General features: G+C 38.9%; 2 protein-coding genes and 1 pseudogene across 4 annotated transcripts; 1 reads left to right on the top strand and 2 right to left on the bottom strand.

Annotated features, from left to right (window-relative positions):
- The first annotated feature begins 9,734 nt into the window (after positions 1 to 9,734).
- Positions 9,735 to 31,597, top strand: LOC118801146 (annotated as a pseudogene).
- A 5,815-nt stretch (positions 31,598 to 37,412) lies between these two features.
- LOC118801145 (H-2 class I histocompatibility antigen, Q10 alpha chain-like) lies at positions 37,413 to 44,726 on the bottom strand. 2 transcript variants are annotated; one of them, XM_036561309.1, is made up of 7 exons: positions 44,592 to 44,726; positions 42,119 to 42,379; positions 39,920 to 40,195; positions 39,115 to 39,408; positions 38,913 to 39,011; positions 38,567 to 38,599; positions 37,413 to 38,482 (listed from the first exon to the last, which is right to left on the bottom strand). In XM_036561309.1, exons 1-7 carry the CDS (start codon positions 44,659 to 44,661, stop codon positions 38,430 to 38,432), a joined length of 1,086 nt encoding a protein of 361 aa, XP_036417202.1. In that variant the 5' UTR covers positions 44,662 to 44,726; the 3' UTR covers positions 37,413 to 38,429. The 2 variants fall into 2 exon arrangements, with proteins under 2 accessions (XP_036417202.1, XP_036417203.1); XM_036561310.1 differs by having other exon boundaries at positions 38,913 to 39,015; positions 39,119 to 39,408.
- Positions 44,727 to 62,420: 17,694 nt separating this feature from the next.
- On the bottom strand, positions 62,421 to 69,679 carry LOC118801147 (BOLA class I histocompatibility antigen, alpha chain BL3-7-like). Of its 2 annotated transcripts, none has more exons than XM_036561312.1 (7): positions 69,538 to 69,679; positions 68,260 to 68,526; positions 66,468 to 66,740; positions 64,726 to 65,019; positions 64,522 to 64,620; positions 64,218 to 64,250; positions 62,421 to 64,128 (listed from the first exon to the last, which is right to left on the bottom strand). In XM_036561312.1, the coding sequence occupies exons 1-7, from the start codon at positions 69,650 to 69,652 to the stop codon at positions 64,055 to 64,057; spliced, it is 1,155 nt and encodes a 384-aa protein (XP_036417205.1). In that variant the 5' UTR covers positions 69,653 to 69,679; the 3' UTR covers positions 62,421 to 64,054. The 2 variants fall into 2 exon arrangements, with proteins under 2 accessions (XP_036417205.1, XP_036417206.1); XM_036561313.1 differs by lacking the exon at positions 69,538 to 69,679 and adding an exon at positions 68,817 to 68,834.
- Between the last annotated feature and the right edge of the window lie 390 nt (positions 69,680 to 70,069).

The raw sequence follows: 70,069 nt of genomic DNA, 5'->3' as shown, positions 1-70,069 counted from the left end.
GAACTGACCCTCATACACACAGAATAACACACATATAAAATGAAATCACTTACACAAATTGACATGCACAAACACACAAAAGACAAAAAAACGACAAACACACACACACAAACACACACACACACTTTAAAAGTAAGAAATCACACACACTCACACAAACTCACACACAAACATGAACAAAAACAAACTAATAAAATATTAAAATATCTTCAGCCTCTTTGTTCTTTATTGTTCCTATGATCCGTTGTTCAGATGTTTTATTGAACACCCTGCTGAGAGAATACAGGCTTTATTAGAGGTGTGGTTTATTTAAAGGCTCCAGATCACAGAAAAGCTTTTTCCTCACTTTTGAAAAATAAATGAGTTTGATGTTGTTTAGAAACACTGCTGCAGTTTCAGACGTCCAGCAGTCCATACAGTCCAAACATGGACAACAAGCTGCAGTCCATTCATGTATGTATCCACCTATTCAGCCTACAGCAGTTTAGCCCCGGCCATTCAAAACTGAATTGAACTGGTTTTTGAACGATGCACAATACAGGACAGCCAATCACAGCAGAGCTTATTTACATACATATCAGTAATAAAGGCACTGTAACAAAAGCAGCCTGTTTGGTTGTAAGGAGTAAAGAGAGGCTGGAAAACATGAAGAAATGAATTATGTAGAATATTTAACAACAAAATCAAACTCCAGATCGTCTATCAGGAAAACGCTGACCGATCACATGATCAGAGGAGTGAAGGAACTAGATACCTTTAAGTACATGTACTTCAGTACAATACTGTGGGGGTTTTTTATCAATGTGGGAACAAACTGAAAGAACAGTTTATAGAGGAAATGGTTCTATTTAGAACTATGAATCTTATATAGAACCGTTATTAAAGGGTTCTTTGGATGGTGAAATGGTTCCTCAGATTGATGGAGAATGTGTTGAATATGGTTCTATACAGCACCAAAAAGCATTCTGCTACTGTTACGATGTCAAAGTTGTATACGATTGCAGAACCCTTTCTGGTGCTACATAGAACCACTTTTTCTTTTCTTAAAAGAACCTTACACATGTTCTCCATTAATCTGAAGAACGACTTCGTCCTTAAATGGTTCCTTGGATGTTGAAAAGATTCTACAGATTAATGGTTCCAGCTTCAACTCTTGAGGAACAGGCGCTTGCAGAGGGAGGTAGAGATTGACTGTGCGTATGTGGTTCCTGCGTTCCAGCTTCAACTCTTGAGGAACAGGCGCTTGCAGAGGGAGGTAGAGATGGACTGTGCGTATGTGGAGTTGAAGCTGGAACGCAGGAACCACATCCGCACTACAGTAACAGTACTTGTACTTGAGTAGGGATTTTCAGTCCTCTGTACTCCTCTGAATACTGGCCAGCACAGACGTCTGTTAGCTGGCGTAACAGAACTGGAGGTTCGTGTTCTCCTCCGAGTGCGTTTAGCTGCCCAATGACGTTTCACGTGACTCAAGGGAAGCTTGTGTTTGCCTTTGTCCTCTTTGGTATCATGTGACTGGGGGAGTCCCACCCATATGGAGAAAAGATATATTCAAGATACATTCAAAATGGCCAAAAAAGTGTTTGTTAAATCTGTTTTTAAAAAGCTCTCAGTTCTATTTATTATTATATGTGTTCAGTTGTGTGTAATGAAGGTTACAGATGTAACTAAATGTACTGACTTCTGTGATCTGCACTGTATTTTACAGTAACCATGTACATCTGCAGTGAGACTCTCACACACAATGTATTTCACATAAACAAGATACCAGATCATAACTGCATTTCACAGAGTATCAATACCTACATCACTCGCTTCTGTCCTGTTAAAGGATCATCTGATCAGAGTTAAAATGAAGATACTGGAACCCAGATTCATTTCTAAAGGGATCAGACAGTGAAGAGCATCAGACAGGATTTTGGTTCTCATACATTTTCAGTGGATTTTCACACATTTATGCTCATCTGCTGCATTTCTATGTGTAATATTTCCCCATAAACGTATGTTAAAATATATTTGGTTAATATGGCTAAATATTCTGAAATACATGTTAGTGTTCGCTGTGCAAAATGTACATAAGAACAAAATACAATGATGTGCAAATTATTTAAACCCTGAAACTGAGAAACTCAGTTGACAACAAAAGGGCTGGTAAAGTTGTGTAATGCTAAAAAAAAACACCTGGTGGTTAATCGGCAACAGGTCAGTATTGATTGGGTACAAAAAAGCTTCTCAGAGAGGCTTTCAGAAGTAAAGGTGAGGAGGGGTTCACCACTCTGTGAAAGACTCTGAGTTTAACTGTGAGGAGATGAGAGAGAGAGAGAGAGAGAGAGAGAGAGAGAGAGAGAGGATGAAGGAGATTTGATGTTGTTTTAATTATTAGTGTGAAACAGAAGAATGAAACAAAGGAGGTTTGTGCAGTGTGTAATAAAACTCCTGGCGGTCAGACTCCAGCTGAGTTTCACTGCAGTCACTGCATTGTTTTATTCACTCTGAAAGGGAGCTAAAGGGCTAAAGCTAACCTCTTGACATTTTTTCTCTTGCTCTGTTTGAAATGAATTCACAGTATCTTGCTCCAGCTTCTAAAACCTTTAAACTGATACATCCTAAACTGTCAGGAACACCAGGTTCCATGCGTTTCTCACCCTAATAATAAAAACAGACCTCTTTGTCTGTTTGTGAATGTCTTTCACTCCAGTGTCTTACCTGTCCCAACACCAGGCAGGGGAATAGCACCTACGGCCTTACTGCCATCACCATCATCACCATCACCACTATTATCATCTCTCATCATCATCATCATCATCATCATTATTACCATCACAATCATCACATCATCAACATCATCATCTTCACATCACCATCATCACCATGACCACTATTATCATCACTCATCATCATAATTATTACCATCACATCATCATCACCATCATCACTATTATCATTGCTCATTATCATTATTACCATCACAATCATCACATCATCACCGCCATCATTGCCATCACAACCATCACATCATCATCACCATCATCTTTACCATCACAATCATTACATCACCACCACCACCACCATCATCATCATCACAATCATCACATCACCATTTTCAATTTGACGAGAAGTTTTTGTTGTTTTGCAGAAAGAAAAAACATTCATGTTTTGTTTTTGTCATTTTTGATCTTTCAACAAACAGATAAACGTCAGAAGTGCAGACTCAAACCTGTTGATACAAAATATAAATGTAATATAAATGTAATTCATTACACAATTTAACATTAATGTTATTAATTATGCAATTACATAAAATAATTATGCCCATCAACAATAATAACTCTTACATTTGCAAGTGTAAACAAGTGCAGAGATATCGGCATACATGGATTAAGTTAAGCTGTATGTGTGCCTATTGAAACACATGGTGTGCCTGAATATGTTTACATGTGTTTTTCTTTGAGCCAGTCACTGAAAACAGTTCAGAAGACATTTTATAATAAAAAGTGATTTATTCTTCAGTGGCTGCTCAGTTTCTCACATACAGGAGGAACGAGTCCAGCAAGTCCAGCTCTTTCCTGTATTATAAGGTTTCACCTGTATGTGTAATTACAACAGGAAAGGAGCTGTTCTCATCCTGAAGACCTTCACTTGTAATAGAACAGCAGCAGACGTCCACCTCTAAAAGCTCCCTCGCACAAAGTTAATACATGAAATGGTTATGAATTCACTGCCTGATGACTGAGACACTGTTTTAGGATAGTTTGGAGAAGATTTTGGCCCTAAACTTCATTCATGGTGGAGGGATACATAATATGCAGGGCGATGTGAGGCAAAATAGTCCCCAACGAAAACTTACGATTCCAGATTTACCACTATTTTCCATCATCAACATTCCACATATAAACTCAGAAGACTCGTGTAGGTTCACTGGTGTTTTGGATAGTAAATAAAATGTCTATATTTGTGTTGTAGTCATGGCAACACCTGGTTCCTGTCACCACCACTGTAAAGACATCTGAACCATTTCACACCAAACCACTCTGAATCACTCTGTTTACATCTCAACACTGAATAATAATAATAATAATAATAATAATAATAATAATAACTTATTACCAATATTTATAACAATAATAGTAACAGTAATGGAATTAATAGTATATAGTATATCGCTGTTGTCGGAGCAAAACCTTGTATGTCCAAAATGGTAACTTTACAGGAGAAGGAAAAAACATATTTTTCTTTAAATGTAAGTCAATGGAACCAGACGTCTTTCCAAGTCATTTTGGGCCAATTCATTATGAAATTTACACATAAGGTAATTTATACCTTATTTATACCTGGTGTATAAACACCTATTAAAAATGCTATGAACCACTTATGAATGTTGTCTTGCATGTCACTTTACTATATGGACAGTGAATTACTCATAAATATGAACAGTCAATCAACTTAAAGTCTCAAACTTTGTGTGGTCAGGTACATAATAACTTATCCACTCCATTCAGTCTCTATCCATTCATGCAACATGCACTTTAGTGAGGATAACATGACTTCCATCACTTTTGTGGTAAAGACAAAGAAAAGCAAATTTATAAAGGACATTTCTTACAAAATTATCAGCACCCTGAGTGAGGAAAGTCAAAGAGCCACCACTCGATTGTACTTTGAAGTAATGCAAAAAAGGAATCATTCCTTGTGATAACAGTGCTTGTCACATTTAACCTCAGTTACACAGGATAACCAATGCACAGTTATACTGGTGCCTTCTCCAAAACCAGAACATCACTAGACATAAAACCTCCACAGTAATTGGGATAACAGCGTTAACATTTACCCCAAGAACGTTAAACTTAGATTAGAACAAAAGTTGAAAGTCTAGGCAAAAAGTGTCAAAGCCAGGTCATTTTTATGCTGGCAGTCCAGAAATGAGGAGTTTCAGTGAAAATAAAAAAGTTATTCAAAATGAAAAATGAGGACTTTTATTTTGAAAAACATCTTTCAGTAAAATGACATTGTAGTCCATATTAATATCATGTAAAACATGTATAGTTTATGAATGTTGATTTAAGCATTCATGAACGTGTTATGAAGCGTTTATGTAAGGTGATATGAATGTGTTATGTGGACACCCTTCAAATAAAGTGTTACCATAAGTTCTGTATAAACTGTTTAGACAGTTAAAGCCATCACTTCAAAATGCTTTCTGGTGTAACCGTTCATACCACATACCGGTGAACACAGCTGAGCTTGAAGGCTTGTTAAATTTAGAGGACATGAGACAGAACATAGCGGCTTAATGTGACATTATTTTCTTAGAACTGTGGATCCAGACTGGCCTCCATGTTGGTCCAGAGTGTTAAATACACATGATTGCTCATGGTAAAAAGCCCAGAGCTGACATGAACTCATTCTCAGCAAGAACTACAGAGAGCTTTATTTTACATTTTTATACGTATTTTAAGTCTTATTTAATCTAATTTCAGGGAAAGAAACTTAACAGAGGAGAATTTTGACCATAAAGCCACAGTGTATGTGATAAACACAGACAATAACAGAGTCCTGATCTGATCTCAGAGCGCCACCTAGTGGTGCCACTGTAGGAGAGCCACTCATACTCGGATCAGTGAGTGTTTCTGTGGTGAACAGATCAGCTGGAAACTGATAGATGTGTTTAAACTGTTGGGATGAGTTTACTGTGGTGGTGCACAGACATGTTTAGCTGTTTTAGCTGTAAGTAATGGAGAGGATTGAGTTGGTTTAATTACACTGGAAATGTAAGATTATGGTGATAGTAAGGACTGCTGTTAAAGTGGAGCTTGTAAAGAGAAAAAGGTCTTATTTTACAAAATAAGAGAGAAATATTACTTTGTGTTCATGTAGGAAATTGTGAATATTAAGAGCCAGTTCAGAGAAATCATTTTAATACATCGTTGCTGTCGGGAGAAAAACTTGCATCTCCATTTTTGTCATTTTTCATTTTTTGACACAGGTTGAAAAAGCCATTTGCCCTTCATGTTGTGACAAAATGTCCTGATGACCGGATCAACAGAAAGTGTCCAGAATTACTGGGAAAACCTTTTTCTCTATTGACGTCCATTAAAAGTTAAGAATGTGTTTCCTTGTCCTGTAAAGTTCCCTTTTTTAGAGATGCGGTTTTGTTCTGACGACAGCGACATACAGCAAAACAATCTGTGGTCTCAGAGATTTACATCAAGACTTCAGCGTTTCAGTTTTACACAGTGTAAAATGAAGAGACTGATGTTTTGATCCATGATGAAATGGTTTATGATGAATATTGTTTGTCACCACAGATCACAGTGCAGTCAAAACATTTAGCACTTTTCAAAATGAGGAATGAGCACGAATTCAGGAAACTGTCAGTGCCTAATAATCTGTACTGAACTTACACAGCTGCACTTGTGACGGTGATTAATAAAGCATTAGACAACTAGATCACACCTTTTTATCAGCACAAACAATAAAGATAACGTATAGATATAATTATATAGATTCAGTTCATCCTCTCTGTACTGTACAGACTCAGGCTGACAGAAAAACTGACCCCAAATCTGAATAAAAACAAAACCTTTTTCCATTTCTTCCTGGTGACTAATGATGTCACACATTATATTATTGGATACATTTCTGTACTGGTGACCTGTAGGGTTGCCAAGTTGATAGAATGTCAGAATTTGCTGTAAGGTTGTGTTTATAGACTAACAGTACGTGAAGCTCTCAGTCTGTGTCAGTCTGTTTGCACTGTTTGTTATGTTTGGAAATACAGTGTATATTTCTGTTATCTTTTTAGATGGAAATGAAAGTGTTAAATTCTTGAAACGTCCAGCAGAAAACTGGACATCCAGGAGGTGCTTTTCTCAAAGTATATATATTCATTCACATCCTGAAATATATGTACACAAATTTCTTCACATGCGAAATAAATGTGCAATATAAGCCAATATATGGTCTTGATACAAAAATGCTGAAGTACAATATATGTACATATATTCCCTCATATCTAAAATATATGTGCCACATTGTGTATCAAGTCTTTTTAAAAGACAAAGACATAATAATTTATGTCATCAGAGACATCAAAGCAGTTTTGATGTTATTTATTTTCTTCCAGCTTGTAATCAAATCTTTACTGAATAAATAGATAGATGATGAGTAATAACTCTGTCAGAGTCTGATGGTCATTTGTGAAATTCTGCTTAATTAATTCATTTCCTTTGAAAGCAACAACGGTGCTTTAGAGGAAACGAGTTAGACTATAGAAAGCCCACTGAACCCAGTCAAACTCTAACACAGGATCTCAGAGATCTGTGCTTTTTCAAAGCAGATGAGCTTCACTGCACTTAAACCTGCTCTGAGTTCTTGTGAGGATGAATTTTGGTAAATCAGCAGCTACAGCGCTGCTTTATGATCTGAATCCAAATGGAAAGTTCACTACAAACATGCAGTGCTGCACTACTTCCCTAAATGTGGCTGCATGGAGGCTGGCTTTCATGAAACCCTGATTGGGTTGCCATATTGAGGGAAAACCCCAGTATTGAGCTTGATGGTGTTAACAGTGGTATTTAAGGAGGACTTATGAAGTTAGAGAAGGCAGATAAGAAACACTGTGTAGAATTTATGTTTTCTCTGTTCATGGTTTGACAAATTTCTTTTATTTGCATTTCTATGCTGCAAGCCAAAGTTTAGTAAATAACCATACACCTACACTGAAAATGGCCTGTTTTTGCACTCTGTCTTATATCATGCTCTGCTGTTCTTCACTGATCCACACGCCGATCATCACCGAAAAAACACAGGTTTACAGAAGCATACATATTATTTAATTAACATCAATAAAAATGCACTGACAATGAACATGAAGCTGCCTACGGTGGAATATATTTTAATTGAAAATAAGATATGTGAATGCTTCTCATACAATTTAATGACTTGAAAAGCTCCCACTTGAAAAACTGGAATAATTTATACACTTTTGTGAACAATTACCTGTCAGGAATTTTTTTTGTCAGTTATTTGTATAAGTTTTTTTCACAATTGACTTTAAACAATCATGTATGGGATAAATGTACAGCTCAAATTACATCTTAGAAGAATTAAACATACTGAACCTGTTCATTAAAAGTACAAGACATATACCCCGCTGGTGGACCCTGGTCATTTAAGGGGTTAAACAGGTGATCCAGGAAAAGTTGAGTCCTTTAAGAGTAAGAACCGGTCAAGACTCACCACTTTGCTAAAAAATGCATCAGCGAAAAATCCAGCGGTTTAAGAACAACGTTCCTCAGCGAGTAACTGCAAGGATTTTGGGTATTTCACCCTCTACAGTACATAATCTGACCAAACGACTGAGGGAATCCAGAGAAATGTGTGTAAAGGAAAAGGCTGAATCCACAATGAATGCCTGGGAGCTTCGACTCCTCCAACAGCACTGGATTCATCGCTTGGCCTCAGGAACACTTTGACAAACTGTTGTTAATAAACACCATCCACTCAGTGAAAGCCCTATGTAAACAACATCCAGAAACACTCTCAAAGTCAGCAGTCATCTGAACACATCTGGAAAGGACTGATGTTCAGTGGAAATGCGTGTTGTGGTCTGATGAGCCCACCTTTCTGATTGTTTTTGGAAATAATGGATGTTGTGCTCTCCAGGCCAAAGAACAAAAGGACCATCCAGACACCAGGGGGGTATTAGTGGCTCACCTGCACATCTGGGAAAGCACAAGTAACGCTGAGTGCATTTTAGAGAAACGTATGTTGCCTTTTAGATTCATCACATGAATATATAAGCCTAATATATACCTAAAACAAGTGACTGGTTACTGGCAGTGTATATACGTGAAACATTGTCCCAAAGTCAAAACCTTGATCAATAAAGGACTGATAGACACCAATATAGCTGTGTAGATATTCACAGATCAGGTGGGTTGATTTGATCCTGCTTTCTTCTCTCTATACGAGTAGTTTTGAAGTTATATGCATTGCTGTATCGATGTTGGGCCAAATAACTGAAATACTCCAGTTTTACACATAAACACATAAATACGACTGTATAAATCAAATATACCAAACTATGTTTGTGAAAATGTTCTGAAAAGTCTGAAATAGTGCTGCAAAGTCAAAACCTCCTATTTTTTGAGCTTCTTAGTGTAAAAGCTTATCAGTAAATGACTGATAATTGCCCTTCTTTTGAAAATGACCTTCCAAAGTAAAAAACATGTGTATTTCACTTACATTCACTTTCCTCACTCACAGTCTACACAAACTACGACACACTAAATAAGGCAATTTTTAACAAATTAGGCTGGTCAGTCTGAACCTGGGTCATTCAGCTGAGGGGTCAGCTTTTGAAGCTTCAAATAAAAAATCACTGCAGTGTGATATTGGGGGATTTCTGTGTGGAGAGTGACGCACCACTGACTGCAGGTGTACGTTACTGCATTACGGAACTACTGGCTGATATATGAGCTAACTACACTGCGGTCAAACCCGGTCAGCTGCAGTCAGACTTTGGCTGCAGGAGCTACAGCACAGAGATACGAGATCCACTCTTGCAGTTACACTTTTGAGTTCAACTTTCTGTTGTGCTGTCTTTTTAGCTGCCCCTAATTCTCATTGGTCAGATTTCTACTGTGTATAAACTCCACCCGCCGCTCCTGCTGAGACTCCAGAGCAGAAAGCAGAAAGATCTTCAGGAGGTGTGAAGAGATCAACTGATTTTGTCCTGATTAAGGAATTAATTTCTCTTATTACGGTTCCAGTCTGCAGTGAGAGACGGGACACATCATGAAGCCCCTGCTGCTCCTCATCTTCACTCTTCATCTCGCTTCAGCAGGTCAGTCCAAAGGCTAAAGCTGAGCTCCAGCAGTTTCCCTGCTTCTAAATCACACTGTCCTATTTATATACGTGTGAAACTCTGGGTTCTATTCTGTGCACATGAGTGATAACAGATAACAGAGTATTAGTACAGACTAATACAGTCAGACTAGTACAGACATGCTGAGAAATACTGGGAAAGTCCAGGGTAAGGTTCATTTTATTTTCACCATCCATCTTTTCAGTGCTAAAAACTCTTGAACGGACTTTGGTAGCCAGTAAAGACTTACATATTCACCACAGTCTGACCACAGAGAGTGATGAACACTTTCTTCTGCGGTTTGGGAGAAATTGAACACGCTCCTCTTTTTGTTTTAATACCAAAATCACATTTTCAGTCAGAATTTCATGAATTATTTTCTGCCCTGTGATGGACTGGCGGCCTATTCAGGGTGTTTCCTGCCTTCTGACCAGTGACCACTGGGATGGTATCTTCTTTTAGCCTTTCTTAAGGCTTGTGTTGAGGTGCTTGTTCAAAAATAAAGAGCTTCTGCCTAAAAAAAATTCATGCTATGTTTAAATATCCTCCAATCACCAGCTTCACTGGCTTCAGCTTTCACCTCATTGGAGCGTCTGGCTGGTAGTGAGGTCAGCTTTTACCAGCTTTGAACTCGAGGTCAGTAATGAGAGCACAACGAATAGCAACAATGGCAAATAGCTATGAAAACTGCTTGCGTATAACTTCTTGTTACGATACTAGGAGGGTTTTAGCTGACGTAAACATTGTAAGACATCAAATTGTAAGTCACTCTGGATAAGAGCGTCTGCTAAATACCCTAAATGTAAGGCTGAAATCAGCTTCCTATTCGCCAGCTTCTTGTTACGATGGTCATCCAGGAATGTCAATGTTGGGTTCTGCTTGGACATGAGGCACAAAGTTACTGTAAGAGTAAAATGGACAGTGTTAAGAGACTGATCTAATCTTTATCTTACAGGATTGCTGCTGTCTTTAAGGCAGTTGGAAGCTTAAAGGAGAATTCCACCATTTTTTGTGTAAACAGAGTCGTTCGGAGTGGTTTGGTGTGAAACGCTCTGTTCTAGAGAAACTCAGAGTCAGCATTGTCGCAGTGTTTTGGTAACATTTTATAACACAGCTCTGGTTAAACCGCATAACTTCCTGACATTTATTGTGTAATTCTCCAGAACTTATGGCGAAACGTTCCCTTATGAATCAGTACAGATGAAACACCTACCAGTTATACGTACTACATTAATATACTTACAGCAGAAGAAAATGAGAAACAAGAGTAACAGCTGGGGACTTTCCCACATTTACCTTTTAATTTCCCAGACATTTTTGCTCATGGCAGTTGTGACAATCACTTGGTATGCAGAGGCGTTCAGTAGGAAAGCTTCACCCACACTCCAGGGATTTATTATGCTTCTGTCTTCTACTTCACTGTGTGATTTTGAATAAGAACATGTTGAGAAATTACTCTATACTTGTGGAAGTTAGCTCCAAGCAGGCATCTTTGTCCAGCACTGCAGCAGCTCATAACAAGCAGGCTGGGGTAGAAAGAGAACTTACCTCTCACAATACACAGCTATGGAAAGCTTGCATTGTCATCTATAATATATATATATATATATATATATATATATATATATATATATATAATGTAATATGTAATCAGATCTAGCTGTCTGTGTGTTTCTTTGCTGAGCTGGATAACTGTCCATCCTGCTTCATCTGCCTTAATTGGGTGCCCCCTGCTTGCCAGCCTTCTTGGGAAGTTTGACCACCATAGAGCTTCCTGCTGTCCAATGCTGTGCAAACCTCACCTGCATGAACTGACCCTCCTGATGCTGCTGCTGCTGCACAGACTCAGTCTGTTTAATCATAGACATTGTTTCATCTGCCTCAATACTCAGAGCTCTTCTCTTATTCATGCTAACAGATCATCATTACAGGCTCTAACAGCTGTCACTGGACCACTGGTTAATCTAAATACTGCTGTCCAATCTTAGGCTGATTTTTTTTTTCTTTTAACTTTATTCAATATTTTACATTAATGGTAAAACCTTATCCTCTGTTGATATTGCTCTTGTTGTGTTTTTGTTTCGCTGCCCAGTGTTGACCAGAGGAGGGTGGGTTCCCCTTTTGAGTTTTGGTTCCTCTCAAGGTTTCCTCCTCTTGCTTTTAGGGAATTTTTCCTTTGTCACTGTCACCCTTAGCGACGTTCATAGGGACTTGGTTCTGGATTTTCTGTAAAGCTGCTTTGTGACAATGCCATATGAATAAATTTAAACTCATAGTGTCTGTATTTAATCAAGTATCTGCTGACAGTCATCTTTAATTGGTAATTGGTCTTTTCAAAACACCAGATGTTCCCATGTCTATGGCACGTGAACTGAAGACACATTCAACAGACATTTATAGAAGAGCAGTGTGGCTTTATCCATTTGTAGTGTTGGTTCAACAAAGTATCGAACATGTTTTTTTTTTCCCCCTTTCCCCCAAATGTACTCAATCACGTGAAAAATTGTTCTGGTGCTCCTGCTTTGTTGGAATGAAAATCTGCAGCCACGCCGCTCCTTTGTGGATAAGATTGTAAACCCCTGTTGAAGCACATACTGTAATCTGTCTGTACTTTAGTCCATGTTTGTAGAGAACACAAAAAAAAAATTCAAAATCTCATGTTATGTAGCTTCAGCCATCTGATATCTGTTACACACTAAGATGGTCACAGCTATCAGGATATTGTCAGTTGCATTCTGACTGGCTATATGCACGTCCTTGTGTTTTTGGGAAAAAAAACAGCCTTTGAATGGTCCTTACATGTCAGTGTAAGTGGTTCTTCACCACATAAAGTGACAGAATATATCAGACTCTCACCTCTGAGAAAGCAGGCCCATCCAAAAAGTGAACCCCCCAAGAAGCTGGCACTAAATAAAAACAACATAAATGTGCTAAAATTATTACAATATAGGCTACAATATATACCATGAAATCCACTGTCCTTGTCAGCGTAGAATGGCTGATCATCCAACACAATTAATTCCACTATTAATAGCTATTTTTTGCTCTTTGCCTTGTAACAACCACCTTGACTTATCATAAGTTTAGGGGTTACATTTATAGTCCAAGGATACACTGCTTACGATTATAGAGCTAATGTAGTACAAACAAACTCATGCACCCAAAAAAAACCCAAAATAGACTCTGTTTAACCTGCCACCCAAAATGCTTTATCTATTTAGATGCATCTGCCAAAACATACACAATTTATAATGCACAAACAGAACCCTCACACCATCAAATTTTAACAACATTCCACGCCCCTCTCCCAGTTTCTCCAAAGTCCAAAAAGTCCAAAATGCAAAAAATCGAAAAATGATTCAATCAAAAATTCAAGTCCTTAGCAATGCATTGCAAAAACAAAAAAACACAAACCAGCTGGATCTCACCGGCAATGACAGGCCTATCCCCAAGCTTCTTCCAGATCCCTGAGGGTTAATCCACTTTTCTTAGAGTCTTTTGGGTCCTTTTTTCAACATGCTTGGTCCACCAGTCTGCCAGTTCATAAGTAGAGGAATAAGAGGAAACGTTGGTGGCTTTTGTTTGTTAATCCCTTCAGGACTCACAAAACACACCAAACGTTCCTCTTTCTTGCACCGCCATCTTGTCTCTCTCCTTCCTCCTCTCTCTCTTTAACCAGGAATGCTCCTCCTGTGGTTCCTTCCTAGGAGCTCTGCCCCTTGCATTTCCAGGAAGGCTCTTAAAGGAACAGTGCTATGATGGTTCAGCAAACAATTTTATTCTGGCCCCTTTTTACCTGACCTCGAATAGCAAAACTCACACGTTTTAAATGTTAGCACATAGAAAAGTTTAACCTTGCAAGGTATTTAAGTTTTAAACCCTTTCTTTGAATTAATGTGCTACATATGTATTTCCTATAAAACACCTTTCATGTGTCACAGATCCCCCGCCCCCCCAAACTGGTAGTATTGAGGGTCTTAACCCCCAGAATAAGGTTTTAGATTACCCACATTTACAGTGTCTAACTTATCTGAGCTGTCTTGCCATTTAAGCCTATAATTAACAGGACGTACTTTCATCACTTCAGCCGGACCTGTCCACTTAGGCGCTAGCTTTGATGAAAATTTGTCAGAGGCTTTGGACTGAGGGTGTGCCCTCACCCAGACCAGATCTCCCACAAGAAATTGCGCAGGTCTCCTATGGGCATTGTAATATCTGGCTTGTCTGTGTTTGGCCACTCCTACTCTCCGCCTTACCTCCTGTGCCATCAGATTTTGTCATTCCAGTAATGAATATTGTGGTTGCTGTGGATCCAGCACTGGAGCTTGATGAATAGGCCTCTCCAATGGGCCTTTCAGTTGTCTTCCAAGGGCCAGTTCTGCTGGAGTCTGCCCGGTGGTTTTGTGGCGGGAGCTGTTAATTGCGAATCGGAACTCCGTCAACCACTTATCCCATTCCTCATGATATTCTCCCACAAAAGGGGCTATCATGGTCTTTAGGGTTTGATTAATTCGTTCAGTGAGATTGGTCTGGGGATGATAGCTGGTGATCATCTTCTGTATGACTCCCCATTTCTGGCAGAGGTCTGTGAGGAGCTGACTGGTGAACTGAGAGCCTCGGTCTGAAACCAGGTATTTGGGAACCTCCCATCTGGTGAAGATCTCGTCCCTTAGCAACTGGCAAAGCTGATGGGTTTTCCTCACAGGGAATAGCTCCGCCCACTTGATGTAGTAATCCACCACCACCAACAGGTAACCGTTGCCTCTCTTGCTCCTGGGAAACGGACCCATAAAGTCCAATCCAAGCATATATGCCGCTCAGTTCATGCAGCCTTTTCAGTAATGAACTTCAAAGTGCTGCAACCTTAGGGTCCAGCGGGTCAGCCAGGAGCTAATCTTTGGACAATTGAATGCCCAAGATAAAGCACTATGGTCAGTATAGACTTCAAACTTGGCCCCTTTCAGGTAATGGTACCATTTCTCCACGGCCCAGACAACTGCCAGGCATTCTTTTTCCGACGTGGAGTAATTGTGCTCTGCCCCTCGCAGTGCTCTGGAGGCATATGCTATTACCTTCTCACCCTCGAAAGTTTGTTGGGTTAGAACCGCTCCTAACCCTACATCACTGGCGTCAGTGTGGACCTGAAATGGCAAAGTTAGATCTGGCTGAGCCAAGACAGGCAGAGATTTCAAGGCCTGATTTAGATGGTCAAAACTCTTCTGGCATTCATCTGTCCACTCCCACTTGACCTTTTTTTTCACTTTAGGTTATTTAAGGGAGCAGCGAGGTCAGCAAAATGAGGTATGAATTTGTGATACCACCCCACAAGGCTCAGGAACCTTTGTAGAGACTTGATATCTTTTGGGATGGGATATTTAGACACTGCTATGGTCTTTTCTGGGTCAGGTTCCACTCCTTTTTCTGAGACAATGTGTCCCAGAAACCTGAACTGTTTCTTAAAGAAGCAGCACTGTCTCAGGTTCAAGGTTAGGTTCGCAGCATGCAGTCTGGAGAACACTGCATGGAGATCTTTTGAGTGCTGCTCATGACTGGTGGAGTAGACAATGATGTCATCAATGTAGACAAAGCAGACGCATCCTCGTAATTCCCCCAAAAACCCTTTCCTTCAGATGTTGGAACGTCGCTGCGGCGTTCTTTAACCCAAAAGGCATGGCCTTAAATTGGTAAAGTCCCATGGGTGTGATGACCGCGGTCTTGGCCTTGCTCTCTGGATCCATAGCCACCTGCCAGTAACCAGACAGGAGATCCAAAGTACTAAAACACACTGCTCCATGTAGTGACTCAAGGATGTCATGAATTATTGCCATTGGGTAAGCATCCTGAGGAGTCTTAGCGTTCAACCTTCTGTAATCAATACAAAAGCGATAGGATCCATCAGGTTTTCTCACCAGCACCACAGGAGAGGCCCAGGCAGACTGAGATGGCTCTATGACTTCATCTTCACATATCTGCTTTACCTGATCCTCAATAATGTTCCTCTTAAGTGGTGATACCTGATATGCCTTTTATCGAACTGGTATTTGATCCCATGTGTGCATGTAATGCTGTATTATGGTGGTTCTTCCTATCTTTGGCGAAGGCCACGCCCGGAACAGTTCCTGCATCTCTGGAGGATGGGTTCGCAAGAGAGCCTCATGGGCCTCAGACGTACCAGCTGCATCTGAATAGAAGGAAAGTAAAGGAGAAGTCATAGCTACATACAAATTCACATTCTTCCTCTGTTCTTCTGATGGTGACCAGGTCAGGTTGCCTGGGGTGCGATTCAAAAATGGAAAAAAAGTCCATCTTCCATGAATTTGCCGCTCCAGGAAGCTAATAAAAAAGCAGCAAAAATCTAGATGTGAGAGAGAGAGAGAGAGAGAGAGAGAAAGAGAAAGAGAAAAAAACTTTTGTTTTGAGCTGTTTTGTTGCCTTTGTGCTGTGAGGGTGCTTGCTGTTGTTTTGCGTCCTGAGTTCTGTGTGTTTAGCTCCGGTTTAGTTTGTGATAGACTGTGTGTAAATAGTGTCTCTGTTCACTGTGACTGTGCCGGAAGGGGGTGAGCGTCGTTTTCTTTGTATATATCTTTTTCTCCTGTTTGTCATTTAAGTTAGAGAGTTCGGTTAGTTGCCTGTCTTTTGTTTGATTTTGGTTTGCTTAGGTTAGTTAGATTTGCGGACATTCTGTGTTGAGTCTGAAAAGGAGTGGGATGACGGGATACCCCTCCTCATGTTCGCTTTCCGTGAAGTTGTACAGGAGTCCACTGGTTTTAGCCCAGCTCAGTTGGTGTTTGAACACACGGTGACACACGTGCTGATTTGAAGTCCTTGTGTAAGGAATATGCAAGCCTTTCTTCAGATGTGCCCCGACAAACCAACGTACTAAACCACGACATTGATGTTGGTAATAGTCGTCCCGTTAAACAGAACTACTATCGTGTCAAACCTGTTAAACGTGCCTATATGCGTACTGAGGTAGACTATCTGGTTAAACATGGCTTGGCACTTCCTAGTTCTAGCCCATGCAGTTCCCCAGGCCTTCTGGTCCCTAACCCAGATGGCTCTGGGTGAATGCCCTCACAGTCCCTGATTCATTTCCCTTGGCCAGAATTGAGGATTGTGTCGACAGTGTAGGGTTCTGACAAGTATGTGACTAAATTGGATTTAGTTGCCCCAGCAACATTTCAAAGACTCATGAGTTGTGTACTTCAGTCTGTGCCGAACTGTGCTGCCCACTGATTTCACCCAGCCTTTTAAAAAATAGATTCCATTTTGGACACAAAATAATCAGGAGCCCAGTTATTTCCAAAGGCTAGTATTTCCATGACGTTTAAACTGCTTCTTGTTATTCAGTTAAAGCATTTGTATATAAAGAATAGATTTGATTTACTTCAATTGCTGCTGATGAGATTCTGGTGATTTCAGTGCAGTATCCAAAAAGACTAGGTAGTTGAAATACCTTAAGCCTCATATACACTTATTAGATTATAAAAAAGGTGGACTGCACTGTATGTAGCTACCTCTCACCACATTTTTCACTGATGTCATCCAGAAACCCATCTTTTCCAACTAATGTTTCCAAAAAAATTGCTGGGTGATACAAAAAACTATTTTTTTGAACAATGTAATGCATTATGGATTTACAGTGTGATAGTGATCAGCATATGACCACATGACTAGACTGTGGGGAAAAGTGGAGATAGCATAAGATATAAAGGGCTATATATACATATGTGTATATATATATATTTTTTTTTAATAGTCATTTTGTTTTATAATATAGTTCGCAGCCCAGTTTTTGGAGATTCTGATTTTTTTATTGTTCATGCAGACGTTCTATTGGCTGGAATTCAGCTGCTCTGTTATCTTGGTTGTCGCCATTCCAACAGCAGAGATGACCGTGATGGTCAGAGAGTTTTTGTTGTTGGTGAAAGTTCGCAAAAATGGAACAGAGGACGAATAAAATAATGATGTTTACTGTTATACATGTGTTCAAATTTAATGATGTCTGAATAAATAAAGGCCTTGAGACACCTGAAGGTAACTGCTGCTCCATTTAAGGTGGACTGGGAAAATTTGAACAGGCATTAAAAGGAAAGTCGCTCCTGCTTGGCAGGAGGGTAACATTAACTTATTTTTGCTGTTTCACAGAACCAGTAGGTCAGTACTGGTTTGCCCCGTGTGCTGATGTTTGTGATAGCAAGTGGTGCTAACACCTGTAGCGATGGTTTGCTAACCCATAGCTTAGCTAACATTAGTTCCATTACTTGCTGGATTCACTCTAACGTCATGGTACTTGTGCAGTTTATAAATCTGGATAAAATGGTTACTCAAGGAACCTTGTAAATGATTGCAGGTTCCTCAGAGTCCTGTCCTTTTCAAAAAGGTTACTGGAAGCTCCCTGAAGGGTTCAGCCAGTGAGGATTTTAAGTAGAAGCTGTTCTGCAATCAGTTTCCAAAACTGCCTTTTGTTTCAGCTGCACTGACAGTCTGAGAAAACTGATCATGCTGGTTATGTGACCTCAGTAAAAACCCACACAGCATTTTTACCATGAAGCTTAAATATGAAACAGATTATTTTTGTTTCTATCATTGAGGAGTTTCATCTGCCAACTGCTGACGTTGTTAGGGTGTGGCTAATAAACTCATTCATGGGTAACAAAGCTCAGCTGATGGCCTCTTAGCCTTTAATTTACAAGCCATTATCTGGATTCAAAGATATCCTTTTACAAAATATAATAATTTAAAAAAGAAGACATGTTTAATGATATAATGTGTGTTATTGCTTCAACTGTCTTTTTCATTTGGAAATCACAGTGATCAGTTCAGGAATACATGTAAAAAACAAAAGAAAACAAAAAAGCTCTCTCAACTTAATATTATATATGATTTAATAAAGTTCAGTTCAATTTTAAGGAAGCATGGTAACGAACTTTTAAAGCTAAAACATCAGATCATTGTTGTTTTATCATTTTACAGTGCAGCAACTTTCACTTGCAGTTATGTGAGAAATAATGGAAATGATAGTTTCTTTATCTTTACAGACACCCACTCTCTGCAGTTCTTCTTAACTGGAGTCACACCGGGAACCAGCGTCCCAGAGTTCACTGCTGTCGGTCAGCTGGATGAACTTCAAGGCGGGTATTATAACAGTAACAGCAGGAAAGTGATCATACAGATAGACTGGATAAAGAACGGCAAGGATCAAGCATTCTGGGACTTGTTAACACAGACAGCACATCTTTTTCAGGGGAACTTCAAAGTCACTATAGCTGCATTAATACAGCACTTCAATCAGACTGAAGGTATGTCCCTGCATGTATATACATACATGTGTGTGCATGTACAGCACTGTGCACAAATCAGAGACCCTTTCATTCATATAATTTCCAGTCAAAACGGCCAAAAAAGTACAAGCTGTTAATCTCAGCTGCCTCACGCATTTCTCTCTCATGTGCATCTCAAACGGCTAAAGGAGATATGAAAAATCATTACAAAGGAAAAATGAAAGCTACAGAGAAAATGTGGCTCCTAACAACCACCTGGAAGACCTGGTAGACAACAAAACTGCCCCCATCAGATAAACAGCACTTAAAGCTTTCATCTTTGAGAGAGAGGAGAAAATCAAGCTGCTTCAGATCTGAAAACATCCACAGGTGTTTCTGTCCATCCTTCCACTGTGAGAAGACGACTCAGCGCTGTGGGTCTGAAAGGATGTGCAGCTGATCAAGAAGAACCTCACTGAGAAAAGGAGACGGACAAGAAAAAGTTTGAAAAACTGAAAGTAAGTCTTCTGAAAAGAATGGAAGCTCTAATGAAGGTAAAGAGTGACACATTAAACACTGAACCATCTGATATTATGTTTAGTTTTTGAGGCTGCTGTGGAATTTTCAGCTAAAATGTTTGTGATTTTTTGCTGAAGCTGAAAAATGAATAAGCTGTTTTGACTGGAAATTAAATAAACAGAAGGGTGGTCCGTGACTTTTGCACAGTACTGTGTGTATATGCAACCATAACTGATGTGAGTACATCCCCCCGATCTTCTGTAACTCGTTTACGTTCTTCCTCCACATCCTCATATTTCATTATAAGAGATTTCCATTAAACAAGAGATCCAAGCCATTTAAATATTCTATATGTTTAATTAACAAGAGGCACTATAAACCAAATGCATCTCGAGTGAAATCCCATGTGACAGTTTTGGACAATACGGCCCTTACATTGAGGCTTACTGGCCATTAGATAGATGTCCAGTTTTAGAAAAATCTTATCTGAGAAAAAAAAAGCATGATAATCTGACCGCTCCAATTTACAGCACATTTATGACAGAAAAAGGACAAACACTCCGGGAAAAGAGTAAATCGAGGCTGCCCACTATCACCACACCTGTTCAACCTGTATGTAGAACATATAATGGGAGAAGCAGGACTGGAGGAAGATGACTGAGGACTCAGGATTGGTGGAAGAAACTTCAATAACCTTCAATATGATGATACAACACTCATAGTAGATGGACAAGGATGAAGGAGCTTGAAAAGGTCTACAAATGCAAAAAGGTTTGTTTCTACAAAGATCAGTTTCAGATCAGTTATCCAGGCTGTGGTCTTCTCTGTGGTTCTTCATGGATGTAAAAGCTGGACAAAAAAAAAGCAGGACAGGAAAAATATATGAAACTCTTATTTTGGACATATTCTGAGAAGAACCAATTCATTGGAAAGAGACCATCATGCATGGAAGAGTTGAGGGTAAAAGAAGAAGAGGACGACTAGCTAGATACGTCATCCATCTTGCAGCTGCATCAACAATCATTAACCAGCCTGAAAGCCTGATAACTCAAACAGAAGACATATTCTGGAGAAGCACTATCCATACGGTCACCAGATGTGTTTATGGTGTGTTTATTTCTGTTATTATTGTTTTATTACTTTTTTATTATGGTTTTACTTTTGTTATTACTGTTATTACTACTGTTATTACTACATTATTGCTGTGCACTAGGCTGTAACCGTGTGAGTCTGTGTGTACTGTGTATGAGTGTCTGTGAGAGAGATGTGCATTGTGACATTACTATGTTTCCGAACATTCCAACATTCATTTTCTTTTTGTCTGTGAATGATTGTTTTCCGAAAACTGTACACGGATCGGTCCTGAAATACAAGCGCACTATTCCTATGTTTGAGGAATGTTTGTGCAAAATTTTGTGCTTGTATGTCAAAAACTGTGGACCATGAATGTTTACAGAATGTGAGCGTAGAATAATAATAAGAGGAGGGAGAAGATTATGAAGATCAGTGAGTTGGTTTTTCCAGGCCAATGTAATAAAAAAACAAATACACTTTTTTCTCGTCCTGCTGATGTTGAAGTGATGAGTGAGAGGAAGCAGACAGTGTGATATGTTCCTATGTGTCTCTGCAGGGATTCACACAGCGCAGCGGATGTTTGGCTGTGAGCTGCATGATGATGGAACCAAGAGGGGACACTGGCAGATGGGTTATGATTGAGAAGACTTCCTGAGTCTGGACCTGAAGACTCTCACCTGGACTGCAGCCAATGCTATAGCTGTTATTATCCAACAGGACGTGGAGAAGACAGAAGGATCTGGACGCTGGAAGAACTTTCTGGAGAACACCTGTATTGAGTGGTTACAGATGTCTGTGGAATTGGGCCGAGCTGTTCTGGAGAGGAAAGGTAAAGTGTGTGAGCTGATCTGTTACTGTTACTGTGCTGATCTTAGCTTTACTGGGGTCCTGAGCTAAACTTGAGTTGCCCATAACCTCAACTTAAACTGCACATCTACATCCTCCACCAACACCCCCCTAATTCCCTTTATAACAATCTTCTGCTGCTAATCTTAACACAGTAGTTCTTCTGTTAGATTTACTTACTTGAATAAGTTACGGATTCGAAAATCTGACCTTTCTAATTCATTTTTTTTAGGTGAATGATGTCATCACAAGAAAGATTAGGTCTAATCTCATGATTAACGGTCATTATGATGATTCCAGACAAACGCTCCTGTGACATTCTGAGATCTTTATAAGTTTGGATAAATTAGCTACATTTACTGAACAATTACGACGACTGTCACACACCAGAACTGACCAGACACTCGCAGATGTAGCTGGGAAAAGTGGCTTTACTGGTTAAAGCATTATCCAAACTCACTGTCAGTAAACAGGCATGGGTCAGATCCAAAACAATCCAAAAACACAAAAAGACGAACATAACAAAGCAGGCAAAAAAGGTCAAAAATCCACAGTCCGATACACAAAAGGCTATACAAGAAAAACACTCGGTAGCTCAGAACACACTTTCATATGGCTGTAATTCTGTTTTCAGGAGACTTTCTTTGAGTTTCCCAGGAAATCTGCAGGCTTGTTTTTCCACACTCCCAAAGTTCAGTCTTAGAGGTTGTATTTTCTGCTTTTTGGGATTCAGATAATCTCAATCACAAACTTTGACCCATCAGTCCATAAAACCTCACTCCACATCTCAGAGGTCCAGTTTCAGTGTTCTAGTGCACTTCCTCTCAATAATTTCTTCTTGAACAGCTACACATCCTTTCAGACCCACAGCGCTGAGTCGTCTTCTCACAGTGGAAGGATGGACAGAAACACCTGTGGATGTTTTCAGATCTGAAGCAGCTTGATTCTCTCCTCTCTCTCAGAGACGAAAGCTTTAAGTGCTGTTTATCTGATGGGGGCAGTTTTGGGGTCTACTAGGTCTTCCAGGTGGTTGTTAGGAGTCCCACTTTCTCTGTAGCTTTTCATAATTTTTTGAACTCCAGTTTTGGAAACTGTTTTTTCACTTATTTTCCTTTGACTTTCTGCTTCTTTATGGAAGCATTTCTTTATCTAATCTCCTCACAAAGTCCTTTAGACATTTTAGGTGCATATGAGAATTTGAAAGTTACAATCAGTTGAGTTGGGTGTGCAGATGCTCCTTGTTTTAATTAGCACCAAACCATACAGGTGACTGTCAGTAAGAATTGAGGTAGAGGGCATTGATAACGTTAAACTGTGAATATACAGAGTAGAAGGTGTAGTACTGTGTACAGAGATAGTACAATGTAAGAGGCCATATGAGGGCTAATATGGTATACTGTAAATTACTGGATAATACAGTGTAATGCTGAAATATATACAATTCATCAGAATATGGTACAATACATAAAGCAGGTGCGATATATACGATTTACTAGCTGGACTACGCTACAGAATGTACTAGGGTAGTGGAAACAGGGTGGTAGATGCTATATGTAAAATGTAAAAGGAGACGGTCAATCAGTGTCAGCTGTTAAGAGCTCTGAAGGCCTGGGGGAAGAAGCTGTTTCTGAGGACAGTCTTTATCAGTCTGTGCAGAGTGAGTGAGATGGCATCGTCCACTGAACGGTTTATGGGATTATGGGATTATGCAAACTGAAGCAGGTCTACAGTGGAGGGGATATTAGTGTGAATGAAATGACTCATTTTTCTATCATCACAGATTGAAGCATGTGGGTACGGTGCATGAAATAAAAATGTCTTGAACATCAGCGACAGCTGCAGCAGGAACGTCTTTAAGACCCAAGGTGGAATACTGTCTTTCTGTCTTTATGAACTTTATGTGCTTTCAGACAAAGGGTTTTCTCACCTGCACTTCTGTGACCTACAGTACAGTGTTGTTCTTGAATGTTTTGATGGAAGTCGTGTCTGGCCCTAGATGACCTGGTGACTCGACCACAAAATTGCAATATTGCTTTGGTTTTAAAAATGTAGGAATGCTGAGTTCCACATCATGAGAAGTTTTACAGACTGGCTTCTTTCATTTTGATTGTTTTTTTGTTTTACTTAAATTTTATTTATGTGTTTGTTTGTTTGTTTGTTATCTCCAGCATTATCTCCTCTCTGTGTGCCTAAGTTTCCTCTGAATTTGCCCATAGATATAATGACTGATCGGTATTCATATTTTAAAGCAGCTGTCGTAGGTGAGACGACATGGTGGTGCTGCCGCCCACAATGGTGGGTAGCGCTGACGCCTCACAACAAGAAGGGCCTGGGTTCAATCCCGGCCGGGAGACCAGGGTTCTTTCTGTGTGGAGTCTGCATGTTCTCCTGGGTCTGTCTGGGTTTCCTCCCACAGTCCAAAGACATGCTAAATTGCCCCTAGTGTGAATGTATGTGTCTGCTCTGTGATGGGCTGCTCAGGGTGTTTCCTGCCTTCCACCCAGTGACCACTGGGATAGGCTCCAGCTCTGCCTGCGACCCAGAGGGATAAGCTTAGGCTTAGAGAATGTGTGTGTGTCTCTAGATGAGACAAGTTATGTGATCATTAGTCTTCATCAGTAATACACCTGAGCAACATCAGTGACATGTTTACCCCATTTCTCTCTCTCTCTCTATCTCTCTCAAATCAAATCAAATCAAATCAGATTTATTGTCACATCACAAGAGTACAGGGACACAGGTGAGTGAAAAACTTGAGTGCGAGTTCCACAAATTATGCAGAGAACAGTATTTACACATAGATAAACAAAACTATAGATAGGATAGAAGAATAGATAAAACCAATTTAACTAAAATATATACATATAATCTTACACAATAACTTAAAAATAATAATATTGCACCGAGACATATAATATTGCACTGGGAATGTAGAGTGAGTGTAATCAACTATATACTATATATAGTAATGGATATTACAATGCTATGTAGATGTGCAAGTAATCACACTAGGTGTGGAGGTAGAAGATGGTACAGTAGGTGGCAGAGTATTTAGTAAAGTGCAAGGTACAGGAAGTTAAGTGGAAGCGCAGGGGGAGAGTATTGTCTTTGGATAGGTATTCAAAGTCCAGCTATGCAAGTAAAGTGCGGGAGTACAGTGGGTGCACGTACGTGTAATGGGAAGGGTTGGGCTGGGCAGAGCAGTGATTGCTGGCTGTTCAATAGCCTGGTTGCATGGGGGAAGAAGCTGTCTTTGAGCCGACTGGTTCTGGCTTTTAAGCTTCTGAGCCTCCTACCACTCGGCAGCTGAGAGAACAGACAGTGACTAGGATGGGAGGGGTCCTTCATAATCCTTCTGGATTTCCTCAGGCAGCGACTGGTGTATAAATCCAATAGGTTAGGGAGCTGAACCCCGGTGATGGACTGTGCTGTCCGCACCACCCTCTGCAGAGATTTCCTCTCACGAACAGTACAGTTCCCGTACCAGGTGGTGATGCTGCCCGTCAGGATGCTTTCCACAGTGCAGGTGTAGAAGGTCTTAAGGATGCTGGGGTTCAGGCCAAACCTCCTCAGCCTTCTGAGGAAGTAGAGGCGCTGGTGGGCCTTCTTCACCACCTGTGAGGTGTGCACTGCCCATGTCAGGTCCTCGCTGATGTGAACACCGAGAAACTTAAAGCTGCTGACCCTCTCTACCGCAGTCCCATTGATGGAAATCGATGGGTGTACTGTCTCCTGCTTCCTGAAGTCCACGATCAGCTCCTTGGTCTTACTGACGTTTAGAGAGAGGTTATTCTCCTGGCACCAGTTTTCCAGGATTTTAACCTCCTCTCTGTAGGCCGATTCATCATTGTTGGAGATCAGGCCCACAACTGTTGTGTCGTCAGCAAACTTTATGATGACGTTGGAGCTGTGTCTAGCAGTGCAGTCATGGGTGTACAGGGAGTACAGGAGCGGGCTGAGCACACAACCCTGGGGGGCTCCGATGTTGAGGGTCAAAGAGGAGGATGTGATACTTCCCATCCTTACCACCTGCCGTCGGTCCGTCAGGAAGTTCAGGATCCAGCTGCACAGTGTGCTGTTCAGACCCAGATCCCGGAGCTTGCAGTTGAGCCTCGAAGGAACGATTGTGTTGAATGCTGAACTGTAGTCTACAAACAGCATTCTCACATACGTGTCCTTCTTTTCCAGGTGGGAGAGGGCAGTGTGCAGGGTCAGGGCGATTGCATCGTCGGTGGATCTATTCCGCCTATATGCAAATTGCAGTGGGTCCAGGGTGGCAGGCAGTGAGGAACAGATGATATCTCTGACCAGCCTCTCAAAGCATTTGCTTACGATGGAGGTCAGGGCAACAGGTCGCCAGTCGTTCAGACAGGTAATACTAGCTGTCTTTGGAACTGGCACAATGGTGGCTAGTTTGAAACTAGCTGGCACGACCGAGAGAGACAGTGAGGTGTTATAGATGTCTGCAAAAACTCCTGCTAGTTCCCTGTAGCAGGCTTTAAGCACTCTCCCGGGAATGCCATCTGGTCCTGCTGACTTGCGTGGGTTCACCCTCTTGAAGGCTTTGCACACATCAGCTACGGAGACGGAGGGGGCGTTGGGATCAGCGGTGGGCGGGGCGCTCTCCAGTGGTGCTGCGGGAATTCCGTCGAAGCGAGCGTAGAAGTTATTAAGCTCGTCCGGCAGATCAGCGCTGGTACTGGGCAGAGTGCGAGAGGCAGTTTTATAGTCAGAGATTGTATTTAACCCCTGCCATAAGCTTCGTGTGTTGGCTGTGTTGAACTGTGCTTCCACTTTCATTCTGTACGCACGTTTAGCTGCTCTGATGGATTTACGGAGAGCGTAGTTGGATTGCTTGTACTCCTCCGTATTTCCCGCTCTGAATGCAGCGCTGCGTGCGCTGAGGGCGGAGCGAACCTCACAGTTCAGCCAGGGCTTCTGATTGGGGTAAACGCGGACTTGTCTGCAGGGCACTACGTCATCAACACACTTGCGTATGAAGGCGGTGACTGTGTCTGCGTACTCGTCCACGCTGCCCGACGAATCACGGAACATTTCCCAGTCCACATGATCAAAACAATCCTGCAGCATAGCGTCTGATTGGTCAGACCAGCGGCGCACCTCCCTGGTAGTGACCGGCCCCCGTTTCAGCTTCTGCCTATAGGTGGGCAGGAGCAGGATGGAGGAGTGATCTGATTTGCCGAACGGGGGTCGGGGGAGGGATTTGTAACAGTTCCGGATGCTGGAGTAAACATGGTCTAAAATCCTGTCTTTCCGAGTGAAACATGTTACGTGCTGGAATAATGTCGGACAGTAGGTTCGCAGGTTATTCCGATTAAAGTCCCCCGCAACAATAAGTGCAGCCTCCGGGCGCGCGGTCATCTGCTTGCTGATAGCCTCGTGTAGCTTCCCGAGCGCGAGGTCCGAGTCCGCCTGCGGGGGGATGTACACCGCGGCCAGACAGAGTCCCATTATCTCACGGGGCAGCCACGCCGGCCGGCAAAACACGATGAGATATTCCAAATCCGGCGAGCAGAAAGACTCGATGAAATGTACATTCCTCCGATCACACCAAGCGTTATTGATCAGAAAACATACACCTCCTCCTTTGCTTTTCCCGGAGAGCTGCTTGGTTCTATCGGCGCGGTGCAGAGAGAACCCGGCGGGTTCGATGGCATTATCAGGGACCTCATCGGATAACCACGTTTCTGTGAGGCAGAGAACGCTGCAGTCCCGGATCTCTCGCTGGAAGGCGACCCGTGCATGAAGCTCACACAACTTGTTTTCCAAGGACTGCACGTTAGCCAGTAATATGGTGGGAAGAGGCGGCCGATGGGCACGGCGTCTGAGTCTGACGAGCACGCCGGCTCTCTTGCCTCTTTTCCGGCGTCTTCGACGGGTGCGTGGCCGGGCGGCCCAGATGAGTGGCGCCTCTCCAGTGTTAGTAAACAAAGGATCGGCGTTATGGAACTCAAAGTCCGGTTTTCGGTGAGTGATCGACGATCTGATTTCCAGAAGTGTTTGTCGGTCGTAGGTGATAAAACCAGTAACATTTAGTGCAAAAAGAGTTAAAAACAAACACAAAAACAACAAAAAACTGCAAAAGTAAGCGGGAGCTCGCAACACGGCAGCCATACTCGGCGCCATCTTGAATAAGCCCTATCTCTCTCTCTCTCTCCAGTCCCTCCTGAGGTGTCTCTGTTCCAGAAGAACTCTTCTTCTCCAGTGGTGTGTCATGCTACAGGTTTCTTCCCCAAAGCAGTGATGATCTCCTGGCAGAAGAATGGAGAGGATCTGCATGAGGACGTGGATCTCAGAGAGACGCTACCCAACCAGGATGGAACCTTCCAGAAGAGGAGTGTTCTGACTGTCTCACCTGAGGAGCTGAACAAACACGACTACACCTGCATCATTCAGCACAGCAGCCTGGAGAAGGAGGTGGTGCTGCAGGTGGTTAATCACAGTGGTGAGAGAAATAAGGTGTATATTCAGTTTTAAAGTCACTGATGAGGCCAGTTATAATAATAATGATCTTTAATGAATTTAGTTTCAGGTGGAGTCTTGACTGGGATCATCGTTGGTGCAGTAGTGTCTGGTCTCCTCATTATCATCGGTGTTGGAGTTTTTGTGTGGATGAAGAAGAAGCAGCCGTCTGGTAAGAGAAGGAAATAAACACGTCCCAACACCACTGGGTTACTAACTGAGGATTTACTGTGGATTACAGATGTTAACACAGTCCAGTGAATGTAGACCAGATACTAATCTGAATGTGTTAATGAGGCTCTGCTAAGAGATACATCTGTAGCACTTTTGTAGCTGATCTTCTGTAGCTTTTTCAGGCCCAGACCATCCAGTGGGTTTTATGGGTGCATTTGCAGGGGCCTCAGCCACTAGGGGGCCCCAATGAGCAATTATGAAAAAATAGTCAAAACAGCTGAATGAACCGTGTCACCCTTATGACCAGTCATAATCCAGACACTTTCCACTTTCCACACTAGCAATCTTCCGTTACCTCAGGCTTTGTTTATTTATTTATTTTTTTACATTAAGCTATCGTTTCTGTGAAGATACATTGAATTTGAAGGGGGTCTGTAAAAGCGAGACCTGATATCTCATCAGAGTAGTAGAAGCTTTATAATGAAGTGTTGTACTGGTTCTTGGGTTGTGTTAATCTGTGCTCTCATTAATCTTGCTGTAGTTTTCTTTTTACCACTACAGTGTGTTTAAATGTACAGAAGGATGACTGGACTGTCAGCAACAGGCTATAATATGATTATAAGGCTGGGGACAAAGCTCATTTGGAAAAAGTACTGCTTGTCAATATGTTATTGTCTTTATCTAACCAGCGCAGGTCAACACAGGAACTTTCCTTCTTAACAATAACAAATTACTGATAATTTAGTTTTACTTTAAACTATCATACCTAACAGAAATATCTGTTTCAAGAGGTTTGTTTCTAGAACAACTTAGATAACCTGTTTTTTATTGTTTTGTTCTGTATGAGCCCCAGACTGTGCAGCTTGGATGGAACATTCAAAAACTCTCTTTAAAAAACAAACAAACAAATAAATAAAAAGTATATACAAATCAGAAGAAGTTGGGATGGCATATTAAATTGCAATTAAAACTGAAATCACTCATTTTTTAAAACTTATTTTTGACCCTTAACCTACATTGAAATCAATACAACAGCACAGTGTTTGTGTAAGGGTCCAGCCTGCACCGCTGGCTGCCAGTAGAAGGCGACGGAGGCAAGGTGCCATAACTTCAGGGAACTCCAATTCCCAGAAGCCCTCGGGCTGATTAGACCCAACCCGACACACCTGCGGACTCCTCTACTTAAGGCTGTGGCAAACAGCAGCCCTTTGTAGAGGGGTGACTGGTACGGTACTTAGCCCAGGTGGGTATTTGAACAAAAAGAAAAGAAAAGAAAAAAGGGCTGTAAAAAACAAAGAGTAATTGCCCCAAAATTACTTCAAAGCTGAAAAAAAGTTCTTGAGCTACAAACTGTCTCCAAGCCATACTAAAGGTGTTTGCTCCACCAAGAGCGAACGAGTGAAACAAAGTCTTCCTTCCCTTCATTCTTACAGTGGAAGTGCGTTTTGTTTTCTCATTATCTTTCATTTCACCTTTCTAGTTCAGCCTTTGTTTGAGCTGCTTTCAGCGTTTCTTTTGTTTGCTGTTTTCCCGCCTTTTCATTTCCCCTTCCTTGAGGTGTTTTACCTGTGGTCGCCTTTGCTTCCCAGTGGCGCAGCAGTAACTCCACGGACCACCGATCTGTACAATGGTGGTTCAAGCCTGACTCTGGGTCACCTCAACTGCACCGTGCCAAACACGCACTCAATAAATTTATTTAACTGTCTTTCTCACTGGTTTTCTTTTCTGCTCTTGGGTCCGCCTCCCTGCCGTCCTGTAACAGTTTGATGTTTTATGTCATGAATTTTATTTTATTTTTCTAAATACTTATTTCAGTTTTCCTGCACTATATATTTTTAAAAATATTGGGACAGTAAAGTATTTACCACTTTGTAATGTTGTCATTCCTTTCACAAGATGTAAAATACGTTTAAGGGCTGAAGACACCAAGTAATGAAGCATTTCAGGTGTAGTTTTGTACCATTTTTCCTGCAAACAAGTTTTAATGTGTGTATTTTTGCATTTTAAAATGTACCACACATTCTCTACTGCGGACAGGTCAGGACTGCAGGCAGGCCAGTCCAGCACTCACGCCCTCATTTCCGCAGGCATGCCTAATGTGTGCAAAATGTGGTTTTGCAGTGTCTTGTTGAAATATGCATGGACGTCCCTGGAAAAGATGTCGTCTTGAAGGCAGCACATGTTGCTCCAGAACGTCTATGTACTTTTCAGCATTAATGGTGCATCACAGAAGTTGTTGAAGATGTAATCTTTCTACATCATCAGCTTATCAGTCTCTCTGCAGGGTTTTGAAAATCCCCATGTGTGTCAGTGTTTATGAATATTATATCATATTTAAACAAAACAACTAAATATTTTTTTAATCATATCATTGGCCGCCAGCTTGCAGAATCTTTGATAAGAGGCTTCGCACTGAATTGAGATAATAAGTAACTTAATTATAACAAGAGTAATAATAATAATCTTAAATATATGAATACACTTTGTACACTAACGGTCATTTTGTCTTTGTTTGTATTTCTAGGACACACGGCAAATCAGATGAATGATTCTGACTGGATTCTGAGTTAAGAGATCAGCCAAACACTGCCTGCGTTACACAAACAACTTCATTAGATAACTTTTAATTTGGAAACTATTTCTCTTCTTGGTTTTATTTTTCTGTTTTTTTTTTTCTTTTTTTCTCTTCATTCTGGTTTCAGAAGCAGCTTCAGATAATTATTCTGTAGGATCTCAAAACTATCTCACATTTTGATATTTGTTGAATTATATATATGGCATTTGTCTATTCCTAAACTTACCTTATAAACCATTCAGAACTGACCACTGCACTGTAATATACTCAGATTCAGACTGGACATTATTTAGTTCAAACTGTCTGGGCATTTTTAACACGTGACAATTTAATGAATTCATTTTCTTTTGAGGTTATTCATTTTCTTGGAACTGAATCCCAAGATTGGAGTAGAAACACTTCTATTTTTTTGCTCATCACTGTAATTCTTTCACTGACCTGAACCACAATAGATGTGGGGCTGCGGCCCATTTAGAGTGACGCATGATACAAAGAGTTACCGTAACTGATTCCAGTTTCTTCATAAACTTGTAATTTTGTCTAAACTAAACGCCAGATACAGCCACAAAAGGTAATCAGGTATCGGCCTGATACTGCACTTATTTACTCGACTCATGATCATAAAAATGCACTGATACCAACATCTGATACCACCTAATACCATGTGATCTAAGTGTAGTGTGCGCTGCTGAGCAGTCAGACACAAAGTTGTTGGTCACTTTAAGCACTGTGTGTTGCTATGTTCCCTCCAGGCATACAATTTAAGCCCATTTTAAACACACACAATCACAACCATTTCCCCAATACAGGTGGAGACACGTAGGCTAGCAAAACAGAGGCAAAAAGTCCACATTTGCTACCAAAGTCTGCATATGCCAACTTTATTCTATTTGACTAAACAGATTTAGTTAGTAATATTTTGTTTTAGTTCCATAGTTTCAATTCTTACTTTCACCAAGCTGTCATGTCAATGCATATCAATATACTGTATTCAATTCACAGAAATTACAGTACATAAAATACTGTACATTCATATGCAAAAAATTGGTGAAATCCTGTTTTTTTTATTTTCTAATTGAAAATAAATGAACACATAAAGTACAGAGAACACTTTTATGCATATTTAGATTATGATTATTGACCAAATTTAACATATTAGAAAAACACCATGTAAAATGTGGCCTGTGCAAAAGTTTTGGCACATTTTATATTTCACATTTTATTTTTTTCCAACATGTTGCCATGACTGCCATATTTAAGTGTTCTCTGTGGAGGATGTTTTAACTGATTTTCACTTAAAGTCAACAACACATGGAAATGTAACATACATTTGAATATGGCTGTATCTGTTGAAGTGAATGAAATAAAGAAACTGAGTGAGAAAGATGTGCAGGTGTCTTTACTTCTCAGAAACTCCTCCTCTTCATGAGACACTGGCATAAATAATAAGCTCATGGTTGTACAGTTATGCCAACAGCAGTTATTATATGTTTCATGTTTCAAATTCAGTGTTAAAAATAAAAAGATGCTAATTATTGTCACATTCTTCTATTTAATGTTTATATACTTTGTCCCAGACACATTTTACATCTCATTTCTCAGTAAACACCACACAGCAATAACATAACATATGATATGTGTCCAAATGTTTCTAGACACCTGCTCTTCTAGCTTTTCTTCAGAAATGAAGGGTATTAATGGGGAGTTTGTCCTCCCTTTGCTGCAGTAACAGCCTCTACTCTGCTGGGAAAGCTTTAAACTAGATGTTGGAACATTGCTGTGAAGATTCAGCCACAAGAGCATTAGTGAGGGCAGGTACTGATGGTGGATGATTAGTTCTGCATCAGCTCCAAATCATCTCAAAGGTGCTAATGGGGTGGTCAACCGACTGTTTGTTGATGGAGCTCACTTTGCGTATGGGAGCACTGTGATTCTGAAACAATAAAGAACCTTCCTCAAACTGCTGCCACTAAGTTGGAAACAGATATTTGTCAAAAATCTCATGCAGTACTTCCAGTGCTTTTCTATGAAGGTTACGCAGCCATGAGAGCACTTTACCACCTGTGTCAGTAATTTACCAACAAATGCTGTGGGCTTTGAATTAAGGGCCTTCTGGCTATAGTGAAAAACAGGTTGAACCAACACAGACTCTAGTTTCCTCAAACTTTTTAGCATGCTGGTGATCTGTGACTGCTGTTTATTGAGTAGAAAGCCTTGATCCCCTCTACCCCCTCTGCGCTGCATACCCCTTCTACACTTACATCTGTCCCACCCTGATAAGAGTCTGACGAGACTGAGCTACAGGCCTCTCCCCTTTTTCAACACAGTTAATAGCCTGTTGCTGCAATGTTAAAAAAAAAAATACTTCCCATTCGGATTCCTGCCTGTGTGTAATTCCCTTGTTGTTCTTATAGGTGGTCTTCAGTGTGTCTTGTGTATGTTTGGCCCTTTGTTTCAGTCTTTCCTGGTCTAGTCTTGCAGTCTCATGTGTTTATTCTAGTTTGTCATCAGTAAAACTTGCTGACACATCCAGCCTTCTCACTTTCCCAATTATATTAGCATTCATAAGCATATATAAGCAGTTATATTCCCTGAATAAGCTTTAAGAAAGGCTTCGACTTCCTCTAGTCATAATCAGACAAATCAGTTTTAGGCTTAGAGTCAAAGAAGTAGTGGCGTCTTCTGTCCTGTTAAACAAAACCCAACCTTCACATGCATCAGCCTGCACTGGTAAATTTAGTAAGGTTAAAAAGTATCACTGGGGCAAAATACTAACACCAACGCCTACAGCAGAGGAAGTGCCTCTTCTTAGCCAATTACAAAAGAGGCACCAAGAGGGGGAACTAGTGCATCACGCAGGCCTGGTCTTATCTACAAGTCACAGGCACTCAGATGATAAGAAACAAAAAGAGGAGCAATAAAAACACAGCCAATATTACCAGCATGGTAAATTCTCCCAGCGTAAATCTAGAACATACGGACTAAAGAAGGAAAAGAACAGAAAAAAAACATATAAGAATGAAGACAAGAAGAGAGTGAAATATAAAAAGCAGAAAAATGGCCTGGCCCAGTCCGTCTACTTCCTCATACAGCTCACAGATGCAGATCCAAACCGAAAAGGTTCAGTGATCCACACTGTAATACATCTCACATATAACTTCAGATCCCAAAGAAATGTTCAATGTTCTACACTGTAATGCGGCTCATGGATTATGGTTGCAGTGCTTTAGTGGTGACTGGGATGGACAGTCACTGGCGAGTTGAACCCAACATGTCAGTCTGTCTCAGTTCCTCCCTCAGATGGTGAGGATACCACATCAAGAGGTGAACCTGATCAAGAGAGGACTCCAACGAAAGATCACCCCCCACCCTGGTTATTTTGAGCTCGTGCAAATATTCTGTTTATATTCAACTAATTTCATTCTTTTTTGAAATTCAGTCACATCAGCAGTTTCCTTAACTTTATATCATCACAGATAAACTTCTCTTCCACCACACACTGCAGGCATGGACTAAAACATTACACTGTCATTTGTTACATAAACATGACTATTTAAAAAAAAATAAATAAATCCGCTCGCTGCATTAAAACCACACGTCTGCAGCAGTTTAACATCCATCACTCACTTCCTTTACCAGAGAACAGCAGCACCTTCAGTTACTGCTGATCACAGTTCACTCATCTGCTAAAACAACACCAGAGCAGATGTTACACTAGATTTGGTTTACAGGACCCAGAGTATCATCACAGCACCAGAACCTGGTGATGACTGTTATTTAGTATCAGCAATAGAACATCATACTAGAACTCTACAGAGGACAATCTTTAAAAAAGCATTTTCTGCAGTGTTTAGTGCATTTCTATGGATTTTTAACACATTAGGAAAAAAAAAAACATATAAAATGTTCCATAACCTTTGCACAGACCATTTTCCCAAATCTGTCCATTTCAGTAAATAAACAGTAATTGTGCGTTAAACTGTGCAGAAGTGTGTTCTCTGAGGATGTGTCGGCTTAAATGAATGATAAAAGCATATTAGAATGTAGAAAAAGACCATTCATGATGGTGGTGCTGGTGGTGGTGGAGGAAAGGGTTTTGTAGAGTGTAAATTAAGGCCTGCTAACTCTGTTCAGGTGTTTGAGTGGTTGTTTATCTGCTCCTCTGTGTTTCATCACCTCTCAGTAAATGACAGTGATCATCTGTGACAATGGAAAATTATAACTGTATAATGTAAACAGCTGCAGCCGTGTTCATCTGCAGGCATGTGGTTTTAATGCAGTGAGTTGGTTTAGAATAGCTGAGGGTCAGTTTTGCAGTGGCCCTAGTACTATAAGTGTTTTTGTTTTTTGTATATTTCAATGTATTTTTCCCATATTATTAATGTGTAAGAGACAAAGAAATATGAACATTAAAATCTAGTCCAGTTTCTTTTGTGATAGTAAATAAATACCACATTATATTCTGTACATCAGTAAACCTATAATGGGGTTTTAGTCTGACAGTGTAACTGACCGGCTTCACTGGTCAAGGCTACCAAATATCTTGACTAATTTAATTCACTAACACAAGTGAATTAAATTGACTTTGTGTGCAAAAGTTTGAACACCTCTGGCCAAATTCCACTGCTCCAGAGTCCAGTGTCACCGTGCTTTACACCACTCCAGCCTACGCTAAGCATAGCACGTAGTACTCGACCTGGTCATAGATTTATAAAGGGTACCATGCTGTTCTGCTCTGCCTGATGGAAAAACAGCATAAGCTGCATTGCCAAGTACTGTTATTCTTACTGGGGGACTGATTTACACTTTGTCACAATCTATATAGCATTATACAGTATTCATTTTCTATAGAAGTGCATATTTTAAAGGTGTAACTTACTTTTACTAAAAGTGCGGTACTTCACTGTCTCTCTGCTGCTCTTTTGATCTTTTCTACCAACACTCTCGAGACTGAAGAGTAAATAATATTAGAATAACTCTGATTACAGAAACACTTACCGATCACACACAGCAGCAGAGCCGTAACTCAAACATCAACAGTTACACCATATCAGTGTCACAGAGGAAGCTTCAGTCTCTCTTCAAATTCTGCTGTAGCTGTATGGAGGGGTGGAGCTTGTACATTAGAATGCATTATTTTTCATACAACACATACGTCTGTTATAAGTAGGAGGGTGTTCACACACCCATACATGTATTTCACTGAAATATGGCTGCCTTTAAAATGTGCCACAAGACTTACACACTAAAAACAAGGAGCAGCTTTGAGCATGAACTTTGAAAATCAGAATGTATTCATAACAATAACTGTGAAATGGTTATTGTATTGGAAAAACACTGATATTAATAGCAGTCCTACTATTGCCTCTAATATGTTTCCCTTTACTCTCCACTCTGAGGATCATTCATTCGTTCAGTTTCAGCATCTCTACAGCAAACCTCTGTTACCGTTACTGCATGGTTACAGTATGTTAATGTTACTGCACGGTTAGTTTATATTTGATAAACTTATGAAAACAGAATAAAATAAAGCGTCAATACGGCCTGATGAGTTAAAACTTCTGAGACTTTACAACTGGAAGGTGTACAAACTTTAGCACAATGCTACAATCGCTGTTTTATGATCAAATATAAAGTAACTGTGCCTTATCATTTGCAGGAAATGTTATTTGTAAACAGTGTGCTGCAGAAGACATGTTTACATCTTTACACCTCAAAAATCTAACTTTTGCCAAACTAATGAACTATTTCTATTCTTTAACGAAATTTGGGCATTTTAAAGATAATAAAAAAATATCTATAAAAACTCCTGATGACACTTTTAGGACATTTTTATCTAATCTAGATAACTTAACTCTAAAAAAAAAAGTCCTATTCTGGGGTTGGATTCACAAAAGTGACTCACTAAAGAAAAGCTTCTTAAGATTGAATGTTTTCTTAAACTGATGACAGCCTCATACTTCATACACTGTAGTTCTAATGTGTTTCATAAAATATAATTGATTGCAGATCAGTAGATTATTAAGAGTTTTACCGAATGACTATTCAGCATTTTAAAATATCAGCAAAATAAAACTTCAGATAAAATGTGTCTGGACATTCGAGAGAAGCTGGATAACTTAGGCCAAAATCTGAGGACTGCCCATTAGGAATGTTCTGCTCTTCTCACAGGCTTGTTTTTAGGCCTAAGTTATCAGGCTTGCTAAGAAATCCTGCTTTGTGAAAAAAAAAACTCTGGGCTGAACTGTTTACATGCCCAGACACGCCCCCCTGACCACAGACCCCAACAGAAAAGCAGTGAGAGTCCTTTAGAATGAAATAATATGCTACACAGAGCTAAACCCTATAAATAATACTTCTCTTGATTAAAAAAGATCTTATTTAATCACATCTGTCTCCCTTGCTCATATTGGAGATTTGTTCTGTTTTAAAAGCAGTGCGTTTGTTTATAGCTAGTGCTGCTGTGATATTATTAAAGCCTGCAGGACGTCACCTTCATACCTCACACACTTATTTGAGACGTCAGATTGAACATGTTCTGGTCACACAGTCAGTCAATGTCCAGAGAAGAATAACCGGACTGGCAGCTGTAAGTAAAGACACTCCTGCACTCATTTCTCTTACAGTTTCTTTATTTAATTTATTTCAGTACATTTTGACTTAAAAAAATGCTTGATAAAAATATACTCATTCAGGTTCAGAGACATGAAATCAATTTAGACCCCAACATGATTAAGGAAAGAGTTTCAGGTGCTTCCTGACATCTTTAAACAAAATTTCCCAACTATATTCTTTGTACTGGGCTGTGGGGACGGATTAGCCATATTAGAGAGGTAACAATGAGCAAATAAGCTTTGATATTTGTGCATATTTTGGAAAACATTATGAAGTTCCATCTGTATCAATACATTAGCAGTGAAATCTCTACAGCTCTCACCCAAACTGTAACACTGAGGGAGGCAAAGAGGCAGTGTGCATGTGCAAATCCTTTGTTTTACTGTAATCCACTACAAAATATACTAATTTACAAAGACGAACACTAAAAAAAAAAGATAAAAGAAAAAAAAAGGCAAAAGTGCATAACAAAACAGGGCCTGACAAACCAAAACACAAACCAACCAACCTGGGGGGGGGGTATTCCACAAAGCAGGATTTCTCAGTTAGCCAGATAACTTAAGCCCAAAGTTGGGGACTATCCAATGGGGAGGTCCCTCAGCTCTTTTCCTATTGGACAGGCTTGACTTTGGGCTTAAGTTATCTAGCTAAACTGAAAAATCTTGCTTTGTGGAACACCCCCCTGGTATATGAAAATAAACAAACCCAAAAAATCTCTCTCTCTCTTTCTCTCTCACTCACTTACTCACTCACTCACTCACTCACTCACACCTGAAAGTTTATTAATTCAATGAGGTGCTACATTCAGAGTTTGGAAGAGTTCAAACCAGCTCACTGTAGGAAACGGTTATCAGCACAGAGAAGACGTTTCCACATAGAGGCCAATAAGCTAGTTTTCAACAAACACGCTGTGATGGTTGTTAACAGAGCAACAATGTAACATTTCTGGCCTGTTCTGTTTGTACATATAAAACAGTGGTGTTTCATCAGTGCTGTTAACTGCAACTGATCATCATTCAGATGAGGTGCTGGAGATGGTGGATGAGCTTCTTTCAGACTCACAACCTTAAAACAATAAAAATATATCAGAATTGACTCTGAGTATTGATACAGAGTGTTATAAGAGAAAATTCAGAAAGGCTGATTTACCTGAACTGGGGCTTCTCGAAACATGTTTAAAACCTGAAACAGAGATGAGTGGATGATTATCATTTTACCTGACTATATACACCACACAGAGCCCGTCATAAGAGAATTATGTGCTATAAAATGTATGTAATAAAACCTACAGCTGTACAGAATGACCTTTACTTCTATATTCATTGTTTTATCAACACACTTTGGCAGCTTCTCAGCTTATAAAGAGAAATAATTAATATTATTAATAATAATAATTAATTATGAAAATTCATAATTTTACTGGATAAATGTGTTGAACTCTGTGTAAGAAATCTGTGATCTCACTAACTCAATATGTTCAACTCTCTACACTTACCAGAGTTCCTCCTCTGAATGAGCAATACAACACAGACACTGAGGACAGTCAGGAGAACAGCTAGAACTGCAGCTATGATAAGACCAACTGACCCTCCATCTGAAACACCAGAATGTTACATCAGATCATCTGTTCTCTGCCCCAGCAAATCATTTTTGAAACTGAAACACAGCTACTTTCTTTCTTAAAAAACTTCTCCTACCTTGCAGGATCTTGTGATCAGACACCTGCAGCACCATCTCCTCCTCCAGGCTGCTGTGCTGAATGATGCAGGTGTAGTTGTGTCTGTTCAGCTCCTCAGGTGAGACAGTCAGAACGCTCCTCTTCTGGAAGGTTCCATCCTGGTTGGGTAGCGTCTCTCTGAGCTCCACCTCCTCATGCAGATCCTCTCCATTCTTCTGCCAGGAGATCATCACTGCTTTGGGGAAGAAACCTGTAGCATGACACACCACTGGAGAAGAAGAGTCCTTCTGGAACAGAGACGCCTCAGGAGGAACTGGAGAGAGAGGAAGAGAGAGAGAGAGAGAGAGAGAGAGGGAAACACACACAGAGAGAGAGAGAAAGAGAGAGAGAGAGAGAGAGAGAGAGAGAGAGAGAGAGAGAGAGAGAGGGAGGGATACACAGAGAGAGAGAGAGAGAGAGAGAGAGATGCTGAAAAATATAAATAAACACTGCACAGTGTTTTGTTCCTCCACTTAAGAAACAAATCCTGTTCAGTAATGAGTGAAGGAGCAGCAGCTTTTCAGTGAGGATGATGAAAACAGTGTGAAAGCAGCAAAACAAAAATGATATGAAATTGAAAAATTAGTTTACTTTGCTACATTTTAAGATTAATTTAACAACAGATCTTTAAAATACAAATATAATTTAATATCATTACACTTGTTTTAAGTATTCTGCTCTCTCTAATAATGCAGTATATACACACGACTGCCCACTATTACATGATTAAAAGTTACTCTTCCTGAATTCAGCTGCAGTTACAGTAACAGATCAGATCACTGTACCTTTCCTCTCCACAGTGGATCTGCCATATTCCACATACTTCAGTAACCAATCAGGGCATTCATTCTCCAGGTAGGCCCTTTGGAACACAGCATAATAAGGTGTCCTCTCCAGCTTCTGTTTGGTAATAACAGCTTTAGCGTTGGCTGCAGTCCAGGTATCAGTCTTCAGGTCCAGACTGAGGAAGTCTTCTCCATCATAGCCGTACTGCATGTATCCTGTACTGGTTCCATCATCATCCAGCTCACAGCCGTACATCCACTGCACTGTGTGAACCCCTGCAGATACACACACACACACACACACACACACACACACACACACACACACAGAGTACAGTACAGTACAGTACAGTAAATTTTTCTTCTAAGCTCATCCACGTTGTACGACAGTTGTCTTCAGTGCTGATAGTGTCATTATTGCAGTACTGAGCCTCGGTGAGCCGCGTTAGTAGTTTGAATAAAAAGGTTAATTTTAAGAAATTATTACTTATTTCTGTTGTTATGATTCACTAAAACCTGAGAGTAACAAACTACAGACATGTAGTCCATCCATTACAAATTGTAGTCCATACATTACAAAAAGATGTTTGTGTTGCTGCTTCTTAATATCATTTGCCAGACTCTGCTTGAGACTCTGCTTTAAAATCCTCTCAAAGCGAACTGTATGTTACACACTGTTGTGTGACATCATCTTGTATTGTTCAAAGATTGTGAAATGAAACTGAATGATCGGGAAAAAACATGCAATTTTGATATCAGTTGTCCAGCTTTATCTCATTTTCTAGTTTTAAACACTGGAAACTGCTGTTATTAACATTGGTTTAACATGAATCTGCATAACTTGGCTAATAAAATTTTATTCTGGAGATGAATGAGTTGTTATTAATATAAGCTCTTATTCAAACATTGTAATATCACATCTGTCCAATAATGTTTTTGTTACTTTCAAATGACACCTCACATCAATAAATGAAACAAGCAAAATATGCCATTATTATGGATTGTTTTTTTTTTTTTTAGATGGGCTGATCCTAAACTTTCTTGATGGACTTGTTTGTACTGTGCCTGTTTGTCTATCTTTAACTGCTGCCTCTTTCTTTGGCTTTGGGCACTTTTGGCCCTGTGAATCTTTAGAAGAAACTCTCTCTAAACACACATGTCTCAGTAGTTTAATCAGTTAACTAGTTACGTGATCTGAAGATGAGCACACATCACTGAAGAATATTATGAAATTTGTATTTTTTCCATCATGAGCACATATTTTCACCACATCTGAAATCTAATAATATCTTATAACAGTAACACAATGTATTTGTTAAACAGTAATATGGTCTCTACATTTGAAAATGTGTGTGGCAATGGAAATGACTGTATGTGATGGCTTTTTTTCTTTTTTACTAGCAACATACAACATTAACCATTACTGATAACCTAAAGCACAGACAAATATTAAAACAGTAAAATATATGAAATGGTTACATGGTAACACTGTCCAAAACTGTTTTAATCTTAAGTGCATACAATAAAAATCTGGGTATTTCATTAAAAATCCAAACTTGGGGCTTAAAAACATGCTATAATTCTATTTTTGCTCCTTTTTTCTCTTAATAAAACACATGCAGTGCAACTTGTATAGACCTTGTAGTGAAACTATTACAAATTTTGAGGTGTTTTTATTTTACTCATACATTTCATTTTACTACACATTTATTAGAAGATACTAAGTTTATAAATAGTAAACTTTATGTAAAACAGTACTGAATGAAGAACCATTTAGAAGCTGAATGAAAGGCTGTTATTGGTGAGCTGAGCTGATCGATCTGATCATTGAAAATACCCAGAATGCATTTATGTCAGTGAAACAGCCCTTTCCTGTCAAAGTAGGTGATTCTTGGCTATATTAGGCATTAAAATGCACCAGACTCTCTGATGATAGTCTGGCTAATGAGACTAGATGGAAGATAACAACATATTATTAATGTTTTTTTTTTATGTTTAAGTCTTTTAATTTTGTTGTGGAAATCTGAAGTTTGCTCAGATCTGGAGGCAGGTTTAATTTTACGTTTATAGAGAAAAATTGTATGTAATTTCAGAATGTGTGTCTTAGCAGCTGGAAGAAAAAAGAGAAAAACATACTATTTTAGTGTAACTGTAGAGCTGGTGTTCAGTGTTAAAGCTCATATTCATATTCATCCTCACCTTCAGTCTGATTGAAGCGCTTCATTGCTGTAGCTAGATTAACTTTGAAGACCTCCTGATCATCCAGATGTTTCTGTGTCTCCATGTTCCAGTAATCTTCATCCTCACTCTTCTTCATCCAGTCTGTCTTTGGGATCAATTTCCTGATGTTACTATCGTAGTACACAATCTGCTCTCCATCCAGCAGACCGACAGCAGTGAACTCTGGGAAATGTATTCCTGGTGTGACTCCAGTGTAGAAGTAGCTCAGAGAGTGAGAAACTGAAAAAGATAAAAATATCTATTAAGATGGAGGAAGAGACTCTCTTTAACCTGCACACTGTCATCTTCATCTCCATATTCAGAATGGAGTCAGGAGATACTGACTGTACAATCCATTTACAACTGTCAGTGCTGTTTTTATCTGATTCTGTTTCCATTGTTGAGGACATTTGCATCAATATGTCAAGCACAAAGATTAGTAATGTAGAATTAGGCTAATTAAAGCTAACAGGCCTTAATGGATAATGGGAATTGACACCTGCATGTGGTAGTAATTTGTTTTCTGTGTGATTTGGCACCTGAACCTCTTTCCTCTGGTCTTAATGTTCTCTCTCTCCGTGTGGTCTTGTTCTTTATTTTAATTTCAGAGAGGCAGAGAGAATAAAGGTGCTGTGCATAGACTGGCAGTAATAACAGTGGTGTTCAGTCAACACGACTAGCAGTGTTGCAGGAAATGTGGTACAAAGTAACACATTACAGTAATCTAATTACTTTTCAGATGAGAAGTCCCTTGTAAATCACTTACTCACTCATGTTTAGCAGTCAAATAGCTTTTGACACAACTAAAGAGCAGTGCTTTTATCAATTACACTGTAAGTCCTTTGTTTTGTAATAAAGTAGTGTAATATGAGCTTAGTAATGTAGTTTGTAAGGGATTCCAGTGGCTGGTTGAAACATCAAAACCCGAATGTTCACTTCAGCATTAAGATAAGAATGAAAACGATCCAAACAAACAACAAAACAAACCAGATAATATGAGACAGAACAGCATGAGGCCTAAAAGAACATAAATCACTCTGCGCTGTTAAAGGAACCTTCAGATATTCAATTTTCCTTGTTCATTCATCATCTGAGCTACTTATCCTCCTGGGTCACAGGGAGTGCTGGAGTCTATCCCAGGGGAGAACATGCAAACTCCACACAGACAGGTCACCTGGCTGGGGAATCAAACCCAGGCCCTTCTAGTTGGGACTGGCTGGAATATGTGGGATAGAGAAGAAGAATGGTCTCCTTTGTGGTTTTCATGGATGTGAAAGCTGGACAGTAAACAAGCAAGACAGGAAAAGCATGGATGTCTTTGAACTTTAGTGTTGGAAGACTTTTAAGAGAACCTTGGATGGCAGAGAAAACAAACAAATAGATCCTCAACCAAATCAAGCCTCACCTCCCACTCAAAGTCCAGATAACCAAGCTGTTATTTTGGACACATTCTGAGAAGAACTGATATGTTGGAAAAGACCATTATGCTTGGAAGAGTTGAAGACAGGACATTCTGGAGAAACACTATCCAGATGGTCACCCAGAGCTGGAAACAACTTGATGGCACAATAATAATAATAATAATTATAATAACAATAATAATAATGATACTATAGACTATCCCATGCCCTTGTACGCACCTCGCATGTGTGTGCTTTGCTTTAGCTGACAGTGCAGCTTCAATTGTTAGTGTATGAGCAGTGCAGTGTGAGCCTGGAAAGCATCATTAACTCTACAAGTGATCTGTTGAAGCATCTAATCATGTTAATACGATTTTCATTCAGAAACAGCTCTGTAAGCTTTACATTTCCAATAAATTTTGAATGTTCGTTTTTTGGACTGTTTCTACTAAATAGTTTCGAGATTTTCAAACAGCATAACTGGCTGCATGTTGTTCACAGTCAGAGAGTCAGAAATAGTGATGAGCTTTTTAAATGATGTGTATTATGATTGAATCTTTCTTAATTAAGGTCTGAAATGTCTGCTGTACTTTGCACTCAAACAGATGTGTTTGGGTTTTCGAGAGCAACCCAGAAGTAAAGCAATCAGTAAAGTTGTTACAGTCAGAGAGAAGTAATTATTCATTACTAATGGATTATGCTGGCCAGTCTGAAGCTCAGGAGTAGTTACTATTTTTTTAAATCAAGCATGTGAAATTTACCAATTGTGAAAATCATTCCACATTACAGTTTTTGTATTTGTCTTAATTTGCACAACCTGTATCTCACTCTAATGGGTGGTTCTCTCAGCAGAAAGAGAACAGACCTAGATTTCTAGAACATCAGCATCCTAACTGATAGCTAACTGATGTTGAGAAGTGATGAACAGCACATTCACCAATCCAGACCTGTTAAATGTGTACAGACACCTCTAGAAGACATTACTCAGAATGACATTTATAGACTATTTTTTAAACAGTTCTAGATTGTTTACTGAGCAGAAACAGACTCACCTGCTGATGTTAGATGAATGTAAACTATGAGGATGAACAGGCTTTTCTCTATCACTGTATAATAATCCATTTTCAGCCGTGCAGACGTTTTCGTTTGTAGAAACGTTCTGTCCTGCGTCAGTTTGAATACTGAAAGTACAGTGAGAACTCAGTATCTAATGAGGGCGTGAGCACATGTGCAAGATAACTGATAGACCCCACTGAGGCCCTAGTGATATTGTGGGGGGTAAGTAAGGACATGGAACAGGGTTTCATCTTCATATGTAATATTAAATATACCGTAGATTAAAATCTGTTAAAGACACAAATTTAGGTGATTATTTATTGAAACACAAATCATATTTAAAGGAAAAAATTTTGGTAAAACTTTAAAATATGCCTCTGATTTCAATTAGAAGTATTCAAGTGATTCTCCATATTAAATTAATTTAATATGGAGAATTAATTTAATATGATGTGTGTGTGTGTGTGTGTGTGTGTGTGTGTGTGTGTGTGTGTATATATATATATATATATATATATATATATATATATATATATTATTTTTGAGTCCATTTTCAGTGTAGATGAGAGGTTTTCCACACTATTTTACCCTTTGATGTGAGAAAAATGTGAATAAAAACTTATGTCCATTATGGCCAAACATGAACAGAATGAATGAAATAAAATGCCTAAATTCTACTCAGTGCTTCTTATTTCCCTTCACTGCTCTCAGAAGTCGTTACTGTAAAAGCCTCTATTAACATCAAGTTCAAAACTGAAGTTTTCCACCATCATAGCAAGACTGCAAGTCTCAGACTCAGAGCTTTATTAACACCAGCCATTCAATCACACTGAAGCATGCTAGTCAGGATCACCAGTCACCAGGAAGAAGTGACCTCTCCAGGTTCATACCAACACTGAAAGCAGCACTTTGTGTACAACCCCATTTCCAAAAAATTGGGACACTGTGCAAAATGTAAATAAAAACAAAAAGCAATGATGTGCAAATCATTTAAACCCTATATTTAATTTAAAATAGTACAAAGGCAGCATATGCAATGTTGAACCTGAGAAATGTTATTGTTTTTTTGAAAAATATAAGCCCATTTTGAATTTGATGCCAACAACACATACCAAAAAAAAGTTGGGACAGGGGCTACAAAAGACTGGTAAAGTTGTGGAATGCTAAAAACACCTGTAAAAAAAGTGGAAAAGTGTCCTGTGATCTGACAAATCAACATTTGAAATTCTTTTTGGAAATCATGGACACTGTGTCCTCCGGGCTAAAGACCAGCTTGTTATCAGTGCACAGTTCAAAAGCCAGTATTCATGATGGTGTAGGGGGGTATTAGTGTACATGGCATGGGTGACATGCAAATCTGTGAAGGCACCTTTAATGCTGAATGATAAACGCATGTCTTGGCTACATATGCTGCCATCCAGATGACGTCTTTTTCAGGGAAGGCTTTGATTATTTCAGCAAGATAATGTCAAACCACATTCTGCATGTATTACAACAGCATCGCTCTGTATTAAAAGAGTCTGGGTGCAAAACTGACCTGTCTGCAGTCCAGACCTGTCACCACTGATAACACTTTGGTGCATTTAGAAATTAACAATATGACAAAGGAGACCCTGAACTGATGAGCAGCTGAAATCCTGTATCAAACAAGAATGGAAAACATTTCTCTTTCAAAACTACAGCAGTGTCTCCTCAGTTCCCAAACGCTTAGAGTGTTGTTAAAAGAAGAGGTGATGAAACACAGTGGTAAACAGGCCCCCGTCCAAACTATTTTGGAATGTGTTGTTGGCATCAAATTCAAAATGGGCAAATATTTTTCAAAAAACAATAAAATGTCTCAGTTTCAACATTTGATATGTTGTTTTTGTAGTATTTTCCTTTAAAAATATGGGTTTACATGATTTGCACATCATTGCATCCTATTTTTATTTACATTTTATTTACATTCATTACCTTACACATACACATTTTCTCTATTTTCTATAGCTAAAATACTGGTGAAAATATAAATCAGTCAGGTGGTCGACATTTTCTTGAAGTAGAAGCAAAACTATTCAGACAGTGATCAGCCATTTCAGCAAGTGAGTGGATTTAAAGAGAACTGAATCAAAGACTACATTAATATCACTGCTGGTCGTGTCTGGAGTAAATTTAAAAGTGTAGCTCACAGTCTTCATGATAGAAATGAGCCCTGACTGTGTCTGGGCTCATATGAGCATTTATTAAACATGTTCATAGGATTTCAATGCATTATACTTTGTCTGATTAAACATCACAATCAAATCACAATCCACGTGTTAGTTTATTTAAATCAAACATTACTGTCTTACAGAAGAATATATGATATGTGGATCTTCTGCTTCTACTTGTCTGTCTGATCTCTTGTTTCTCTTGTTGAAGTGTAGAGAAGTGTAGTTCATCATTTCACCATCCTGTTAATGCAGTAATACAGAAAACACACACCTCACACACAGAATACAAACAGAATACAGTATAGAGATAATAGAGTAAAACACAAATAGAAAGCAACAAAGTTTTTAAATCAATAATTTCCTGGGAAAAATGTGATGAGTTGATTTTACTGTATCAAGTAATACCACACACACACACACAAACACACCGAGATATAAAACACCAGAGTTTCAAATTCACAAAGAAAAATTCAGAAGAGCCAATAAAATAAACTAGTTTTTAAAGTCTTGAAATCAGTTTTAGAATTACCTCATTCTCTTCTTTAGAGTTAGAATCTGTGGAAACAGGTACATTGAGTTACATCATTCATTCATTCATTCATTCATTCATTCATCATTCGTCTCATTTTCTTTATAAACTGCAATTCATCTTGAGCAACGTGTTTTGAAACATTTCAAAGTAAATCTAAAGAAAAGATTAGTTTTTGTGTTTTAGTTTATTTCTTTTTATTTCTTTTAAGGTTACATTTTGGGAGAAAAAATCCAGCACTATATATTGAGGATAATCAGTAATGAGCTATATTTACTCTCTCTGTGCTGTTCTCTGTGCTTCAGTATGATCAACAGCAGGAACAGAAGAACACTGAGCAGAACCACAATCACAGCTCCAAACACCAGAACCAGCAGGAAGAACACATCAGATCTGTAGCCATCTACACATAAAACATCAAACATTTATCTTACAGTATCAGATTTGACCAACAAATCTATATACATATAAACATATATTTAAACAAAACAATATCTGATCAGTACAATGTGATATGGACTATTATAAACAATAAATAATAATGAAAAATGACAATAAAAAAAAATATGTGCAGGAGCATGTCGGTAAAAGACAAACCTTTAAATTTAGTTTTGTTCTCCACAGATATTTGATTAATCTCTGAAGAAAGGATATAAAATAAGAATAAAAATGATTTAAAATCACAGTTTCATTTTGCTGTTTCACATAACTCAAATATCCTCTTTAGCCATTTTATTAATAGTTGATGGCTAATCTAGTGAAATAATGGACGTTACCTCTGATTTGTAGATATGTTGTGTTGCTGAAGGTCATGAACTTTTGGCTCTGAGCGCTGCAGTAATAGAGTCCTGAATCAGAGTGATTAACTGCAGTTATAGTGAGAGAGGAGTTCATAGAGTTCACTCTCATCACTGATCTGTTACTCTCAGCTATAAAATGACAGGGTTTGGAGGATAATGTTAATGAGTAATATTTACATGCAATATAAACTGGTGCTGAATTGTTTGTGTGTTTGAGCCAGAATAAATAAGATGACAGAGTCAGACTGTGTTGACACCAGAGAGTGACATCATCACCAGGTTCTGCTTCTACAGTTAAACCAGCCTGAGAGCTCAAACACACTGACAGTAAACCTGAAACACATAAAACACACACGTATGCTTTACACTGTGTATAGATAATACATTACTGGTGGGTTTAAACTCACAGTGCCCAACACTGGTCATGGAGATCTCCCACCCTGGAGAGTTCAGGCTCTTCACACCTGGCTCTAATATTCCGACGCCCCTGAAGGCCTTCATTACCTGGATCAGGCGAGTTAGATTAGGGGTGGAACTAAACTCTAAAGGGTGGTAGATCTCCAAGACCAAAATTGGGCACCCCTGATTTAAGCTGTGTGAATACAGCGACCTCAGTTACTACTGTACAGAGTTTCAGCAGATCACCCTCTCAGAGTTTTTATCAGTGCTTACAAATGAACAACACGCTGTAATTTTCATTTGAACAGGATTAGATTTAGTGGTAAACCTGTGAACTTTCTACTGAGAACAGTGCAGCGTCTCTCATACACAACAAGCTTATTTCTACTGTTTACTCTGAGTTTAATAAGATAGAATCAGCTTAGAAACACTTACCGATCACACAGAGCAGCAGAGCCATCACTGAAATGAGGACCATCACATACTGTATCAGTACCAAACAGGAAGCTTCGCTGTCCGGTTAAACTTCATTTATGTGGAGTAGGAGGGGCTTAATATACATATAACAGTGGACATCAAACAGAGAACAAATGTACATCAGAGTAGTCAGAGGGAAAAAGCTCAATTTTACAAAGATTAGGATTTTTTTTACCCTATTTACTGTAAATCATATACACAATAAATTGTATATAAACCATAAAGTATATATACACAGAGGGGCCTAAAAGTCTGAGACCACTAGGTGTAACATTTTCTGTTTTCCATTGTTTTATAATTTAATACAAATTTGCATTATAAATTATCAGCAAAACAATCTGAGTGAAAAGTAGAATCTTAGAAATTTTAACATGAACTTCAGACTTTCTTAGTGTCTGTCCACTTTTTGCTTTAATGACAGCATCAAGCAGGTACGGACTCTGATCACTAACAGTGACCTGAAAGTCGTCTGAACACGAGCTTCACTAGAAGAGATAAGACTGAAAAAAATAATAATCTTTTTGTATGAAGGCCTTAACAAGGCCAGTTTTTGCTTAAAATTGAATAGTGACCTAGAATTAGTGCAGAATCTCAGAATCTTTAAAATAACAACTAATGAGTGATGTTGTTGTTCTCATTATTATATCAACACCTGAAAAAAATACACTAATTTTGCTGAAATCTCTTGCAGCTAAATAAGAGAAATGACCATAGAAGGCAAACAGAGCTTTGGTTGAAGTTTAGTACAAGAGTCCATTTACCCCAAAAAGCCACGTAACAGTACTGTCACGTTGCTCAAACAAAGGAAAACATTACAGTCTTTGCCAGATGTTGCTAAAGGTGCCACAGCAGGTCCAACATCATGAGTACAATATAATGGCATTCAGAGACCTTCCCTGCCATTCCAGCTGTTTTGGAGTGGCCTTTTCTGCTGGTCCTAATAAAAAAACATTGCTTTCAGCAGAAATATGGCATCATCTGCATGTTTCTCTGGTTCCTCTCCACTGTGACACCACAGTATCAGAGCTGTATATTAAAATGTTCAGTTATGTCTTCTTATAGGGATATTGTTTTGTCTTTAATACTCTAGCCTTTTAAGCATTTTATACTGTTGACCTCACAGTTACACTATATGGACAAAAGTATTGGGACACCTACACATTACACCTGCAGCTTTTATGAATCCCATTCTAAATCTATAGACATTAATATGGAGTCCTTTGCAGCTCTAACAGCTTCCACTCTTCTGAGAAGCTTTCTACAAGATTTTGGAGAGTGTCTGTGGGAATTTCTGCACATTTATCCAGAAGAGCATTGGTGAGGTCAGACACTGATGTTGGACCAGAGGATCTGGCTCACAGTCTCCATTCTAGTTCTTCCTAAAGGTGTTGGATGGGGTTGAGGTCAGGGCTCTGTGAGGGCCAGTCAAGTTCCTCCACACCAAACTCACCCAGCCAGGCCTTTATGGAGCTGCTTTGTGCGCTGGGCCTCAGTCATGCTGCATCTCAAACTGTTCCCACCAAGTTGGAAGTGTACAATTGTCCAAAATGTTTTGGTGCTGAAGCATTAAGATTTCCCTTCACTGGAACTAAGGGTTCTAGACCAACCCCTGCAAAACAGCCCCATATCATCATCCCTCCTCCACCAAACTTTACAGCTGGCACAGTGTAGTCAGGCAGGTAACGTTCTCCTGGAATTCCCCCCATCCAGACTCGTCCATCAGACTGACCGATAGAGAACACAGAATATGATACAGAATATGTTTACACTGCTCCAGAGGCGGCGCTTTACTCCACTTTATCCACTTGTTAGCACTGGGTGTGGCTGAAACACCTGAACTCAAAAATTAGGAGGGGTGTCCCAATACTTTTGTCCATATGTTGCATATTTGACATAGTGTCCATATCTGCATCATGACTTCTGGGCTTCTGTGCAGGCCAGAATGTGAAGTGAATCGGATGATGTGTTGTCAGTATAAAGGATATTAAAATCACACAGTGAGTCTTAAACACACTTTGAAATCACACAATTACAGTTAGGCCTCCATTCACTCCAGTTACTATTACTACAGGAGTCTTATTGAAGTCATGAGCTTTGAAGCCAAGGCTTGGTTTTATTAGATCACTTAGAGTTATAGCTGATAAAAGCATCTTCTGTTCTCTTCATAATCAGTTATTTAAAAATAGCTTGCTGTTGTTATTCATGAGTTTCAGGCCTTTTTAATGGAGTTTTTTCCTCGGCCACTGTTATCCATGTCTTGTCCCTTGACTGGAAGAGCTAATATAACAAATCACCCAAAATTCGTATTATTTTCCCTTTATAACACATTTTTATCCTTTTTCTAGACTTTCATTCATAATCAGATATAAATAAAAGACACAGAGGTTTGTTTTATGTCTTTATATCTATGGAAACAGAAATGATTGGGCTTCAAAAAACTCAGTTTTGTGGTTGGAAAAACACCCAAACCCTGATGTGCAAATGCACAGACATGTGAAAACACTCACACACACGCATGCAGACACATGACCACACCCTTGCACAGTGTGCGTGTATGTATGTGTGTATGTGTGAGCGTGTGCATGTGTGAGCGTGTGTATGTGTATGTGAGTGTATGTGTATGTGTGTGTGTGTGTGTGTGTATGTGTGTGTGTGTGTGTGTGTGTGTGTGTGTTCGTGCTTTAGAACACATCAATTATACAAGCAGTGACTAAGTGTGGCTGCACATTACATGACACCACACACTGTTCAAACGTTTAGTCACGTGTCACATTAACACATTATTCATAATAAGAAGTTATTACATTATAAATGATATACTATAATCTTCTGTATTATTTTTGCTAAATGCTCTGCCTGTTCTACAGCTTCTCAGTCACTAAAGAATCTCCTACATCTGTTTTATCACTCTCAGGGCTGTATAAAAGGAGAACTCCACTGACTTCTCAAATTTACGTCACCATGACTACAACACAAATATAGACATTTTATTTACTATCCAGAACCACCAGAGAACCTACACGAGTCCTCTGAGTTTATATGGAATGTTTTATATGTAATGTCATTATTGTGATTGACAAATATTCAGGCCAGATTTTTATGCACAAGCACATGGATATTCTGAGTTAGATTTGTTTTTAATAGCAATCCTATTACATCTCATATTTTATGGAAATTTAATGGAAAAAGTAATTTTGGACTATCTCTGTTGGTCTTTTGATAATGGAATTTACACACTGTAAAAAACAGCTGGAGATTTTAAATACTGTCAAAATTATGTATAATAATGTGTAATAATGTAAAAAAAAAAGGGAAAAACAACAAAAATGGATTTTTTTGGTTGACATCACAAAGATGGTGATAAAATAATGATGTGGTGATATTTTGGTGTCTTTTCACCACATCCAATCTACTTTATTACAGAGATGGTTGTAGCAGGTGACCCTGAATGACCTGCTGTTAACAGTAAACAAGGCTGTTTATCTGCTAATGGAAAATGAGGTGTTAAAGTGCAGCCGTGTGGTTTTGATGCAGCGAGCAGGTGAGAAAAGCTGAGGGTCAGTTTTGCAGTTGGAAAGTATTCAGAGCACAATGTGCTCAAACACACAGACACTAACTGAGCAGAAGGACTTTCACATGCATTACTGGATCAAACAAAGAGATTATTTATTATAATAACACAAATAATTTCACTTAATAAAACAAAAGCAACAGTACATGTAATGTCAAACAATCTTTATTGTAAAATGGATAATCCTAAAATCCCAGTCCTAAAATTTGATTGGCTGAGCCACATTTGAAGCCATGGTAAAATATTTGGTTTAGCTCCATTCATTCTCCTTCATTGCCATTTTATAGTTCTGTTTTTTTCTATAAAGGGAAGGAAGTAGCGGCTCCTCTTAAACCAGCTCCAGTTTAAGCCTCCATGAAGGCTGCTGTAGCTGCACATCGTCACCTGTTTGATTGCCTAAATGACAAACAGGACGACCTCCAAGTGCATCATTTGAAACTGAGCATATAAATAGCATAATTTGATCTTTGTGTTTTTGTGATGTCAGCTCATTTACACACATACGCCTATTTAGCCTACAGCAGTTTGGCTCCGCCCATCCATGCTGAAGTAGTAAGGAGTGTTTCAGTCTGGACTCCTTTTTGAAAGAGGCACAGTCAATCAGATCAGAGCTCATTTATGTATATCAGTCTTAAAGACAGTAATACAACTGTTTTATTATAAGGGGTAATAAGAGATTAGAGATTACTTTTTTGGTTATAACATGGACCTCAAATAAAAAAATAAAATGCAACATAAATGTAGAATAACAGCCCTTTAACTTCTGTGTTTTATTTTTATTTACATAATGTCTGTATATATGGTCCAATCGGGAGGCAGCTGTCTAAGTAGGCAGCATTTGCTCCCAAGACGAAGGCTGTCCCATTTGGAAGGCAGCATAAGTCTGCTGCCTTCAAAGGTGCCTTATGTCGACCAAATCTGAAGGCAGCATCTCATGTATCCATCTCAGAGAAGGAAATCCCACCGGACGAAAGTTCCGTTGCTTTAGTTTGATAAACTTGGCTGGATAGAGTGGCCGTTTCTGTCACCTGAGGAGTTTACATACATACATACATACATCATCTAAACCGCTTACCCTCCTGGGTCGCGGTGGGGTGCTGGAGCCTATCCCAGCTGTCATTGGGCAGAAGGCAGGATACACCCTGGACCGGTCGCCAGTCCATCGCAGGGCAGTTTACAAATGTAGTGTAAATTATTTCTTGATTTCTGCTTTTACTGTTTTGACTGTCATATTTATGTAACATACTTAACATATCTGTGTTTGTAGGTCCATAGAAATGGTTCCTTTTATTAAATGTAGGCAGTTTGCTGGTCTAACACAACATGACAGGCTGCTTTTGTAACTCGTTAGGTGAAGCTAACATTAGTTAGCTTAGCTAGCGGGCTAGCTGGGCAGAAACAGTGGCTCCTCAAAACGAGAGATAGTCCAGTTTAAAATACAGCTGTTCACTGTTTAGTAGCGATTTTTGTATGGAAGTAAATCCTCGGTTTGATTCTATACTCAGAGATTTCTTCTGTCCTCAGGGAATCACGTTACAGAAGCAGAGAGGCGCTGGCTGAGGACGAGGAGCTGTTATGTGGAGATCGTCAAGTTGAACAGCTGAAAGCAGCTCACTTTTCAGCACATGTGCGGGAAAACATGGCAGAACCAGCTCTATAGACTGACGTTGTCCTGGAATAATGAAAAATAGTGTAACTTACTGGACGATGTAGAAGTTCTGAATTTTTATTTTTTTTTACATACAACAAATGCTTATTTTTGCCAGCTCTGCTTGTCTTGTATAGCTCATCACAGTCATATGAGTGTTGGGTGAAGGTTGACGGCTAAATTTCTGACCTATAGCTAATAAATCAGATGAGAATGCACGAAGTAAAATTCATATTGTCCAGCTTACCTGATTGTGTGTGATCCTTTTTTTCTGGGTGCATTTTGTACAAAATTATAAGTAGTTCTTATGATAAAAACTTGGGTCCTGTTCAGGAATAAAGCAGTAAAATCACCAACTCCAGATTCAGAACTGAACTGCATTTATAGTTTGCAGAACTGACATAATATTGTTTGTTGTACAGTGATGTACATTGGGAAACTGCAATGATATGACCACTATATACCTGCTTATAGCTCAATCACTGTTATTATTGTATATGAAATGAGGAACTAACCATGACTCTACAACAGCAAACCAAACAGTGAATGATCACCGTGCTGTATCTGACCAGACAGTAACGGGAAATGTCACTGTATCAAATCAAAAGGTTTCATTTATAGGCCTATGAAGGAGGTGTCAGTCATTGCACTCCAACAAGAGTGGTTTTAATGAAGGAATAAACTACTGGTGATCATAAATGAACTGACTGCATAGCCTTCATAGTGACAGGGTTCCTTTAAAAAGGGAGCTCTAGATCTCTCCACTGTGCTGACATTAGTTATACAGATGAATCCTGCAGTACACTCTAAAAAATCTGCATACATGTGCTTTGATGGTTCTATGTAGAACGTTTTTGAAAAGGGTTCTATATAGCACCCAAAAGTGTTCTTCTATTGCTACAAGCCTGACATCATAACAATTGAAGAACCTTTTTGGCTGCTATATAGAACCCTTTACAAAAAGGTACTATATAGAACCATCTAAAGCACATTCTCCATAAATCTGAAGAACCATTTCACCATGAAAAGAACCCTTTAATCACACAAATGGTTCTTTAAGTGTTCATGGTTCTATATAGAACCACTTATTTACAAAAGAACGCTTGAAGAACCATCTTTTTAAGAGTGTACTTTGGGTGTGACTGGGTGCCCCATAGACTAGGACAACAAAGGCCTGCGTAGCAGAGAAAGTCTTCCCAATTAAAACTGCTCTCTGCTGCCCCTAGTGGTCCTGTAGCACACGCCAAGCCAAAAAAGACTTGCTCAAATGCTGCCACCTACTGGAAGGTGTGGTTACAAATATTACACACATAAACCACCATTAATATGAAACACAGAAATCAACACAGAACCTGCATCGCATTATACACTGCAAGGCAATCCAATAATGGACCAAATACATTTAAATTCAATTCAGATTTATTTATGTAGCACTGTTTACACTGGCGCTGTCACAAAGAAGCTGTAAAAAATTAGCTAAGGGTGGCAGCAGCAGCTCCCTAAAAGCAAGAGGAAGAAACCTTGAGAGGAACCGAGACTCAAAAGGGAACCCATCCTCCACTGGTCCACACTGGAAGGCAACACACTCTAGTTATCTAGATTGAATAATTTAGAGTAGCATCACTCAATACCCAACATCATCCCCAACCCATCCCTCAATACTCAACACCATCCTCACACCATCCCTCAAAACCCAACACTAAATCATTTTTACCTGTTCAAAACAAATTCCACATACCAAGAAACTGCATTAGATTAGAAAGAATATCAGAAGCTAAAACTGTTAGCCATTAAACAGGATGATGTCTGACGCATTGAGTTTGGCACCCATTTTATATCAGTTGGCATTTTTTTTTTTTGGCATTTTTCATCTTGAGGTTTCCATTCATGCCATTAAAAACAGACACTGATGAGCTGATGTATAACAGTGATAACTGAGTATAACAGTCTAACATAAAACTACAGGTTTCAGGTTTTGTCAATAAGTTATCAGAGTTGTGTTAACACCACAACTTTCCTGACTTTTTAAGTCTTAAAAAACTTTCTCAATTATTTTTCAACATTCTACTGGGCTGTGAGGACAGATTAGCCATATTAGACAGCTAACATTGATCAAACAAGTCGTGATGTTGGGTTTGATACTGAGACTCCGAGGCGTGATTCGAAGACATGGACGAAATCCAAACGAAACTCCACAGCGAGGCTTGTATCATTTTCAGAGAATCACGTGATGCCAAACAAAACCTCACTTCCTGCCCAAACTCATGATCATTTCGAATCGCTATTGGAAGACTGGAATCCACACCCACCCCACCCAAATTTCATGGGTAGTGCATGGAACAGTCAGGCTGGTTGGATTGCTTGAGGCCTGGGACATTGAAATCGTGCTGAAGAATGGAGCCTGTTCAAAAGCAGAAGCCCAGAGAGGCCATGAGCTGTTACTGTAATTTTCTGGATTGTTATCTTGAGAAAACAAGTTAATTATCTTGTGATCCAAAAATAACAAAAGTCGTTATCTTAAGATAACAAGTTAATTATCTTCCGACATCAAGATAATAAGAATTGTTATCTTTGGATAATGAGTTAAGTTAAATATCTTGTTAAATATTACGTTAAACATTTTGAGATCACAAGATATTTAACTTGTTTTCTCAAGATACTGATCAAGAAATTTACAGCAACAGCACATGGCCTCCCCGGACTTCTGTAGTCCTGTTTGGGAATATTTTAAATGTCCTCTGATAATGTCCAGACTGGTGTGGATGTGTGTATCAATAAAGCTGTAAACAGTCTAATAACATTGGACAACAATTTTGTGTCACCTTTATTATGTCAGACAATTTCTTCAACAATTAAGCACCACTGTTCTTACTTTTTGGCTTTATTGGCAATGGTGGCTGCTAAGTATGAGGAAGCCAAGCACAGTTTCTGCTCCCAATATGATTGCATGTGCAAAAATTTGAGAAGTTAGGCATGCCATCCGTATCCTGCACGTTTTCATTTGATTTCATTTGTACAGCTTTTTGCCCTCTGTGACATCCACCTAAAAAGTCATATATTTTAGAAGCAGCACCATTTTCCACAGAAAAGCTGACCCAAAGGAAGCAGGAGATGGGCAGTCCTACTGTTCAATTGGTCAATGAATTAGAAATAAACATTACATAAGCACATAACTTTAAATAGTCGTCCAGCACACATTCTTATTCTTTAAACTTTCTTCTTTTACACTGGTCACTTGAGTGTCAGATTGTCTTTGTATTTGTGCTCATCGAACAGCAGGCCTGCATTAATGTCTTGGTGCTGTATCCGAAGCAGCTTAACCAATGATCTTGTGCTTGCTGTGATATATGCTCACCACCAGATGTCGCTGTTTCTAATACTCCTAGACTTCGAATCATTTCCCGGCACAATCAGGGAAAAGCCGCAAAGCTTCACGAGGCTTCATTCTGCCATCCCTGCTGATTTAGTTTTAAAAGTTGTGCCAAAAGGTGCAGCAGAATTTATGACCAGGCCTATTTTGCCTTGTTTGGGTTGGATTAGTCAGCTTACAAAACAACATGAGGCATCATTCAGTTTTACTTGACCTGCCGAGACACTTCAGTGTCAAAGTGTTCTGGAAAATGTTCGTAAAATGCTGATGTTTGAGTGGGCAAAGTTTGGGACCAATATTTTGTTGATATCAAGTTAGTTTAGTGTTAACAAAATGACATTTTAGCTGGAAAATATCTTGTGGTGAATTAGTGATCATGTGTAAACGTAAACACTTGGATGTTTTATTTGTTTCTTACAGTTACATGTTACTGTTTACCATGAAGGGAAACCATACAAGCCGATTTGTGTGGCTCTAAACATATAGAAGAGGAAATCTGCAGCAGGATTGGAGATTCCCTTGCACGGGTGGCACATATGCAGACCCATGTGAATGGTCTATTAAATGTAAAGGTCATTTGACAAATGGCCCTGTATGCGTAACTCTTACTCATTTATAAAATGTAACTGTCACTTAAAGTTTTGTGTTTGCTTTACAGGGTTTACAGTCTTATAAATGGCAGTTAGTATGAGACTCAGCATGGTGTACTTCACTGACCCCCAGCACTGCACAATGGACAAGCACAACACTGTGCTTTACAGACCACCAGCGCAGCACCATGTAACCAGGACAGCAGCGTGTGCTTTGCAGACTGTCAGAACAGCACTGTGTAAGATCTAAGGGAGCGTACAGGATTGGATGATGTAAAACTGTTACTGCAAGAGACCTTTACTGTCACATTGTAGTCTCTGTGGTTCTTTCAGTTCTTTTCATCATTTTTTCAAGTCTCTTTTTACATGGAATGCTAAATTCTGAAGGAATTACTTTTATAACCAGTGGGTGGTGTTATTAGGCTTCCATCATCCCCTTAGTGACCATCAGTCGTGACCCTGAGTGGTAGGCCTTCAGAGTGGGCCAAAAATGTCACTAATAATAATAATAATAATAATAATACAGTACAGAAGTCTCTGACAGTTATACAGAAGTATCTGAGATGGGTGTAACTGCAGTGATCCAGCAGAGGGAGCTGTTCTATTATAACTGAGAGAGAGAGAGAGTGAGTGAGAGTGTGAGAGCGAGAGAGAGAGAGAGAGAGAGAGAGACACTTATACTTTATCACAGTCTATTGTTTTATAAGGGTGAGGACACATTTCTTCAGTTTCTTCATTGTGTATGTATATAATATCCTTCTACTGTATCAAACACAACCAGAGTCACTGTGAAGCTTCTCCACTCAGCACAATCTGACCTCCTCTGACCACCATCACTCCACAACCTCACAAGCTTTTAAAACTTTCTGAACAACAGCTTTAATATTTCTCTCCAGTGTGTCCAGATTCTTTCTCAGAACATTATGAAGGGAAAACAGAAGTTCATTTTGCATGATAGATATAAACTGAAAACGTTTACTTAAAGGTTGCTTTAAAACTTGAATCAAATATGTACACTGGCTCCACATGAATGAAATATGGTACATCAGCATAATTACTATGTGTAAATACTTCACTAACTTCATGATTGTTGATGTAACATTTCATTTTTATTATTGCTATGACAAAATGCTATGACCGTCCCTCTAAGGACCAGATATGGATTACTGACTAGGGCAACAGGGCCAGTGGGGCCTCTGACTGCTGGGCCCCTCAGGGGGCCAAAGACCACAAGGCTAGAGGGGGGCAGTGCACTGCAGATATAAACACCACTGTTCTCAGGTCCTTCTAACTTTATATTCTTATACTGGTTCTGTTTTATTTTCTTATTGATATTATTGTTGCAGTTGAAATGGGATGTTTTAAATTTATGATGGACTTCTCTTTCTGCATTATGATTCGGCTTCTGTTAAAAGAAAAACAGAAGAAAAAAAACAACACTGTACACAAAACTGTTACAGCGTAGACACAGTAGAATTGCACATTATTAGGGTTCATTTTCTTTATTTTCAAAACAAAGATAAGCCAACCATGAACTACTGTTTCATCTTACTCATCAAGTATGTATTTATTTATTTATTTATTTATTTATTTATTAATTTATTGTTTCTTGTTGGAGTTTAAGGGGCCTCAAGAGGTGCTGGAGCCCAGCGGACTCACAACACCATGATCTATCCCTACCTTGGACCACTTGCTCCCCCTCCGTATAGACCCAAGGACCACCAGAGGGTCCAATGGTTGAGAAACCTTATATTACGTCACTCATAAAGAAGAAGCTCGACCTGAGCCTTTATTAAAACCAGAACCCTGTTCAGGTGGCAGATCTGTGGAATGTTTACTGGGGCACTCACAAAAATGTTGGAATGGTTTGTTATGTGATCTTTTATATTTGAATATTGTTTGTTCGGTTTTAGGCAGTGAGAGTTTTACTGAATGACTATTCAGCATTTTAAAGTAGAACAAAGTAAAATAAAACTACAGGTAAAGTGTTTCTGGACATTAGAGAGGAGAACAGATGTTGATGAGAGAGAGGAAACGTGAGAGGACTTTAAGAATGACATCAGAGGAGAAACATCTGGCCTTTTTTGGCCTGACTTAACAGGTAATTTGTATTGTCTGTTACAAGCAGTGTTTTCAATCTTCTCGTTTTTTATGATTTTGTTTACAAGACACACCAATCAACATGGCTGAATTCCACATTGTTGGTGCGTAGATCCTTACATAAATCTAACAGTACAAACTGCATAATTAACAGGTTAAAATACCCCAAAACAGTCCTACGGTGAACTGGGGGTATTTTCTCAGTAAGCTGGATAACTTCCTGTCCTATAGGATTGTTCTGCTCCTCTCTTATTGTACTGACTTGTTCTTTGGCCTAAATTATCATGCAAAATGCTCTGGGCTGAGCTATTTACATGCCTAGACACACCCCTGACCTCAAACATGACTCTGTACTCACACACACGTAATACGATAGACACAGAAAGAAAAGCAGTAAGAGTCCATTAGATTCTCCAGCAAATGAGCAAAACTCACACAATATCCTACACAGAGCTGAACTCTATACAACACTTCTCTTACCAACAGTGTGTAATTCATATTAGAGGGATTTATATTCGCAGCACACCAGTTTCAGTTTCACTGGTTCACACGTTTCTTTAGAAGAGAGAAATGAAACCTAATGCTCCATGTTAGTCAGTTAGTGAGTGTTGACGATGTCCTCGTTTGGTGACTGTAAATCATGTGACCAAACCGGTCTGACAGCAGCAGATAAGAGCAGAGAACTTTTAAACTGTAAACAGTCTGAAGACATTACAGATGAGTTACATGTACACAGCTATAAAAACAGGATGGTGAAGGTAAAGATTATATTTCCTGTAGTTTCAGTAGATCTTATTACAGGATGTTACTGATACAGTCACTTGTGTATGAACTGATCACACAGAGCTCTATTGTGAGGGAGAAGAAGTGAAGGTGTCTGAGGGTCTTTCATTTCAGCCTGATTCCCCTCATTACTGCACCAGCCATAAACAACAACAAATGTGATAAACTACTGCAGATTCTGAACATCTATAAATGAGGGCTGTCAATCATTAAAACAATTAACCCTGATTAATCACATTTGTCTTGTTTGTTAAAGGGTTTTTTGTTTGTTTGTTTTTGTTGAAGTCTGTAGAAACAGTAAGAATTTCACTGGATATTGTGCACATGACCATAAGAGCTTTGACTGTTATTGTAAATGTGCTACATTTTTTGGGAAGTTTAATTTGTCCTCAGTGTCCAGTCAGTATGAATGTACTTTTCCTCATTATTGATCTGAAAAGAATGGAACAAATTTAGGCCTCTTGTAGCTCAGTGGTTCAGTCACATTCCACAATGACTTTTTAGATTCGTTCTATGCGTAGCTGTTGGAGTGGACGTAGTCTGACCTGCAGGATTTCTACTATAATCAGAGAGTCTGGTGGGTTTCATCGCTCACAGACAGTGAAAATTATATAATGGACTATTCCACATTGTTTTGCGATGATATAACTGTGCAAAGACAGACTGGTGTGATCAGGGCAGTTAAGAGGTGATCTACATTATGGAGAGGAGGTTCTTCAGTGTGAGATTCTGGCTGTTAAACAAAGTATCCAAGAGCAGCAGAGAAACGCCAAAGTTTGTTGCTCCTGTGTTTTATCAGTCAGAGCAGAGCTCTGCACACTCAGCAGTACATAGTGCTGGTGTTAATGATAGTATAAACTAAAGTAGTATAAGCTAAACTGCTGCAGACTGAATAGGTGGGTACATGTAAATGTGTTGGTTTTTATGACATCACAGCAACAGTGAATTCAAAACAGGCTGTTTTTGTAGCTTAATTTCCGTATATGAACTGAATGGACTGAGGAGTGAACAGTACAATTTATATAATAAGAGTATTTCAGTTAATACAATACTAAGTAAAAATGTCTAGAAATAAGTTAAATAACTTTTTAATATTCTTACAACAACCTCAAAATGAGAAATATTAGATGTGTTGATGCACAGTGGAGGTAGTTGTGCCTCTCTGGAATCCAGAGCATCAATTCATTTAAAAATGTGGGCTCATTTATGTCTTCAGGCCTCTTTAGGCCTCTTAGAAACACCCATGTGTCCCGTGTGGGTCTTTTAAACAAATGTGATTTTTCTTTCATCACTGCAACGAAGACCCAAAAAGCTTTTACATAAAACACCTATAATGACTGGACAAAGAAACTGTAAACAATGTCAGTAAAATAATTGAATTATTTGATTTGTATGTGTATCTTATTTCCATAACTTACAGAGCTTACACAAACTCACTACTGTTTTCAGAGCTTTAACATTGTGGTATGAATTGTATAGAATGGGACTCATGATGCCATGCAAATGAATAGCAGTGTTATATTGCAAGCATAACTGTTCCTCTTGTTCCTCTCATTGCTGATCTACAGTCAGTAACGCAGAGTGAACTGGATGATCTTTGCTTTCCCACATCCATTACATTAGTGATACATTATTAATGTTAACTAGGTTTGTTAACCACTGATAATGATTATGAAATATACAGGTGGTGAAAAGTTAGGCCTTTTCAGATTTCTGCTGTTTTTATATACTTTTTAAAAACAAAACACATAAAAAAATGAAAAAAACAGTCCAAATTTAGTTTTGTTTTGTTCAAATTTTGTTGTCAGCATTGTCTGAATCAAGGAGGCAATCAGAAAACAAGGAGAAACATTTTGCTGTGTCCGGTTGAGAGAAAATGGTGCGATGAACAGTAAAAATACAGCACTCATACTGATTTGACTTCTAGTGGAGGCATAAAAGGGCTTTGCTTCTTAGAAGTTGTTGCAAATGTGATTCCAATCCGTATTGTTTCCATTTTCTGTACACAATTTGGAAACATGATAAATGGATCTGAAATTACTTGGAAAATATACATTTAACGTTCGTTCTAAGAATGTTTTTCCTTCTCCTGTAAAGTTAATGTTTTGGAGATATGAGGTTTTTCTCCAACAGTGATGTGTTACGTTATTGATGTAACTGTAAACCTGTAAGCTTGGTATGAGTGGCATCAGAGTGAACATGTTGTAGTCACACACAGTCAGTCAGTGTCAGAAGTAAAGACGCCTGAACTCTTTTTTCAAACACTTCCTCTTAGAATCAACAACATATGCAGTAAATTCAAACCCTTTTAAAAAAGATTCCACATTCTGTCTCAGAAAGATTAAATACTTAACATTAAAATAATTGTAAAATATGTATAAAGAAACAGCAAAAAAATGTGTATCCTTATACTGTATATGTAGCTACACCCAGTGTCAAAATATTGCACATAAAATAGAATCTGTTTAGGATTTATTTCTCCACATGTTTATACCCTCTGATATTAATTAGGTATTTATTATCTTGTTCGTCTGATTTTATTTTTTTTACTGCTTGAGCCCTATAAAGCTTAATATAAGCCACTGCTCATCTTACTTTCTTTCCTGTTTCCTGACTTTTTCAAGTATTTTAACAAAGTTTCTCAATTATTTTTGAACATTTTACTGGCATGTGGAGACAGATTAGCCGTATTAGAAAGGTACCACTAAGCAGATAGTAGCTGATTTTTGGTGTAAATGTTGGAGAACGTTCTAAAGTTCCTCCAATCTGTATCAACCTGTGAGCACTGAAATCTCTGACACACTCACTGACTGACCTCCACTCATGACAGACTGATCTCAGCGCATAAATTTGACTATGTTGACTCTGTCTCATCTGCTAGCATGACTGCAGTGTATTTTATGGAGTCTGTATTTTTTACTGAATCACTTCTAGACTATGAAACCTCCATTGAATCCCCTGTAGATATTTTTGACAAACAAAATCAGCTGGAACAGATTTTCAGGAGGAAATAAGGCTTTCATCGGATCCGGTCCTGGAACTGGTTGATGAGGAGCTTCGTTCAGAACCAGCATCTGCAAAAATGTAAAAACATGTAAAAATACTGAGAAATATATTATAAAAAAAGAACTAAACAATACAAACATTAAAAAGGCTGATTTACCTGAACTGGAGCTGCTCGAAACAGGTTTGAAACCTGAAACAGAGATGAGTGAATGATTATCATTTTCCTGAGATAATGTTCATTATCACAGAAGGGACTTAACACACTGTACAGCTGTACAGAATGACCCTTAATTCAACGTTCAGACTTTTACCAAAACACCTTTCAGCTTCTCAGCTTATAAAGAGAAACATTCTGGAATAATACATAATGATCATTTTACTGAATCAATGTTGAGTTATTGGGAACTCTGTGTAAGAAATCTGTTCTCAGTAACTCAACATGTTCATCTCTCTGCACTTACCAGACTTCTTCCTCCACATGAAAACTCCAACACAGACAATGAGGACAAGCAGGAGAACAGCAACGACTACACCAATGATGATACCAAGTGATCCTCCATCTGAAACACCAGAGTTACATCAGAGCATTTTTAATCTGTCACATCAAAAGTAAATGTTGAAGTACAGTTACTTTACTTTGCATAACAATAACAATATTCTCCTACCCAACAGATCTCTATGATCAGACACCTGCAGCACCATCTCCTTCTCCAGGCTGCTGTGCTGAATGATGCAGGTGTAGTTGTGTTTGTTCAGCTCCTCAGGTGAGACAGTCAGAATGCTCCTCTTCTGGAAGGTTCCATCCTGGTTGAGCACCGTCTCTCTGAGCTCCACGTCCTCATGCAGATCCTCTCCATTCTTCTGCCAGGAGATCATCACTGCTTTGGGGAAGAAACCTGTAGCATGACACACGACTGGAGAAGAAGAGTTCTTCTGGAACAGTGACGCCTCAGGAGAGACTGGAGAGAGAAGGGGGGGGGCACATTTAAAACCAAAGTGCTTCACAATTAATGGACAGATTTGTCTCACTGTCAGTTTTCCACTTGCAGCAGTCTCATTTACACATACTCAGCATAAACCATTCATCAGTTACTGAAAGCTAAAATCGATAGAAATGCATTGTTTTGAAAATGGTTTTAAACAGTCACTGAGGACGCCTGTTTTGATGTCAGCTGGTGGACTGTTCCAGAGTCTTGGCAGAGCAACAGCAAATCTCCTTTGAGTTTAAGCTGAGACTGTAGAACAGTCAGACGTAATTGAGGAGCTGATCTTCAAGAACAGACAGAGAATGTCCACAGTATATTAAGGTGAAAGGCGATGCAATGCTTTAAAACAATTAATGCCACATTATACTGATCAGTGTCAATCCTAGGATTTGTTTACATGGGGCCATTAGGGGGCAACAGTTTGTGTTCAGGGGCAAATAAATGCCTCCAAATTCAAAGCGCTCCATAAACGTCTTATAATATCTCTAAATACATTTTTTATAAAAAGGACACTTTAACCAAGGTTGGTAATCATAATAATAAGTTAATTATGAAACATTTTAAAATTATTATCAATTAATGATTCAGACATGCAAACTTGTAAGCAGTGAAAAAGGTGCCAACCCCCTGTAGGGAGGCTTGTACTGCTTTCCAGGTAAGTTGACTTATTGTTAAAAGCCTATTCTGGCTCTTTTTTCATATAATGCTGTTTAGTTTTTAGAATATCTGTACCTCTTAATTTCTGAGCCAATTCAGTGATGTTTTTAAACATTCATACAGCCAGATTGTGTTACCTTTTCCTGCTCTCCATAGAAATGCTATCATCTGTTTTCAATAAAAATAAATATTTAAGGAGAGAATTTTAAGTTGTCATGTAATTAAGCTTGTGGTGTTTAATTAAAACTTTAATGATGATAATGTCTCTAATAAAAAGGTCTAGGCTGAATAGAGACCTACATTTGCAACAGTCAGTCAAAAAATATTGTTTTGGCAACGTGGAATTTTGGGGTGTTTTTGATCTTTCAGCTTCAAAAAGATTCTGATCTAACAGCAAAGTTAAGCTTCTATGAAAAAAAAGTTTCTATGAAACTTTCTATGAACGTTAAGCTTTCAGCTCTTGAAATATCTTAGCATTTTCATGCAGACAGGAACTAGATTAAATATTAATCTGTTAATTATAAAAATCTATGAATGGAAAGGTTATTTTTAAGTTTTATTTTAACACAACAATGTGCCAGAAACAGGCCTTTTAGGAGGATTTTTTGCAAAACCTGGTCATTACCACTCCTGAATATGAGCAACATTTCAACTTAATAGTTACTATGAATTTAACAAATATGTAATTTAGCTTTCTGTTACTTTTTGGAAGTAACTCTTCCAGAGTTTAGCTGCAGTTACAGTAACAGATAAAATCACTGTACCTTTCCTCTCCACAGTGGATCTGCCATATCCCACATACTTCTGTAACCAATCAATACATTCATTCTCCAGATAGGCCCTCTTTGTAGCAGCTACACCCAGACCCTCCCACTTCTGTTTGGTAATAACAGCTTTCTGATTAGCTGCGGTCCAAGTGAGAGTGTTCAGATCCAGACTGATGAAGTCTTCTCCATCATAACCGAACTGCATGTATCCTCTCTTGGTTCCATCATCATGCAGCTCACAGCCGTACATCACCTGCATTGTGTGAACCCCTGCAGACACACGCACACACACACACACAGTGAGTTCAGTTCAGCTCTTTATTCATCTCTAACTGCACCATCCTACACTCTACTCTACAGTGTACACACAATACACTGAACTAAAGCCTGAACTCCATCAGCACATGATTCTCCATACTGTCGTATAGTAGAGTGTGTTGAGTCTTGTGTGTGCCATCTGAGAGCACAGTTTGACTAAGATGGAAAGGAAGATATTCTCAGCCTCAGATGCTCTGCCTCTCTGTCATCTCTTTTATTTTTTCATATATATGTTGTTTGCATAAAAATAGTTGAATGAAAATTTGTTTTCTGCTTTATTTGATTTTGCCTGTTCTGGTATCCATGTGGATTCACGTGCTAGTCAGTTACTGCTACAGTTATACTTAACAGTATTTTCCAGAGGAGCTCTTAGAGATGCTTTTCTGAATTACCATCTTTGCTGCTGTCTGATACAGTAGGATTAATATATATTTTGATGTACAAAGATTATAAAGAAAAAAATCTTTGGCTTATTCTTCTGGTATAAAACACTGGAAACTGTTATATTTAATGTTGGTTCAACATGAGTTTGCACAACTTAGCTAGCTAAATGATCCATGACTAGAGATAACCAGAACACCATTAAGGTGCTTTATAATGATCCTTAGAAATGCTGAGCTAATATCTGAGAAAAGACACCCAACATATCATTTTTAGCTATTGTCTTTTCTAAAGAACAGTGTGCAGTTGTGTACAGTCAACAGTCAATCATCCGTTATTGCATGCTTACACAATGTTTTATCTTTGGTAATACGGGCTCTAGTTGAAGATGTAAGTGTTTTATGCTAATTATTAGCATTAAGGATATGTCTGTTACTTATTTAATATGAAAACATTCTTATGTTAAACACTTTAAAATATTTAAACAAACTGAACTATCAGTCTCACTTCATCATAAACAGTGATGCAACTGGCTTCATTAGCATTAATTATATATAAAACTCTTCATCAGCCTCAGCAATAGAAACATGGAAATCATTACTCGCACTTTAAAATCATTGAATTTATTATAACAAGCCATTTGTGGGAGTTTATGGATTACAGAGAAAATTAATAATAACTCTATCTAGAACATATATATGAGAGACTAACTGAACAATTGAAGGACATATTGGGCTGTACAATCTAGTGTATGTTTGAAAATGTGCTGAGCTGCTTGTATATTTGAGTCTATTAAGACATTGTGTTGGTGAACCAAGAACAGTGAAATAACTGACTGATTATCTCTGCTAAAACACCTTCTTACACTCAGACGCTGCCTCTGACACTCAAGAATTTGACTTTGTTGTGAAAATCTGAAGTTCTGTGTGCAGTTTTGGTTTTGTGTTTATAGTTTTCAGAAAATTGTGTATCATTTCAGAACATGTGTTTCAGCAATTGAAAAAAAAAGTGGAGTATGTTTTACATACTTACTGTGTAGGTGTTACTGTAGAGCTGGAGTTCAGTGTTTACACAGTGTGTTCATACTCACCGTCAGTATGGTTGAAGCGCTGCATTGCTGTAGCCACATTAGCTTTAAATGACTCCTGAGTTCCCTGTGCAATCTGTGTCTGTTTGTCCCAGTAATCTGGATCATCAGCAACAACCTTCTTCATCCACTCTGTCTTTGAGATCGCTTTCCTGATGTTACTGTCAAAGTATTCAAACTGCTGTCCATCCAGCAGACTAACAATAGTGAACTCTGGGAAGTTTATTCCTGGAGTAACTGCAGTGTAGAAGTACTGCACAGAGTGGGAGCCTGAAACAGATTAATAACAACCGCTGAAACTGATGAAAAGACTCTTTGAAATTTACCAATTCACAAATCATCCCACATTAGAATTCTCACATTGTGTTACACAAACTGTAACCATCTCATTGTAATAAAAGGTCCTCACAGGAGAAACAGAACAGAAGCAGAGTGCTGGAACATCCTAAACATACAGAGCATTTCTGACCACAAACAGACTGACCTGCTGATGTTGGACGAATATAAACTGTAAAGACTGACCTGCTGATATTAGATGAATATAAACTGTAAAGACTGACCTGCTGATATTAGATGGATATAAACTGTAAAGACTGACCTGCTGATATTAGATGGATATAAACTGTAAAGAGTGACCTGCTGATATTAGATGGATATAAACTGTAAAGACTGACCTGCTGATATTAGATGGATATAAACTGTAAAGACTGACCTGCTGATATTAGATGGATATAAACTGTAAAGAGTGACCTGCTGATATTAGATGGATATAAACTGTAAAGACTGACCTGCTGATATTAGATGGATATAAACAATAAAGACTGACCTGCTGATGTTAGATGGATATAAACAATAAAGACTGACCTGCTGATATTAGATGGATATAAACTGTAAAGACTGACCTGCTGATATTAGATGGATATAAACTGTAAAGACTGACCTGCTGATATTAGATGGATATAAACTGTAAAGAGTGACCTGCTGATATTAGATGGATATAAACTGTAAAGACTGACCTGCTGATATTAGATGGATATAAACAATAAAGACTGACCTGCTGATGTTAGATGGATATAAACAATAAAGACTGACCTGCTGATATTAGATGGATATAAACTGTAAAGACTGACCTGCTGATATTAGATGGATATAAACTGTAAGACTGACCTGCTGATATTAGATGGATATAAACTGTAAAGACTGACCTGCTGATATTAGATGGATATAAACTGTAAAGACTGACCTGCTGATATTAGATGGATATAAACTGTAAAGACTGACCTGCTGATATTAGATGGATATAAACTGTGAGGATAAACAGGATTTTCGTCACCACTGTACAGTAATCCATTATCAGCAGTGTTGACTTTGTCTGTAGAACTATTTTGTTCTGCATCAGTTTAAATCCTCCTTGCACAGTGAGAACTCACTAACAACAGGGCAAGGTTAGCAGGGTTGCCAGATCATTAATTCCCCTACTAAGGCATTAATATTATCTTGGGGAACAGCGAAGCAAATACAACAAAATTACCCCTTGACAGTTATATGATCATAATGTAGATTAAAATCTGTTATAAAGAGACTATTTTAAGGTGATTATTTATTGAACCACAAAGCATATTGAATTCCCCTTAAAGGAAAAAAACACAAAAAAATTGAATTGATAATTTTGTGTCAGATTTCAATAACTTAAAAATATCTAAGTGACTCTACACATTAAAATGATTAACCAGTTTTAGACACATTTAAGAAGTGTTTTGTAGTGTACATGCGTAAGTGTAACTGTAGTCTATATGTGAGGTTTTCCACAATA

The sequence above is a fragment of the Colossoma macropomum genome, unplaced genomic scaffold (assembly GCF_904425465.1).
Source record: "Colossoma macropomum unplaced genomic scaffold, Colossoma_macropomum, whole genome shotgun sequence".
Taxonomy (NCBI): Eukaryota; Metazoa; Chordata; class Actinopteri; order Characiformes; family Serrasalmidae; genus Colossoma; species Colossoma macropomum.
This window is presented reverse-complemented; position numbering and strand designations above follow the sequence as displayed.

Excerpts from the sequence above, each read along its gene's own strand:
- LOC118801145 (XM_036561309.1), bottom strand. The coding sequence starts at position 44,661 with ATGGATTATTATACAGTGATAGAGAAAAGCCTGTTCATCCTCATAGTT. Across the intron at positions 40,196-42,118 it reads GCGCTTCAATCAGACTGAAG|GGGTTCACACAGTGCAGTGG; the intron begins GTGAGGATGAAT and ends GTGTATCTGCAG. Across the intron at positions 39,409-39,919 it reads ATCCACTGTGGAGAGGAAAG|TTCCTCCTGAGGCGTCTCTG; the intron begins GTACAGTGATCT and ends CTCTCTCTCCAG.
- LOC118801147 (XM_036561312.1), bottom strand. The coding sequence starts at position 69,652 with ATGCAGAACAAAATAGTTCTACAGACAAAGTCAACACTGCTGATAATG. Across the intron at positions 64,621-64,725 it reads TGATCATAGAGATCTGTTGG|ATGGAGGATCACTTGGTATC; the intron begins GTAGGAGAATAT and ends CTGGTGTTTCAG. Across the intron at positions 64,251-64,521 it reads CATGTGGAGGAAGAAGTCTG|GTTTCAAACCTGTTTCGAGC; the intron begins GTAAGTGCAGAG and ends TCTCTGTTTCAG.